Here is a 68484-nt window from a genome sequence, read left to right as displayed (position 1 = left end):
GTACCAAAATTACAATTTGGGGGGGAGTTGTGAGAAACTCATACCATATGGTAAAAAGCACAAGAGGAACAAGAAAAAGACAATTTGTTAACTGGTTCTGTAAGGCGAGCAATAAACAAGAAAGATCAGGCGTTTTACCTGCTAAAATGCAGAGGTAGCTATGAGGCATTACAGGATTATAGAGAGAAAAATAAATCCTGTAAAATGCAGATAAAGGCCACAAAAATAGAAACTGAGAGAAATATTGCCAAGAGAGCAAAAATAATCACATATAAGTATGTAAATGATAAGAAACTAAGAGGAGAGGCAGTTCTACCATCACCATAGACAGGGGCATCCTCTACACCTAGAGGAGAGGAGGTTCTATCATCACCATAGACAGGGGACATCTTCTACACCTAGAGGAGAGGAGATTCTACCATCACCATAGACAGGGAGCATCCTCTACACCTAGAGTAGAGGAGGTTCTACCATCACCATAGACAGGGGGCATCCGCTACACCTAGAGGAGAGGAGGTTCTATCATCACCATAGACAGGGGACATCTTCTACACCTAGAGGAGAGGAGATTCTACCATCACCATAGACAGGGAGCATCCTCTACACCTAGAGTAGAGGAGGTTCTACCATCACCATAGACAGGGGGCATCCGCTACACCTAGAGGAGAGGAGGTTCTACCATCACCATAGACAGGGGTCATCTTCTACACCTACAGGAGAGGAGGTTCTACCATCACCATAGACAGGGGACATCCTCTACACCTGGAGTAGAGGAGGTTCTACCATCACCATAGACAGGGGACATCCTCTACACCTGGAGTAGAGGAGGTTCTACCATCACCATAGAAAGGTGGCATCCTCTACACCTAGAGGAGAGGAGGTTCTATCATCACCATAGACAGGGGCATCCTCTACACCTAGAGGAAAGGAGGTTCTACCATCATCATAGACAGGGCGCATCCTCTACACCTAAAGGAGAAGAGGTTCTACCATTACCATAGACAGGGGCATCCTCTACACCTAGAGGAGAGGAGGTTCTACCATCATCATAGACAGGGGGCATCCTCTACACCTAGAGGAGAGGAGGTTCTACCATCACCATAGACAGGGGGCATCCTCTACACCTAGAGGAAAGGAGGTTCTACCATCATCATAGACAGGGGACATCCTCTACACCTAGAGGAGTAGAGGTTCTACCATCACCATAGACAGGGGGCATCCTCTACACCTAAAGTAGAGGAGGTTCTACCATCACCATAGACAGGGGGCATCCTCTACACCTAGAGGAGAGGAGGTTCTACCATCACCATAGACAGGGGGCATCCTCTACAACTAGAGGAGAGGAGGTTCTACCATCACCATAGACAGGGGGCATCCTCTACACCTAGAGGAGAGGAGGTTCTACCATCACCATAGACAGGGGGAATCCTCTACACCTAGAGGAGAGGAGGTTCTACCATCACCATAGACAGGGGGCATCCTCTACACCTAGAGGAGAGAGGGTTCTATCATCACCATAGACAGGGGCCATCCTCTACACCTAGAGGAGAGGAGGTTCTACCATCACCATAGACAGGGGCCATCCTCTACACCTAGAGGAGAGGAGGTTCTATCATCACCATAGACAGGGGGCATCCTCTACAACTAGAGGAGAGGAGGTTCTACCATCACCATAGACAGGGGGCATCCTCTACACCTAGAGGAGAGGAGGTTCTATCATCACCATAGACAGGGGCCATCCTCTACACCTAGAGGAGAGGAGGTACTACCATCACCATAGACGGGGGCTGCTTCTATAACTAGAGGAGAGGAGGTTCTACCATCACCATAGACAGGGGGCATCCTCTACACCTAGAGGAGAGGGGGTTCTACCATCACCATAGACAGGGGCCATCCTCTACACCTAGAGGAGAGGAGGTTCTATCATCACCATAGACAGGGGGCATCCTCTACAACTAGAGGAGAGGAGGTTCTACCATCACCATAGACAGGGGGCATCCTCTACACCTGGAGGAGAGGAGATTCTACCATCACCATAGACAGGGGGCATCCTCTACACCTAGAGGAGAGGGGGTTCTACCATCACCATAGACAGGGGGCATCCTCTACACCTAGAGGAGAGGAGGATCTACCATCACCATAGACAGGGGGCATCCTCTACACCTAGAGGAGAGGAGGATCTACCATCACCATAGACAGGGGGCATCCTCTACACCTAGAGGAGAGGAGGTTCTACCATCACCATAGACAGGGGGCATCCTCTACACCTAGAGGAGAGGAGGTTCTACCATCACCATAGACAGGGGGCATCCTCTACACCTAGAGGAGAGGAGGTTCTACCATCACCATAGACAGGGGGCATCCTCTACACCTAGAGGAGAGGAGGTTTTACCATCACCATAGACAGGGGCATCCTCTACACCTAGAGGAGAGGAGGCTCTACCATCACCATAGACAGGGGGTATCCTCTACACCTAGAGGAGAGGAGATTCTACCATCACCATAGACAGGGGGCATCCTCTACACCTAGAGGAGAGGAGATTCTACCATCACCATAGACAGGAGCATCCTCTACACCTAGAGGAGAGGAGGTTCTACCATCACCATAGACAGGGGCATCCTCTACACCTAGAGGAGAGGAGGTTCTACCATCACCATAGACAGGGGGTATCCTCTACACCTAGAGGAGAGGAGGTTCTACCATCACCATAGACAAAGGTTCTTTACTGTAAGAGCAGTGAGACTATGGAAGTCTCTGCCGCAGGAGGTTGTTATGGCGGACTCTATGTACATGTTCAAGAGAGACCTGGACGCCTTGCTGGAGAGCAGAAATATCATGTGTTATGGGGGAAAAAACATTTGTTTAATTCTTAAAGGTTGGACTTGATGGAGTTGCGTCTTTTTCCAGCCTTTTATACTATGATATTTTGAAATAGAGAACTGCCTGTACAGTTCAAAGACAGGAGCAGGGAAGAAATAACTGTAGAGGTCAAGACATATGAGGAGGAGAGAACTACCTGTACAACTCAGAGACTGAGGAGAGAACTGCCTTTACAGTTCAGAGACATGTGGAGGAGAGAGCTACTTGTAGAGGTCAATAGATATAAGAAGGAGAGAACTGCATGTAGAGCTTGGACATGGCTGGAGCCTGACGGATATAACATTCCGGTCTAATCTCTAAGTGTGGCAGCACCGTCCAGAACGGGACAACACCTCGTGGTTCTCCACTACTGAAAATCTGGGCCATTAAGAGGAGAGAACTGCATGTAAAGCTCAGACACATGGAAGAGATCAGAGACAGGAGGAGCATAGAATGCCCATAAAGCTCCTACACTCTGAGGTTTTTTTCCCACCATCTCTCTTGTGTATGAAGTGCATTGTTTAGTGACAAAATGAATGTGAGCTGAAGATCCTCTGCCACCCACTAGATGCTGCTCTGCCACTGCAGATAATCTGAGCTTCATGTGTGCAGGCTCTGGCTCCTCCACCTATCTCAGATGATGTTACATTTGGTCTCTTGCATGTACGAGAAGGCTTAATAAAGAGACTGAGGCTGCCCACAGCAATGCAGACGATGAGGGTAAAAGATATGCTGCATGTCTGCTGCATTACTAGGATGTAGAGGCAACTGCAGCCAAGGCTGGACAATGGAGGGCAGGAGAAGATATGGAGCCTTGTCAGAGTTCGGGATCAGTGGACCCTCTGGACCACCGCAGGTGGTGGTACTAGCCGAAACCTGGGACCTTGTCTTCACCAGAGCCCGCCACAAAGCGGGATGGTCTTGCTGTAGCGGGGTGCCACCAGGTCGTTCCACCGGAGGTTCCTTGGGAGGTGACAGTCTCGTGGTCAGGCATAGCGGGCAGTCAGCAGAGATGCAGAAGTCAGAGTCCAACTCCAGGGTCAGCAGTGGGAGGTCCAGGCAGATGGGAACGGGAACACTGGAACTCACAGGGAGCTATCACTTCAGACAAAATGACTTGAAGATCCGTCAGGGAGTGGTGGGAACCGCTGGATTATATAGCAACCCCGGAAATGGCCAGCGCAGATCAGTGGTGCATTGGCCCTATAAATTTCCGAGTGCACGCGCGCCCTAGCCGAGAGTAGAGAGCAGGATCGTGGAGAGGTAAGTAAGGGCCGCAGGGCTGGAGCAGCGCCACCACGGAGGGAGGCACGAGGGTGCCTGCGATCTGAGGCATGGATCGCAAGGAAACCCGTGACAAGCCTTACAAACAGAGCTGATGGTGACCCTCAGTGGATTCCATCAACCCAGGCCAGAAGCGTGATGTTAAGATGGAGTGACCTAAAAACTCTCATCCAATCCCATCCTAAGTTCCCGGGACACCAGAAACTGATGGAGCAGATGACCTTAATAATGAGGATATCCATTTTTGAAAACCATTAACGCTCTGGGTTCCTTTTTTCCCCACTGATCTGCTGTATGTGCTGGAACCTTTACAATTCATTTTTATTATTTTCCAAATAAACGCCTTCAAAGCAATGTTTATCGAGTAATGGGGGAGAAACACCAGAAACTGAACATTCAGCTCACCTACAGGCCAAAAACAGGGCCAAACTGACGTAAGGCTCATGACCCAACTCATGATCACTAAGAGAATGAAATGTCCTAGCACATGGAGTTGTGGTTTGAGGCAGCGTTTAGTGTCGTGACGTCACTGGTAAACCTTTCATAGCACTCTATTAGAAGCTCCTCTACAGTCATGGCCATAGGTTCTGAGAATGACAGAAATCTTCTCTTGTCACATGTGTCCCTCTGGTTTGTCAGATGTTTATCACATACAGAGATACAAGTGCAATCATATTATGGGGAGCAGAAGCTTTTATTGTCAGGTAGGAGGAGTTACTGCAGCGAGTCAGTATCTGCAGGACCTCTCCTTGTTCTTCAGGACCTCTGCAATTCTCCCTGGCAGCTCTCACTCACCTCCTGGAGCCAATCCTGACTGATAGCCGTCCATTCCTGCACAATCACTGCTGCATTCTGTCACAATGTGTTGGTTTTGTTTGTCCCCCGTCTCCTGATGATTGAGCACAAGTTCTCAATGGGATAAGATCTGGGGAGCCTCCGGGCCATGGACCCAGAATCTCTGTGTTCTGTTCCCGGAGCCATTTAGTTCTCCCCTTTATGGCCGGTGCTCCATCATGCTGGAGGAGGCATTGCTCATCACCATCTGCTCCTGGAGGGTTGGGAGAAGTGGCTCCTGGAGGACATTCTGCTCCATTCTTTATTCATGGAGGTGTTTTTAGGTGGTTCCCTTGGCTGAGAAGCCACCCCCCCACACATGAATGGCTGCAGGAGGCTTTACAGGTGCAGGAGACAGGACTGGGGGCATCGCTCACCTTGTCTTCTCCCAACAATCGGAAAGGGGATTCATCAGAGACAATGCCTTTCCCCCAGTCCTCAGCGTCCACTCCCTGCACCTCCTGCAGAATATTCGTCTGTCCCTGATGGTTTCTGGAGAGAAGCGGCTTCTTTGCTGCCCTCCTGGACACCAGGCCTTGCTCCAGGAGTCTCTGCAGTGTCACAGTGCGTGCAGATGCCTCACACCTGCTGCTGCCATTCCTGAGCAAGCTCTGCGATGCTGAGAGCCCCATCCCCAAGCTGAGACACTTGTAAGAGACGCTCCTGGCGCTTGCTGCTCCTTCTTGGGCTCCTGGAGCCTTTTTGGTAACAATGGAGCCTCTCTCCTTGGATTCCTTGATGATACTCTTCCCTGTTCGGCCAGTTTTGTGCAGTGCAATGATGACTGCACGTGTTTCTTTAGAGATAACCATGGGTAACAGAAGAGAAACAATGATGCCAAGCACCAGCCTCCTTGTAAAGTGTCCAGGGGCGTGATTGTTACTTTATCCTGACAGATTGTCCCCCAGCCCTGTCCTCATCAGCCCCTGCACCTGTGCTACTGGAGACATCACTGACACCATGGCCGCTGCTCCGCCTAAGGCGCCTGCAATGAAGGGGAAATGTGTTTTGAGGGAAAAAGTTCATTTTCTAGGCAGATACTGACTCTGTAATGAATTGCTGATAAGCTGATCGCTCTTTATAACATTCTGGAGAATATACAAATTACCATTATTACACCTAATGCCGGAGACTTACCTTATATACTCGAGTATAAGCCTAGTTTTTCAGCACAAAAATATGTGCTGAAAACCCAAACTCGGCTTATACTCGAGTAAACAAAATATAGGTTTTACCAGGTTTTTGTGGTAAAAGTAGGGGCCTCGGCTTATACTTGGGTCGGCTTATACTCGAGTATATAGGGTAGTAATAATTTACATTTGTATCATTCTCAGAACTTATGGCCATGACTGTAGGTCCTCAGGTGTACTGCAGGAGATGTCTCAAGGCTCGGCCACAGAAAGCGTCATGAACTCTTGTACAATTATGAGATATTAAATGTCCATCAGGAGGCTGAAGTCTCTGTGTTGAATTGGGATGTCCACTACATAAGTTGGAGGTTGGACAGGATTTACTATTGATGGTCTGTTAGCAGAGGCCATGAGGAATCGATCAATTGGGGCAGACACCCAGCTCCACCTTTCCATAGATGGCCTCTCCTGCTGCATGTTACTGTGGAGGAATGGGGGGCTTGAGACCTCCACACTTTATAAATAGAGGGGCTGGATCCCCATGGATGGAACCTAACTCTCCATCCAAAGTCTATTGCACTGATGATGATGCCAAATGCCGTACTCGGCCAGCTCATTCCTATAGACAGTGAGTGGGGTCGTGGGATCATGTGATGGGAAATGCATATTCCATGGGATGTAATATTCCCGGCCGTGTACTGGGAAGCGGATTACAAATGTATTTGTGCCAATTTCTTACTTACATATGACAGCGCCTATTGATTCCTCGAGTTGGTACAATCACATTCTTCGGTGTACGGAGCTGTGTAAATAACATTTTTGGGACTGGATGACCTTTTGATCACTTTTTGGTTTGCCATTTGGGCGTTATTTTCCGTTATAGGGTTCACCGATGGTAATAACCGGTTATATATATTGACATATCAGGATTTATGCAAAGCAGCGAAGTTTAGGATTTTTACTGTTCTTTACATCAGTTCTGGGATAAGGGGGTGAATGGAATTTTAGGTTTTTATATATTTTATGTAGTGCAGTATATGAGGACTTTGCGAATGATCTGTAATAGATCTGCTGAAAAGTCCTGAGCTCTTGTAGAGGCTCCAGGCCGCTATCCGATGGATCGTCGTTCACAGCCAAGATGGCGGTACTGGCTGTTACATGCCGCCGGCTGCTTTAATGGTGTAACGTAACGGGATAACACCAGCACCAATCACAAGTGGGGGATCACTGCCATATGCAGCAAACATCTCCCCTGTATGGAGAGGGCTCAGGCCGTGAACTGTCTCCCTGCAACCAACCTGTAATAATACGGCACACTGCAGCGAGGGCTTAGTGATTAGGATGGTTGGTTGGTTCTTTGCAAAGATTAAACTCAATGGGGGTCATTTACTAAGGGTCCGAATCGCTCTTTTTCGTCGGGTTTCCTGAAAATTACCGGTTTGCAGCGAATTGCCCCGGGTTTCGGATTGTGGCACATCGGCGCCGGCATGCATGCAACGGAAATCGGGGGGGCGTGGCCGTTGGAAAACCCGACAGATTTGGAAAAACCGCGGTATTTAAAAAGCAAAAATGTGTCGCTTGACATGCGCTTACATGCACCGGGAATAGGTTGGTGAACTCCGGCGAACCTCGGCGCAGCAGTGACACCTGGTGGACATTGGGCGCGCGACCTTAGTGAATCGCCGGAAGACCCGAATCCTCGTGGGAGAACGCGCCACTGGATCACGACAGGACCGGGTAAGTAAATGTGCCTTAATGTCAGTGAAATTCTGGTCTTTGTTGATTCCATACATGACTATCTTCCCAGTGGAATAACCTGCCCTTGAACTTACTGGGGTTTTTAGATATGTATGTTTCCCTATTGTTTTTGAAGGTTTCTGACTTGAAAGGGATTTCCTACAAACTAAAGTTTGGCCGTATGCACAGGATATATTATCACAGTGGAGCCTGATGGGGCTCTGCAGAGCACCATAGGCTAATTTGCATATCTTATAAACTTATGTTTTACAGAAATGCGGCCATGTAAAGATATAAGAAATGAAGCTTGGGACACACTGGGATGGGATGCGGAGGTACGTAATAGTCCTCTAGTATCAGGTAATCCCATGGTAGATGTCCTGTAACTTTACTGTAACAAGCTTTACAGGGTAGGTCCTCAGACACAGAAGATGGATGAATCGGGGGAACTGTATACACATTAGCAGGGTAGAGTTATCTCCTTTATCATTACAATAAGGGGTCGGTCCTTCTTCAAAATATATATCGGTATCTAAAAAAATTCCTGTCAAAAATGTTGTAGAAGAGCAGGAAGGACCCCCATGGAGAGAGGCCACAGCGCATCATCGTATGGTGAGAATTGGGAGACCTCTGTGCACATTAGCTTCATGGAGATGGCAGAGCTGTTCTCACATTAGATGGGAGGCCTTAACTGGCAAACTCTTTATAAGGAGAACTGTCCCTAATCACAAGCCTCTCCACAAGCCAAACCGGTTCCCTACACTGTGCTGAAGAGATGTAACGATAATAGAGATGAGCGAGCACTAAAATGCTCGGGTACTCGTTATTCGAGACAAACTTTTCCCGATGCTCGAGTGCTCGTCTCGAATAACGAGCCCCATTGAAGTCAATGGGAGACTCGAGCATTTTTCAAGGGGACCAAGGCTCTGCACAGGGAAGCTTGCCCAAACACCTGGGAACCTCAGAAAAGGATGGAAACACCACGGAAATGGACAGGAAACAGCAGGGGCAGCATGCATGGATGCCTCTGAGGCTGCCTAATCGCACCATTATGCCAAAATTATGGGCAACAGCATGGCCATGACAGAGTGACCGAATGAGGCTAGATAGCATCTAAAACATGCAATAATTGACCCTGACACTCTAGGGGACGGCATGCAGAGGCAGCGGCAGCAGTGGCAGGCTAGAGAGTCTCATGGCGACATACCCTAAATGGACTCAGGCTTCACCAATGGAGGTGAGCAAGAAGCGCTGAAATGATTTCCTATGTGAACAAAAGGTTGACGGTATATTTAGTCGATAACACAGCATGGTGGCGACATAGTGACCAAGTTCCATAACGTATCTGGTGAAACACCCGAAAAATGAGCCTGACACAGCTCTTTTGATAAGGGGACGACATGTGGAGGCAGCCATGGAGACGACTTCCATGATTAAGAGCGACAGTATGGGGCATCCATATTGCGCTGCTATGATTGCAACTTCAGGTCTCCAGCATGGCGGCGACAGATCGGCCGAGTTCCACTATGTATCTGGTGAAACACCTGAAAATTCTGCCTGACACAGCTCGTTTGATAAGGGGACCATGTATGGAGGCAGTGAACTAGTAGTAGATTAAAGGTGCTGCAGTTAAAACTATGTTAGTTGGATCTTGAGATGGAGCTGGCGCTCCGCTGCCAGGCGAGTTTTCGCCAATCCAAGCCCCTGTCTCTAGGCTACTCCCCAAACAGCACTTCTAAGAACCTTTTGTATAAGATCAAGTGTAGTAGCGTTCTTATAAGTTTGGGATATGGCGGGTGAGGGGAATGTAAACAGATGCGCAAGAAGCGCTGAAATAATATCGGTAAATGATAAAAGTTTGCCAGTATATTTTGTGGATTACACAGCAGGGTGGCGACAAAGTTAACAAGTTTGATGTGGAAGCCATGAAAACAACCCAAAATTCTGCCTGACACAGTTCGTTTGATAAGGAGACCATGTATGGAGGCAGCTATATGGACGACTTTTGGAGGCAGCTATGGCGATGACGTGTGGAGGTAGCAATGGAGACAACGTGTGGAGCCAGCTAAAAAGACGACATGTGGAGGCTGCTATGGAGACAATTTAATTTGGATAGTGCCTGTATGTGGCAGTCCAAAAAAGTTTTCAAACCAGAGGAGCAGGTAGGTGGTCCTCCAGAAAAATTAAATAGATTGAGTGCCTGTATGTGGCACTCCCAAAAATTGCTTAAAACAGAGGACCCTCCAGAAAAATTAAATACATACAAATACAAGTACTATAGCTAGAGCCAGAGCCAAAAAATAGCCAGTTTCCCATGCTTTAGTGTACAAAGAGGAGGAGAAGGAGGACAATGAGGAGGAGGAGTGCATACATTATTCAGGTTGAGCTTCTTTCACCTGGTGGAGAATGAAAATCCGGAGAAATCCAGGCTTTATTCATCTTAATAAGCGTCAGCCTGTCAGCGCTGTCAGTCGACAGGCATGTACGCTTATCGGTGATGATGCCACCACCTGCACTGAAAACCCGCTCGGACAACACGCTAGCGGCAGGGCAGGCAAGAACCTCCAAGGCGTACAGCGCCAGTTCGTGCCACATGTCCAGCTTTGAAACCCAGTAGTTGTAGGGAGCTGTGTGATCATTTAGGACGATGGTATGGTCAGCTACGTACTCCCTCACCATCTTTCTGTAAAGATCAGCCCTACTCTGCCGAGACTGGGGACAGGTGACAGTGTCTTGCTGGGGTGACATAAAACTGGCAAAGGCCTTGTAAAGCGTACCCCTGCCAGTGCTGGAAAAGCTGCCTGCTCGCCTACTCTCCCTCGCTACTTGTCCCGCAGAACTACGCACTCTGCCGCTAGCGCTGTCAGAAGGGAAATACTGTTTCAGCTTGTGCACCAGGGCCTGCTGGTATTCATGCATTCTCACACTCCTTTCCTCTCCAGGGATGAGAGTGGAATGATTTTGCTTGTACCGTGGGTCCAGGAGAGTGCATACCCAGTAATCGGTGCTGGAATAAATTCTTTGAACGCGAGGGTCACGGGATAGGCAGCTTAGCATGAAATCTGCCATATGCGCCAGAGTCCCAACGCACAAGAATTCACTCCCCTCACTGGCCTGACTGTCCATTTCCTCCTCCTCCAACTCCTCTTCTTCTGCCCATACATGCTAAACAGTGAAGGACTGAACAATGGTCCCCTCTTCTGTCTCGCCAACATTCTCCTCCTCTTCCTCCTCATCCTCCTCCACCTCCTCCGATATGCGCTGAGAAACAGACCTAAGGGTGCTTTGGCTATCAACAAGGGAATCTTCTTCCCCTGTCTCTTGTGACGAGCGCAAAGCTTCCGACTTCATGCTGACCAGAGAGTTTTTCAACAGGCCAAGCAGCGGGATGGTGAGGCTGATGATGGCGGCATCGCCACTGACCATCTGTGTTGACTCCTCAAAGTTACTCAGCACCTGACAGATATCAGACATCCACGTCCACTCCTCATTGTAGACTTGAGGAAGCTGAGTGACCTGACTACCAGTTCTGGTGGAAGTTGACATCTGGCAGTCTACAATCGCTCTGCGCTGCTAGTAAACTCTGGATAACATGGTTAATGTTGAATTCCACCTCGTGGGCACGTCGCACAACAGTCGGTGAGCGGGCAGTTGGAGGCGGCGCTGCGCTGCCCTGAGAGTGGCAGCATCTGTGCTGGACTTCCTGAAATGCACACAGATGCGGCGCATCCTTCGTGAGCAAATCAGACAGATTGGGGTATGTCTTGAGGAAACGCTGAACTATGAGATTTAACACGTGTCAGTCTGCCGAGTTGCAGAGTCGCCACCAGGTTACGGCCGTTGTCACACACAACCATGCCTGGCTTCAGGTTCAGCGGTGCCAGCCACAGATCAGTCTGCGCCGTGATGCCCTGTAATAGCTATTGGGCGGTGTGCCTTTTATCGCCTAGGCTCAGCAGTTTGAGCACCGCCTGCTGTCGCTTAGCGACGGCACTGCTGCTGTGCCTAGAGCTAGCGACTGATGGCGCCATGCCCACGGATGGTAATTCGGAGGAGGAGGTGGAGGAGGGGTGGGAGGAGGAGGAGGCATAGTAGGCCTTTGAGACCTGGACTGAGGTAGGCCCCGCAATCCTCGGCGTCGGCAGTATATGAGCAGCCCCAGGGTCAGACTCGGTCCCAGCCTCCACCAAGTTAACCCAATGTGCCGTCAGCGATATATAGTGGCCCTGCCCAACAGCACTCGTCCACGTGTCCGTAGTCTGGTGGACCTTGTCAGAAACGGCGTTGCTCAGGGCATGGATGATGTTCTCTGACACGTGCTTGTGCAGGGCTGGGATGGCACATCGGGAAAAGTAGTGGCGGCTGGGGACTGAATACCGAGGGGCGGCCGCCACCATGAGGTTTCGAAAGGCCTTGGTCTCTACCAGCCTATAGGGCAGCATCTCCAGGCTAAGCAACTTGGAGATGTGGACGTTGAGGGCTTGGGCGTGTGGGTGGGTTGCGCTATACTTCCTTTTGCGCTCCAGCGTCTGGGGTATGGAGAGCTGCACGCTGGTGGATGCTGTGGAGGATCGTGGAGGCGAAGATGGGGTTTTCGCACAGGAGGTGTTTGGGCCGTGGTCCTGGGCAGGGGGCTGACTAGCAGATGACACAGGGGAAGGAGCAGTGGTGTGCCCGGCCGGAGGTGAACGGGCTTGGTGCTATTGAGTGGGGTGTTTAGCATTCATATACCTGCGCATACTGGTGGTAGTTAAGCTAGTAGTGGTGGAACCCCTGCTCATCCTGGTTTGGCACAGGTTGCATACCACAGTGCGTCAGTCATCCGGTGTTTCTTTAAAGAACCTCCAGACTTCTGAAAATCTAGCCCTCGCCACAGGAGCTTGACTACGGGCAACATTTGGCGCTGATGCACCAGCTCTGGCCCTGCCTCTCAGTCTGGCCCCACCACTGCTTCTTCCAACCTGTTCTGCTATAGGACTCGCCTCCGTCTCAGAAGCACTGTGTTCACCCGGCCTATCAACCCAGCTTGGGTCTGTCACCTCATCATCCTCCGATCCCTCAGTCTGCTCCCCCCTCGGACTTCCTGCCCTGACAACAACTTCACCACTGTCTGACAACCATGTCTCCTCATCGTCCGACACCTCTTTACACACTTCTTCCACTACGTCAATAATGTCATCATCACCAACAGACTGCGACCGGTGGAAAACCTGGGCATCGGAAAATTGCTCAGCAGCAACCGGACAAGTGGTTTGTGACTGTGGGAAGGGTCCAGAAAACAGTTCCTCAGAGTATGCCGGTTCAAATGCCAAATTTTACTGGGGGGAAGGAGGCTGAGGTGGAGGAGCTGGAGGAGTGCTGATTTCGGTGACATGGGTGGACTGCGTGGAAGACTGACTGGTGGACAAATGGCTAGAAGCATTGTCCGCAACCCACGACATCATCTCTTCGCACTGTTCTGGCCTCAACAGTGCTCTACCACGAGTCCCAGTAACTTGAGACATGATGAACCTAGGAAGTGTAGCTCTGCGTCGTTCCCCTGCTCCCTCATCAGCAGGTGGTGTCTCGCCCCGCCCAGGACCACGACCTCTGACCCCTGCAGTAGTTGGACGCCCACGCCCTCGTCCTCTACCCCTAGCCCTCAGGTTAAACATTTTCCAAATTAAAGTGTAAACTTTAAAAAAAAAATTTTGTGTGTTTTTTATTTATTTTTTTTAAACAAAACGATGCTATCCTATTGCTATGGCTAGTTTCTAACCTACACTGACAGCACACAACTGGATTTTGTGCTGTGCCTGATGACTTTGAGCTATAAAAAGAAATAAAGGTAAACAAAAATAAATCAGCAGACTCTGCCTAATTCTAATCAAACCCCTAATAAATTGTCCCACTTCGGTGTTTGAGATGGATATGTTTGTTACTAAGAGCTAAACACTACGGTCGCAAGTCTCCCAGCAAATTACTCACAATATGGTACTAGCTGCACTACTAATGCCAGCAAGCCCAGCCACAAGCAAAAAAAAGAAAGGAAAATATAACGCTATTGTAGGCCTAAATAAGCCGTTGGGGTTCTCCTATGGCTATTTTGTTGCCTACAGTGAAAGCACACTGCTTTGCAATATGACTTTGAGCTATAAAAAGAAATAAAGTTAAAAAAAAAAAAAAAATCAGCAGACTCTGCCTAATTCTAATCAAACCCCTAATAAATTGTCCCACTTCGGTGTTTGAGGTGGATATGCGTGTCACTAAGAGCTAAAAACAACGATAGCAAGTCTCCCTGCAAATTCCTCACAATATGGTACTAGCTGCACTACTAATACCAGCAAGCCCAGCCACAAGCAAACAAAAAAAAGTAAAATAAAACGTTATTGTCGCCCTAAGAAGGGCTGTTGGGTTCTTGTAGACTCACTCCTGCCTAACACTATTCTAATAGAACAGCCTAACGCTTTCCCTGACCAGCAGCAGCTCTCTCCCTAGCGGCATCCAGACACAGAATGATCCGAGCAGCGCGGGCAGGGGCTAGTCTATTCCAGGGTCACCTGATCAGGCCAGCCAACCACTGCTATCAACGTGTAAGGGTACCACATCATGCTGGGTGGAGTGCAGAGTCTCCTGGCTTGTGATTGGCTCTGTTTCTGGCCGCCAAAAAGCAAAAGGGCGGGAGATGCCATTTTCTCGAGCGGGCGAAGTATTCGTCCGAGCACGCTAAGGCTCGAACGAGCATCAAGCTCAGACGAGTATGTTCGCTCATCTCTAAACGATAACATCGTACAGCTGGGAATCTGCTCCTTCTGGAATAGATATATTCCCATATCATGTTGTTAGGCTTCCTGAAAGTCATGCTTGATGGTAAGGGGGCTGCTTTACAAGGTAGTGAAAGATTCATGTCCCATCTAGAATAACTTCCCCTGGTGGAGCATCAATGGCTATACGTCTCCACACGCCTGCACATTAGATAAGGAGATTCAGAAAGATCTTGTGAATGCCGGATGTAGAGAATCAGGAGGCCTCCAGATACGTTGGCTCAGGAGAGTTGGGAGGTCTCCTTCATACCAATTCATCTCGATATCAGTATATATTCATGTAATATATTGTTGTGATCTGACACTTTACAGGAAGACTGTTATACACACTAACAAGAAGAGAGGTTATTCAGGAGAACCCCATCCACAGAGCATGGGAAGTCAGGAGGCTCCATACATAGCAGCTTTGGCAGTCAACTCCATTCTTAGTAGTTGGTCAGTCCTCTATCTCAGTATCCATTGACATCCCTCAGAAAATTCTTGTATTCTCCTCCCGTAAGAGGATGTCAGGAGCTTCACAGGAAACTATTCTACATTGCGAGAGATGACGTCTGCACCTCTCTCAGCCCCATGATGACACCACACAGAAAATCTACATCAATACATATGCCGATGCCCTATAGGTTCATGACAGATTATGAGAACAATTCTGCTCTCCACACCCTGATAATGTTCTGCAAACACGGTGGCTCCAAGGCTCGTGTGTACAAATCCATGGTCCGTCGTCTGCTGCCCTTGTGTGATTGGCCTGTAAGGGTCTGTTCAGGTGCCAATTAAAGTAGAAAAGGCTGCCCGAGACGCAAACAAGGGCAGGACCAGCGCCTCCTGTGGTTACTGAGGCTCAGGCCGTCACCACACACACAGCGTAGATGTGAACAAAGATTAATCTGAGGAAATATACAGCCCCGGGCTCTGAGGATTCAAATCAATGGACCAGCGCCTCAATCCAGCTATAGTGCACATCGCAACACTCAACCCAAAGTACACATACAACAAGGAAGACAGAGTCATCAGATGGATTTAGTGAAAATGTGACACAACACAAAATGTTATTCTTCAACAAAACCAACCGCAATGGCGCTGGACACGATAATACTGAATGACTTTGGGGCAAGGAACAGCTCGGTGTTAGCCCTTTAACTGCAGAAAGTGACGACTCTGAGCACAGCAAGAAAATAACATGCAAAGCAACTGGCTGAGAACCCAGAGCAAATGAATGGAGCTCAGGAGCCTCAGTGCAAGGTCCAAAAACAAGGAGACTTGTGCTATAAGGTCACTTCTTGTGCTTTTCTCTTATTTGTAGTGGTCTGCAGGGTGCATGGCGTCCACCACCTGTTATTGTGTATCTCTCCGGTACAGGTGATATCTGCCTGGTGGCTCAGAGTCTCTGGGTGAGCAGTCTCTTTACTCAGGGCTCTCTTTAGATGTCCCATTCATGCTGTGAGGACGTTGGTTCCCTCGCCGACTAGTAGACAGCAAACGACGTAGAGAAGAAGCAGAGCTGAGGTCTCCACAACTCTGCATGGGAGTCCCAACCTGATGTCTCTCGTAATCAAAGGAAAGTGGACTTTTAGGAGCCTGCGAAAGGACAGAAATATTAAGGTAATATAAAAGGAATGAACTGATGACATAACACCTGGAGCAATCATCGTGTACTACCATGAAGATTTGAGCGTGAAAGAGGCTTTTTAGGCGTGAATGCAAGACAATAAGTACAGTGATGGCGCCATTCCGGCAAGATTGTGAAAATCTTGAGACTGGTAAAAATATTGCTGTGGTTTAATGGCTCAATAAGTGCTCAGGGTGAAGTAAGGTTAAAAGGATGAATGCGGCAAAGAAGAGCAAACATGGCTCCTCTCTGCTCGGGAAGGAGGAAATCACCTACTGTAATCCCCATATCTGAAATAAGATACATTGCTTAAAAAGCGATAGGACAGCCATGGAAAGTACTCGCTACAGAAAAGACCGGCGCTAGGTAGACCTCCTTACCGGCTTATTGTTGTCTCGCTACAGAAAAGACCGGCGCTAGGTAGACCTCCTTACCGGCTTATTGTTGTCTCCTCCATCCTTGAGACTTCGTCGAGATCTATTGAGGAATCTGGCCACAAGCACCCGGGTATTACGTCCTCCCTTCAGGTCTCCCAAAGACAATGCTCCACTTCTGGAAAGTCGCTGGACAGTTTTGCGGGTCAAATGGATCCTTCTCTTTCCATCCGAATTAGCACGAAGAAGTTTTGGCGAGCCTGGCAGGTGAAGTCTATGGAAAGCGGCTCCTTCATAGAGTCCTGAAGCACAAATACTATTATTCACATAATGGGCAATGATACTAGACATGCAGAACAATGAACCTAGTTGCCCCTGTGGCAGACCCTTTGGGATTACTCGATTTCCCCAGATTTCTATGGAATGAGACTGGAGAACTTCTCATTTTCTATAGAGAACTCTGTATGTGAGCTTTAGCAATGGTCATAGTTATCTACCAAGCTCTGCTTGCTGCACCCTATGACCTCATAATATGGCATTGGGTCGTAGGTTACGTTCCTGAAATGTACCCCACTATGTCAGATCAACTCAGAATTACAGATATGCCCATTTGTTTTTTATTGTACCCCGCTCTGACCTGTATCCACAGATGACATCGAGACATTGTCCTCCTCTAAAACCTTGGTGTAACCAGGAACCTCAAAATCTGAGATTGAAAATATGAAGAGAAGTAGATGCTGTGACATTAGACCACACTGTAAAATGTTTTAATTGCATGCAGATAAGGTAGGAAGCAGGGCTACATCTCACCTGTGCTGAGCAGTGAGGAAATTCCAGGGTCACTGTGCGAGCGGATGACAAGACGTGGAGTGACATCTATAGACAAGGCCTTGGGCCGGGTGTTCTCGCTGTACCTGCGGTGGGGACAGTCTGGAGTGTGGCAGGAAGAGCTGTGATGGAGAGAGCACCCGGACCCTCTGTTCACTTCCCGTCCATGTGGAGCCTTTCCTTTTACACGTAACTCTGGGAAACAAGGACCAACTGTGCATCCAATGGTTTCCAGCCTGTTACAGCTCCGTGTGGCACCACTTGTGACATGGGAAGAAGGAGGATCAGTGCAATCACTGGTGGTTGAACAGGAGAAAGAGCGCCCCCCTTTAACACGTGGTACTGCCACTTCCTCAAAAGGCCCCTGCAGGCTGATAGTAGGGCTCTGCGGGTGATGTCCACACTGTTCACAGTCAGTGCTCAGACAGTAGTCGGCCCGACTGCGTTTGATGAAGCGATACTGGACATAACCCACAGATCCTGCTGAGCCCTGCATCTCCAGCAGGACAGAGTCTTCAGAAGGGCTGCTGTCCTCTGGAAAAGAGAGAGAAATCGGGATCAAGCAGTGGACCAAAGAGAAATCCATAGGGGATCCAAAGACAACATCCCAAGAACTTCACTCTACAAATCGTATTCATCCTTAACTCACCATTACTTGCCACGGCTTAACTATGTTTTCCAACTCACCATTACCACTATGACCTGTAGATTCGATCCGGTCAGAAACACTGAGACATGAGACATCATTTGCTTGAGCATCGTATAATGTGGCCTAAAAAAAGGAATCAATTAAGAAGACTTACATCAACTGAGCTGGCTGAAGCACATAGTTGGTGAACACAATGAATCTCACCTGGCTGTCCTCTCGAATCCCCATCACGCTTTCGTACGATGGTGGAAAGTCAACTGGGTAGAGTGGGATGGGACTGTCCATGGAGCCATTATATGTAATACTGTCGGAATAACCACTAATGATTAGTTAGTAATATCATAACCTGAGCCTCTATGGTTTATTCCAGTACCTCTGTGCATCAGTCTCCGAGCTGCAGGTGTATTCTGGTGGATAATATGGAGGTGGAGGAACAGGAGGCACAAACTCCTCACACTCAATCATACGCTGAAGGATAGCGTCTTGTGCAGAGAAGCACTCCAAGTTGACGGAAGTAGATCTCTGAGGGGCCAGCTGGGTGCATAAGGAGAGACACGTGACAAATGTGGCAGGATGAGCATTTGCACATGTGATGTCCGTGTGTCTGCACACGCGGTACAGAACTTACTACATGGGTGACATCCAGTGAGAAAATCTGAATGCAGCAGATGACAGCGGATAGGGTGCAGATGATGGTGGAAAAGATGGTGAGACCACAGACACTGAACAACAGGTCCTAGGACACACACAGAGGGGTCAGTAAGAAAACAACATACCACCACACACATCACTAGATGACTTGAGAAAGCCAAGTGGTAAAACCCAAGAAGTAGGAAGACAAAACAAAAATTGTATTAGAAAAACAAGATGAATATATCCGGTTATTAACAAAAAGCTACGAAGACCCACTGGACCCATCTACCTGGACTTCCTTCCCTGCTCAACTCGAGGCTCACGTGAAGTCTACAGGACTTCTACTACATCTAGTACTACTCGCTATACCCATATCATACACTTAGGGCCACTTACCTTGAGAGCCACGCGAATACTGTCACACTGGTGGTTAGGGTACAGGGTCAATTTTTCCAGCTCTCTGCAGTCCGGCAGCGATTCCTGTTGGCCAACAGGGTGGCAGCAGATGCACCAGTTGTTTTCCTGAAGAAGATAATGCAGGAAATTAGAGCCATATGGAATAAGACCAGGTAGATCGGACATATTACACACACGCACCTTCTTACAGGAATTGAAGGATTTGACCAGCTGTCCATTCTGACAGGCGAGGATGGAGCCCGCCAGGCTGAGCATGACGCTCAGGGCACTGACCAGGGTGAAGGCAGTGACCTATAAGAAGGATTGGATTATTTACCTCCGTACCATCACTGCAGGCTGCTCACCCCACAGGTTGTCATATTTTGACATAGTTTTATGTTTCAAAAACGCTCCCTTTTCCATTTTAATTATTGTCTTATGGTAGGGGGCATCGGCACTCAACCATCTGGAGGCCATCGGCTTACTTGCCTGATAAAGGGAGCGTTGATCTCTCAAAAATAGAATCTAATACCTCCCACCAAAATCTTCCAAGTGGCCCACAATCCCAGAATATTAGAGTATTGTCAGAAGGTCCTAGATGGCATCTAGGACAATCAACTCTGACGCCAATCCAATGTAAAAATGCTCCATGGATTAAGTATAGTAGAGAATTCTTAAGGACTCCCCTTGTTCCCCTGAGAGGGGCACAATATCTCGCTCCCATTTTTGCTGAAGAGATTGGAGGGGAAACCGTTTTAGATATTCACCAAGGAGGGAAATGCACAGCGTAGTATAAGCCCTGAGGTTGAACCCTGACAAGCTAAAAAGTTAATGGTTGCTGAAGAAACTTCTGGTAATACCCGACACTCAGATGATGATCGCCAGGCGTGTGGCAATTGTAAATATCTGTAAAATTGGTTATGAGGTAGCTGGAGGGTGGCTTGTAAATCTGCAAATGCCTTAAAAACTACGGCATCACCTTGCTGAGGTACATCGCAAACTGCCCGCTCATCAATATTGCTTCTTAGTGACAAAAGTTCATGTCAAGAGCTTCCACAGATACTGTACAAACCATCTTTAAAAGGGCATCTACCACCAGTATGAAGTGTTGTATGCAAATGAGCCTGTGGGGCCCCATTTGCATACAGTCTTTCATCCTGACGGTAGATGCCCTTTATGGACACACCATTACCTCCTTTCTGTGACTTCTTGTGCATTTCATGCCTTATCGTAACTTGTTCCCCATTTTATACCCCAATTAACTCAGTCTTCAGCCTGTCACGATCCATCCTGTTCCTCATCATTGTGACCCATGTATAACCTGCTGTCCCATACACTATACTCACCACCAGTGTGATCGGCTTTTTCCATGAGATGCAGCCAATAAGGCCAGAAACAGCCAACTGAGCAGCAAGAAAAGATAAAGAGAAGACAGGAAAAAGGAGGCAACAAAAAGGAAGGGCCGTGACCCCAACAAGAGGTGAAGGACAAGTCAGGGGGATGAAGGAAAATGCCACGACCACAGCAAGAAGCGGGGGATGAGTCGGGGAAGAGCCACGACAAGGAGCACAAGACAAGTCAGAAGGTTGAAGGGAAGAGCCACAACCACAAGATGGAGCGGAGGACAAGTCAGAAGGAAGAGCCACAGCAAGGAGCAGGGAGAGCCACGACCACAACAAAGAGCGGAGGAGAGCCACGGCCAGAGCAAGGAGTGGGGGGCAAGTGAGATGGTTGAAGCATCAGCCATGACCACAAAAAAGAGTGGGGAACAAGCCATGGGTTTGAAAGGAAAGGCCACAAAAACAGCAAGGAACAGGGGACAATTCAAAGGATTGAAGGGAAGAGCCACGACCACAGTGAGATGCAGATATAGAAAGCAGGAGTTTTAAGGGAGAAAGAGGCAAAAGACGACAACACAGATAGAAGGGGTCGGAAGTAATGATGGGGGGGGGATTTAGTATATAGGAAAGGTAAATGTGTGTGTTGGAAGATAAAAAAAAGAAGAAGAAGAAGAAGAAAATGGTACATCAGATTTATAGATTTAGCATCTAAATCATGTGCATCTTGTAAGAAACAGTTATTCACTGGTCTCCATGTATAGGAACCATCTGTCCTTATATATCCCCTTATTGGTCACCATAATCCTGTGGCCTCCAGCCATTATATGCCAGGTATCAGACAGAAGATGAGAATTACATACTTCACTATGACTTGGAATGACCGCCATGTATAAGAACTGACCATTAGGTCCATATTACAAAATCAACTGCCCAAAACTATTGTTCTGAGGGGGATGACCTAAACCAGAGTTGTGTAGCCGTGACACGTGTACCAGCAGATAGTCTAGATATACATCCGGCCTTGCACATTCTGCCCCTACCTGTTCACCGTTTCCCAACTCTTATACTATCTAAAGCTCAAGCGGCCAATACAGAAGATCAAAGCCGACGTAAATTACGAACTTTGACTATTGTTTGATAAGCCTGGTACACGTAACTGTGGTCAATTAAGAGAACTTGGCCAACTGTTTGCCTCGAAGGTCACACAAACATCACACAAGTCCAGCTTTCTCTTAGGTTAATGGCTTCTTACTGATTATCGATTTATCGAGTGAACCTACACTCAAGATATCGGCGTGGACCAAAATAGTCCAAAAACAATAACAGCTCGTCTTAATTTACATGGACAAAATCAACTGACGTCAACAAATCACAATAAACGAACCAGGATTTAAGCAGAACCAGACTTACTGAGAATCCAGCCCAAGACGGACAAGAGTGCTTTATTTTCGTATTTGTGGTGATAGAGGCTGTGACCAGACTGAACGTGACTATCAGAACCCCAAGAATGACCTGCACAAACCCCAGCGCTAGCAGCACGTGTGTCCATGCCCGGTGTAGCCTCAGCTGGGACAGACTGCGGGAGGTCCGTCCAGTAAGGGAAAAACTGGAATCTGTCGGGGAGGGCATTTCTACACAAGGCTCCAATGACAGCGCTCATCAGGTGGAGACCCCCAGTCCACAGTTACAGGGGGTTCAATACACTCCCTAATGTCTGCAGTACATTACTTTCACGGGACAAAAGAGATGAGAATTTAACCCGGAATTCAAAAGCGCAGACACAATCTTGTTAAATTCATTCCAAAAAGCTTCAAATATCAAGGCAATTCCATGGAGAGGAGTTTGGTGGAAATATCAATCGTGGTGAAGGCAGCAGAGCAGGACCATGCAGACGACTCTGCAAGAACGAAGGCCAGGCAACGCAGAGCGGACGGGTGTTCTTTGCAGAGCAGACCCCAGTCAAGGTCGAAGCACAACATACGCATGATACATGTCATCCACATGATATCTAGCCAGGCTCCAGGGAAGATCCTCTACTCCCAAAGTCTTCTCCGAAACAAGTAACCTACATGACCCAGGCAAACTCCACACACAGAAGACAGAACCAAGTCACTGTGGAAAGATGCCACCCGATGATGGACACTATACAAATGGTTGTGGTGGATGAGCGTGAGGATGCTGGTAGACTGACAGAATGGCTGAAAGATGCGGAGAACTGGATCAATGAGACACAGACATGGAGATAGAGCGTTAAAAGCACCACAAATTCATTGGACAGTTATTGGCAAGAGTCACACAAGAGGGAATGATAGAAATACTCAGGATCCTGGGCAGAAGCAGGAAAGGTGATGACCCAAAGTAGAAACCCTGGACCTCGAGACACAAGGGGCCCACAGACACGTCATGTAACGGTGACTCCAGGCTCACTCACACTAGAGACCGGCAGCCGTCCATCTGCAGCGGGGGTCCCTGGGGTGTCCACATGTCGGAGGATGTCACAAGTGTCCGCTGCATTGCCCAAGCCCACAATCCGGAGAGCCGCAGATTACATCAGATCTCCCGACGTCTTCTCTGGCATCTGGTCAGTATCCCTCCAGCTGCAGTACTGCACAGCTCCCCTCCCTCCACACTGCAAGGCAGGCTGGGAAATGTAGTCTACAGGGGAGGGGGGGACCTGTCACGTCATTCATTTAAAGGGGCAGGAAGCATTAACCGTTCACTTGCTGCGCAAATCAGACCCGTCTCCAGAGGATGACAGGACCATCAGAGTAACCAGTAATCCGGGAGCCTCGTTAGGATCTTTATTGGGATAATACGTCTAAATTTTAGGTTTATGTAGCAAATGTATACATTATACAAACTTTTAAGTTCTGGGCTGAAGAGCTAACAACCTATTTGTGCTGAATGTATGAAAATCATCCAGAACTGAGCGTTCCTGCTCCCTCCCCCATGTCCCTGCGGAGCGCCTCTAATGGAACCTTTTATCTGGATCCTGGAGGTCTGCTCGGGTTTCAGTCAGCAGAAAGGAAATGAACGTCAAACTCATCTTTTATTAATGCCTCATATTCCTAAACAGCTCCTGCGCCAAGTGCGGCCGGCACCTCCCCGCGCTCCATACCGAGGACCAGGAGGGGTACCGTGCGTTACTCCACCATACCTGGATGCAGACGCGACCCACTTCCACAAAACACATTAATAGAGAAAATAATTTGGTCCCGACTCCAAACCCAACAGAAACGGAAGACAAAGACGACATCGACTTAATAAAACGGTTTAATTTGGCATCAGCTGGTCAACAGATCTGAACCCAACGTCATGTGGACCAGGAACAGTCTATAGCTACATGCAATACCCCTTCAACAGAACATACATGTAAACATGAGGCATGCATACCCCCCCAACATCACAGGTACAACCGGCATTAACTGAAAGAGCCCTCCACAGGCAGAGAAGGGTTAATCCTGAGTGGGAAGGTTATGGCCTGGTAGGTGGGGATTAACCCCACTCATCTACTAAGGAAACACGCATGGCACAACCGTGGACATGGCCTGATGCAGACGCGTGTCACTGGTACAGCTCTGACGACATGGTGTTAATACAGACACACAAGCATTAATGAAGAGCAGCAAGGCTGCCGCCACGGAGCATCGGGCGAACGTCTGTCAGCACTGGAACAAGCTGCCGCAGTACGCTCCCGCAGTGCAGGGATGCTGCAGATAGATGGCGCTCCAGTCACGTGTCATCTTAAGGCTTGAATGCGTTTTGGGCAGCCCCCGCTGCTACGTTGCCCGCCGCTGTACGCACAGCAGGGTTGGAGAATACACCAGCAGCAAACTCCTCCTGCGCCTTCTGGAAGCTGGCACCGGTCCGGCGGTAGATGGAGTGGATCTAAGGGAGACATCAGCTCAGTCATATTGTATTACCCTCCCAGCCCCTCCAGTCACCCCACTCACCCTCTTCAGCATGATGATGCCCATGGTGGCGGTGGCTGTGAGGAGCAGAGCGACAATGATCATGATGACAGAGACCGCAGTGTAACCTTGCTTCAAGGCGCTGAGAGCAGTCACCCAGCCGCTATCAGGAGAAGACACGGAGAGTGGTAACACGATCAATAAACCAGCCCACAGCCAGTAACCCCTACCCGAAAGCCCCGTCCAGCGGCCCCTACCTGAAGCCCCATCCAGGGATCCCCACCGCCTCCAGCACATACACCACGTCTTGAACAAAATAGATGAAGAAGAAGACAAAGAAATTGAAGGAACTGTCACTCCTGAGGAGAGAAGGATAAAACACAAAGCGTTAGAACAGACCCATCAGACGCGGCGCTGGAAAGGTTCTGACCAATTGGCTGTTGGTGCTAAAGCAGGAATCGGCCAACCACCCCCCAAGGGAGAGACAGAGACTCAGGTGTTGGTGCTTCACCTCTCTGAGCATCCAAGTTACTTTTATTATAACATTTTTTCCCTAGAGAGAGGAAGGGCAGGGGCAGAGTCTCCCCACTGTATAGAGAGAGGAAGGGCAGGGGCAGAGTCTCCCCACTGTATAGAGAGAGGAAGGGCAGGGGCAGAGTCTCCCCACTGTATAGAGAGAGGAAGGGCAGGGGCAGAGTCTCCCCACTGTATAGAGAGAGGAAGGGCCCGGGGCAGAGTCTCCCCACTGTATAGAGAGAGGAAGGGCCCGGGGCAGAGTCTCCCCACTGTATAGAGAGAGGAAGGGCAGGGGCAGAGTCTCCCCACTGTATAGAGAGAGGAAGGGCCCGGGGCAGAGTCTCCCCACTGTATAGAGAGAGGAAGGGCAGGAGCAGGGGCAGAGTCTCCCCACTGTATAGAGAGAGGAAGGGCAGGGGCAGAGTCTCCCCACTGTATAGAGAGAGGAAGGGCCCGGGGCAGAGTCTCCCCACTGTATAGAGAGAGGAAGGGCCCGGGGCAGAGTCTCCCCACTGTATAGAGAGAGGAAGGGCAGGGGCAGAGTCTCCCCACTGTATAGAGAGAGGAAGGGCCCGGGGCAGAGTCTCCCCACTGTATAGAGAGAGGAAGGGCAGGAGCAGGGGCAGAGTCTCCCCACTGTATAGAGAGAGGAAGGGCAGGAGCAGGGGCAGAGTCTCCCCACTGTATAGAGAGAGGAAGGGCCCGCGGCAGAGTCTCCCCACTGTATAGAGAGAGGAAGGGCCCGGGGCAGAGTCTCCCCACTGTATAGAGAGAGGAAGGGCCCGGGGCAGAGTCTCCCCACTGTATAGAGAGAGGAAGGGCCCGCGGCAGAGTCTCCCCACTGTATAGAGAGAGGAAGGGCCCGCGGCAGAGTCTCCCCACTGTATAGAGAGAGGAAGGGCCCGCGGCAGAGTCTCCCCACTGTATAGAGAGAGGAAGGGCCCGCGGCAGAGTCTCCCCACTGTATAGAGAGAGGAAGGGCCCGCGGCAGAGTCTCCCCACTGTATAGAGAGAGGAAGGGCAGGGGCAGAGTCTCCCCACTGTATAGAGAGAGGAAGGGCAGGGGCAGAGTCTCCCCACTGTATAGAGAGAGGAAGGGCAGGGGCAGAGTCTCCCCACTGTATAGAGAGAGGAAGGGCCCAGGGCAGAGTCCCCCCACTGTATAGAGAGAGGAAGGGCCCGGGGCAGAGTCTCCCCACTGTATAGAGAGAGGAAGGGCAGGAGCAGGGGCAGAGTCTCCCCACTGTATAGAGAGAGGAAGGGCAGGAGCAGGGGCAGAGTCTCCCCACTGTATAGAGAGAGGAAGGGCCCGCGGCAGAGTCTCCCCACTGTATAGAGAGAGGAAGGGCCCGGGGCAGAGTCTCCCCACTGTATAGAGAGAGGAAGGGCCCGGGGCAGAGTCTCCCCACTGTATAGAGAGAGGAAGGGCCCGGGGCAGAGTCTCCCCACTGTATAGAGAGAGGAAGGGCCCGGGGCAGAGTCTCCCCACTGTATAGAGAGAGGAAGGGCCCGGGGCAGAGTCTCCCCACTGTATAGAGAGAGGAAGGGCCCGGGGCAGAGTCTCCCCACTGTATAGAGAGAGGAAGGGCCCGGGGCAGAGTCTCCCCACTGTATAGAGAGAGGAAGGGCCCGGGGCAGAGTCTCCCCACTGTATAGAGAGAGGAAGGGCAGGGGCAGAGTCTCCCACTGTATAGAGAGGGGAAGGGCAGGGGCAGAGTCTCCCCACTGTATAGAGAGAGGAAGGGCAGGGGCAGAGTCTCCCCACTGTATAGAGAGAGGAAGGGCAGGAGCAGAGTCTCCCCACTGTATAGAGAGAGGAAGGGCAAGGGCAGAGTCTCCCCACTGTATAGAGAGAGGAAGGGCAGGGGCAGAGTCTCCCCACTGTATAGAGAGAGGAAGGGCAGGAGCAGGGGCAGAGTCTCCCCACTGTATAGAGAGAGGAAGGGCAGGAGCAGGGGCAGAGTCTCCCCACTGTATAGAGAGAGGAAGGGCAGGAGCAGGGGCAGAGTCTCCCCACTGTATAGAGAGAGGAAGGGCCCGGGGCAGAGTCTCCCCACTGTATAGAGAGAGGAAGGGCCCGGGGCAGAGTCTCCCCACTGTATAGAGAGAGGAAGGGCCCGGGGCAGAGTCTCCCCACTGTATAGAGAGAGGAAGGGCCCGGGGCAGAGTCTCCCCACTGTATAGAGAGAGGAAGGGCCCGGGGCAGAGTCTCCCCACTGTATAGAGAGAGGAAGGGCAGGGGCAGAGTCTCCCCACTGTATAGAGAGAGGCAGGGCAGGAGCAGGGGCAGAGTCTCCCCACTGTATAGAGAGAGGAAGGGCAGGAGCAGAGTCTCCCCACTGTATAGAGAGGGGAAGGGCAGGGGCAGAGTCTCCCCACTGTATAGAGAGAGGAAGGGCAGGGGCAGAGTATCCCACTGTATAGAGAGGGCAGGAGCAGGGGCAGAGTCTCCCCACTGTATAGAGAGAGGAAGGGCAGGAGCAGGGGCAGAGTCTCCCCACTGTATAGAGAGAGGAAGGGCCCGGGGCAGAGTCTCCCCACTGTATAGAGAGAGGAAGGGCCCGGGGCAGAGTCTCCCCACTGTATAGAGAGAGGAAGGGCCCGGGGCAGAGTCTCCCCACTGTATAGAGAGAGGAAGGGCCCGGGGCAGAGTCTCCCCACTGTATAGAGAGAGGAAGGGCCCGGGGCAGAGTCTCCCCACTGTATAGAGAGAGGAAGGGCCCGGGGCAGAGTCTCCCCACTGTATAGAGAGAGGAAGGGCAGGGGCAGAGTCTCCCCACTGTATAGAGAGAGGAAGGGCAGGGGCAGAGTCTCCCCACTGTATAGAGAGAGGCAGGGCAGGAGCAGGGGCAGAGTCTCCCCACTGTATAGAGAGAGGAAGGGCAGGGGCAGAGTCTCCCCACTGTATAGAGAGAGGAAGGGCAGGAGCAGAGTCTCCCCACTGTATAGAGAGGGGAAGGGCAGGGGCAGAGTCTCCCCACTGTATAGAGAGAGGAAGGGCAGGGGCAGAGTCTCCCACTGTATAGAGAGAGGAAGGGCAAGGGCAGAGTCTCCCCACTGTATAGAGAGAGGCAGGGCAGGAGCAGGGGCAGAGTCTCCCCACTGTATAGAGAGAGGAAGGGCAGGAGCAGAGTCTCCCCACTGTATAGAGAGGGGAAGGGCAGGGGCAGAGTCTCCCCACTGTATAGAGAGAGGAAGGGCAGGAGCAGAGTCTCCCCACTGTATAGAGAGAGGAAGGGCAGGAGCAGAGTCTCCCCACTGTATAGAGAGAGGAAGGGCAGGAGCAGAGTCTCCCCACTGTATAGAGAGAGGAAGGGCAGGGGCAGAGTCTCCCCACTGTATAGAGAGAGGAAGGGCAGGGGCAGAGTCTCTCACTGTATAGAGAGAGGAAGGGCAGGAGCAGAGTCTCCCCACTGTATAGAGAGAGGAAGGGCAGGAGCAGAGTCTCCCCACTGTATAGAGAGAGGAAGGGCCCAGGGCAGAGTCCCCCCACTGTATAGAGAGAGGAAGGGCCCGGGGCAGAGTCTCCCCACTGTATAGAGAGAGGAAGGGCAGGGGCAGAGTCTCCCCACTGTATAGAGAGAGGAAGGGCAGGAGCAGAGTCTCCCCACTGTATAGAGAGAGGAAGGGCAGGAGCAGAGTCTCCCCACTGTATAGAGAGAGGAAGGGCAGGGGCAGAGTCTCCCACTGTATAGAGAGGGGAAGGGCAGGGGCAGAGTCTCCCCACTGTATAGAGAGAGGAAGGGCAGGGGCAGAGTCTCCCCACTGTATAGAGAGAGGAAGGGCAGGAGCAGAGTCTCCCCACTGTATAGAGAGAGGAAGGGCAAGGGCAGAGTCTCCCCACTGTATAGAGAGAGGAAGGGCAGGGGCAGAGTCTCCCCACTGTATAGAGAGAGGAAGGGCAGGAGCAGGGGCAGAGTCTCCCCACTGTATAGAGAGAGGAAGGGCAGGAGCAGGGGCAGAGTCTCCCCACTGTATAGAGAGAGGAAGGGCCCGGGGCAGAGTCTCCCCACTGTATAGAGAGAGGAAGGGCCCGGGGCAGAGTCTCCCCACTGTATAGAGAGAGGAAGGGCCCGGGGCAGAGTCTCCCCACTGTATAGAGAGAGGAAGGGCCCGGGGCAGAGTCTCCCCACTGTATAGAGAGAGGAAGGGCCCGGGGCAGAGTCTCCCCACTGTATAGAGAGAGGAAGGGCAGGGGCAGAGTCTCCCCACTGTATAGAGAGAGGCAGGGCAGGGGCAGAGTCTCCCCACTGTATAGAGAGAGGAAGGGCAGGAGCAGAGTCTCCCCACTGTATAGAGAGGGGAAGGGCAGGGGCAGAGTCTCCCCACTGTATAGAGAGAGGAAGGGCAGGGGCAGAGTATCCCACTGTATAGAGAGAGGAAGGGCAAGGGCAGAGTCTCCCCACTGTATAGAGAGAGGAAGGGCAGGGGCAGAGTCTCCCCACTGTATAGAGAGAGGAAGGGCAGGAGCAGGGGCAGAGTCTCCCCACTGTATAGAGAGAGGAAGGGCAGGAGCAGGGGCAGAGTCTCCCCACTGTATAGAGAGAGGAAGGGCCCGGGGCAGAGTCTCCCCACTGTATAGAGAGAGGAAGGGCCCGGGGCAGAGTCTCCCCACTGTATAGAGAGAGGAAGGGCCCGGGGCAGAGTCTCCCCACTGTATAGAGAGAGGAAGGGCCCGGGGCAGAGTCTCCCCACTGTATAGAGAGAGGAAGGGCCCGGGGCAGAGTCTCCCCACTGTATAGAGAGAGGAAGGGCAGGGGCAGAGTCTCCCCACTGTATAGAGAGAGGAAGGGCAGGGGCAGAGTCTCCCCACTGTATAGAGAGAGGAAGGGCAGGGGCAGAGTCTCCCCACTGTATAGAGAGAGGAAGGGCAGGAGCAGAGTCTCCCCACTGTATAGAGAGGGGAAGGGCAGGGGCAGAGTCTCCCCACTGTATAGAGAGAGGAAGGGCAGGGGCAGAGTCTCCCACTGTATAGAGAGAGGAAGGGCAAGGGCAGAGTCTCCCCACTGTATAGAGAGAGGCAGGGCAGGAGCAGGGGCAGAGTCTCCCCACTGTATAGAGAGAGGAAGGGCAGGAGCAGAGTCTCCCCACTGTATAGAGAGGGGAAGGGCAGGGGCAGAGTCTCCCCACTGTATAGAGAGAGGAAGGGCAGGAGCAGAGAGTCTCCCCACTGTATAGAGAGAGGAAGGGCAGGAGCAGAGTCTCCCCACTGTATAGAGAGAGGAAGGGCAGGAGCAGAGTCTCCCCACTGTATAGAGAGAGGAAGGGCAGGGGCAGAGTCTCCCCACTGTATAGAGAGAGGAAGGGCAGGGGCAGAGTCTCTCACTGTATAGAGAGAGGAAGGGCAGGAGCAGAGTCTCCCCACTGTATAGAGAGAGGAAGGGCAGGAGCAGAGTCTCCCCACTGTATAGAGAGAGGAAGGGCCCAGGGCAGAGTCCCCCCACTGTATAGAGAGAGGAAGGGCCCGGGGCAGAGTCTCCCCACTGTATAGAGAGAGGAAGGGCAGGGGCAGAGTCTCCCCACTGTATAGAGAGAGGAAGGGCAGGAGCAGAGTCTCCCCACTGTATAGAGAGAGGAAGGGCAGGAGCAGAGTCTCCCCACTGTATAGAGAGAGGAAGGGCAGGGGCAGAGTCTCCCCACTGTATAGAGAGAGGAAGGGCAGGAGCAGGGGCAGAGTCTCCCCACTGTATAGAGAGAGGAAGGGCAGGAGCAGGGGCAGAGTCTCCCCACTGTATAGAGAGAGGAAGGGCAGGGGCAGAGTCTCCCACTGTATAGAGAGAGGAAGGGCAGGGGCAGAGTCTCCCCACTGTATAGAGAGAGGAAGGGCAGGGGCAGAGTCTCCCCACTGTATAGAGAGAGGAAGGGCAGGGGCAGAGTCTCCCCACTGTATAGAGAGAGGAAGGGCAGGGGCAGAGTCTCCCCACTGTATAGAGAGAGGAAGGGCAGGGGCAGAGTCTCCCCACTGTATAGAGAGAGGAAGGGCAGGGGCAGAGTCTCCCCACTGTATAGAGAGAGGAAGGGCAGGGGCAGAGTCTCCCCACTGTATAGAGAGAGGAAGGGCAGGGGCAGAGTCTCCCCACTGTATAGAGAGAGGAAGGGCAGGGACAGAGTCTCCCACTGTATAGAGAGAGGAAGGGCAGGGGCAGAGTCTCCCCACTGTATAGAGAGAGGAAGGGCAGGGGCAGAGTCTCTCACTGTATAGAGAGAGGAAGGGCAGGAGCAGGGGTAGTAGCAGGGGCAGGAGAACACTTGGCATCTCCAGGGCCTGATATGACTCTGTCTCACCTGAAGGCCTTGTAGAGTGGCCGGTACCAGCAGACGAATGAGCAGGGTGTGAAGAGGATGACCCAGAGGATGGACATGCCAAAAGCAGAGCCTTCATTTCCGTTTACACAGAACAAGGCGAGACACGCCAGGAAGTTGAGGAGCAGAGTCCCAGCGCTGACTGGAGGAAGGAGGAGACACCATGTAAACAAGTGGACAACGAGCGTCTCCGGACACACGGCAGAGACTGTCAGCGCACGCACCGAGCCACAGGTAGTACATGATGGACACCGTCTTCTGGAAGTCCTGGGGGATGTCCACACCGATGTCCTGATAGAAGCAGGGCTTCACGGGGCAGAAGGAGGGCAACGGCGGCCAATTATTCTGTCTCACTAGGGCAGCACAGGAGACGAAGGGTTAATAGCAGCGCGTGGCGAGCGCTCTCCACCCCCGACCACACGTCACATACCTGCGCCTCCGCTCAGCGCAGCGTTCTGCAGCTCGCGCTCCCTCCGGTCCAGTTCTTCCGCCTTGCGGTTCAGCTCTTCCTGGCGGCGCAGCAGATCGGCCGTCGCTGCCGCCGTCGTAGACTCCTCCAAACATTAAAGAAGGAGAAACAAGTGAGAACAAAGCGTCCGGCGCGACAAGTCATCACCCGGACAGACAGCGCCAGTACCTGGGTGCCATAAGAGCCGTAGTTCTTGGGTTCGGTGGGACTCAGTTTCTTGGCAGGTGGGGGGGCAGCCGCGGGCGGGGGGGCGGCCGGTTGGGCTGACGGCTCATGGTAAGGAGGAGGAACCTGAAACCATCAAGAGACCAACATAACACAAGTCACTTCTAAACCAATAAGACAAGACCCCAGAACGGACAAGGGGGCGGAGACTCCAAAATCATCTCACCCCTAGGTTGTCGAATGGATTGTAGACATCCAGCGTGGCGTACTGACTGCTGGGCCGGTGCTCCACCACAGCCGGGTCCTGCACCAAAAACATACAGTCAGGATTACCGAGGAGGAGCCACACCACACCCCCGTACTGTACACGAGGAGACCCCCGCACACACATACACACACACACACACACACACACACACACCATCCTATACTATACACACACACACACACACACACCATCCTATACTATACACACACACACACCATCCTATACTATACACACACACACACACCATCCTATACTATACACACACACACACACACACCATCCTATACTATACACACACACACACACACACCATCCTATACTATACACACACACACACACACACCATCCTATACTATACACACACACACACACACACCATCCTATACTATACACACACACACACACACACCATCCTATACTATACACACACACACACACACACACACACACCATCCTATACTATACACACACACACACACACACCATCCTATACTATACACACACACACACACACACACACACACACACACACCATCCTATACTATACACACACACACCATCCTATACTATACACACACACACACACACACACACCATCCTATACTATACACACACACACACACACACACACACCATCCTATACTATACACACACACACCATCCTATACTATACACACACACACCATCCTATACTATACACACACACACCATCCTATACTATACACACACACACACACACACACACACACACCATCCTATACTATACACACACACACCATCCTATACTATACACACACACACCATCCTATACTATACACACACACACCATCCTATACTATACACACACACACACCATCCTATACTATACACACACACACACACACACACACACACACCATCCTATACTACACACACACACCATCCTATACTATACACACACACACACACACACACACACCATCCTATACTATACACACACACACACACACACACACACCATCCTATACTATACACACACACACACACACCATCCTATACTATACACACACACACACACACACCATCCTATACTATACACACACACACCATCCTATACTATACACACACACACCATCCTATACTATACACACACACACCATCCTATACTATACACACACACACACACACACCATCCTATACTATACACACACACACACACACACCATCCTATACTATACACACACACACCATCCTATACTATACACACACACACACACCATCCTATACTATACACACACACACACACCATCCTATACTATACACACACACACACACACACCATCCTATACTATACACACACACACACACACCATCCTATACTATACACACACACACACACACACCATCCTATACTATACACACACACACACACACCATCCTATACTATACACACACCATCCTATACTATACACACACCATCCTATACTATACACACACACACACACACCATCCTATACTATACACACACACACACACACCATCCTATACTATACACACACACACACACACCATCCTATACTATACACACACACACACACACACACACACCATCCTATACTATACACACACACACACACCATCCTATACTATACACACACACACACACACAATCCTATACTATACACACACACACACACACACACACCATCCTATACTATACACACACACACACACACACACACCATCCTATACTATACACACACACACACACACACACACCATCCTATACTATACACACACACACACACACCATCCTATACTATACTATACACACACACACACCATCCTATACTATACTATACACACACACACCATCCTATACTATACACACACACACCATCCTATACTATACACACACACACCATCCTATACTATACACACACACACCATCCTATACTATACACACACACACCATCCTATACTATACACACACACACCATCCTATACTATACACACACATACACCATCCTATACTATACACACACACACACACCATCCTATACTATACACACACACACACACCATCCTATACTATACACACACACACCATCCTATACTATACACACACACACCATCCTATACTATACACACACACACCATCCTATACTATACACACACACACCATCCTATACTATACACACACACACCATCCTATACTATACACACACACACCATCCTATACTATACACACACACACACACACACACCATCCTATACTACACACACACACCATCCTATACTATACACACACACACACCATCCTATACTATACACACACACCATCCTATACTATACACACATCATCCTATACTATACACACACACATCATCCTATACTATACACACACACATCATCCTATACTATACACACACACATCATCCTATACTATACACACACACATCATCCTATACTATACACACACACACCATCCTATACTATACACACACACCATCCTATACTATACACACACACCATCCTATACTATACACACACACCATCCTATACTATACTATACACACACATCCTCCTGTGACGGTCAGTGCGGTTTTCCCTGCCGCGCAGTGTGTACGGGGTCGGGTCGGGGCCGGTACCTGGAAGGGGTTATCGAGCTCCCTGTACGGCGCCGCCATCTCTCCGCTCCGCTCTGATTGGACGAGGTGACACCCGGAAGCAGCGCAGAAGCCGATCACATGTCTAACCCGTGACCTGACGTCACCTGACTGGCCGCGCCCACTGCTGACGTCACCGACAAACTATCACTTTATATATATACATCCACCATGTATACTGACCCCTCCTCCTCATCTACATATATAACATGATCTCCCTCCTCTGTATATACTGACCCCTCCTCCTCATCTACATATATAACATGATCTCCCTCCTCTGTGTATACTGACCCCTCCTCCTCATCTACATATATAACATGATCTCCCTCCTCTGTATATACTGACCCCTCCTCCTCATCTACATATATAACATGATCTCCCTCCTCTGTGTATACTGACCCCTCCTCCTCATCTACATATATAACATGATCTCCCTCCTCTGTATATACTGACCCCTCCTCCTCTACATATATAACATGATCTCCCTCCTCTGTGTATACTGACCCCTCCTCCTCATCTACATATATAACATGATCTCCCTCCTCTGTATATACTGACCCCTCCTCCTCCTCTACATATATAACATGATCTCCCTCCTCTGTATATACTGACCCCTCCTCCTCATCTACATATATAACATGATCTCCCTCCTCTGTATATACTGACCCCTCCTCCTCATCTACATATATAACATGATCTCCCTCCTCTGTATATACTGACCCCTCCCCCTCATCTACATATATAACATGATCTCCCTCCTCTGTATATACTGACCCCTCCCCCTCATCTACATATATAACATGATCTCCCTCCTCTGTATATACTGACCCCTCCTCCTCATCTACATATATAACATGATCTCTCTCCTCTGTATATATTGACCCCTCCCCCTCATCTACATATATAACATGATCTCCCTCCTCTGTATATACTGACCCCTCCTCATCTACATATATAACATGATCTCCATCCTCTGTGTATACTGACCCCTCCTCCACATCTACATATATAACATGATCTCCCTCCTCTGTATATACTGACCCCTCCTCCTCATCTACATATATAACATGATCTCCCTCCTCTGTATATACTGACCCCTCCTCCTCATCTACATATACAACATGATCTCCCTCCTCTGTATATACTGACCCCTCCTCCTCATCTACATATACAACATGATCTCCCTCCTCTGTATATACTGACCCCTCCTCCTCATCTACATATATAACATGATCTCCCTCCTCTGTATATACTGACCCCTCCTCCTCATCTACATATATAACATGATCTCCCTCCTCTGTATATCCTGACCCCTCCCCCTCATCTACATATATAACATGATCTCCCTCCTCTGTATATACTGACCCCTCCCCCTCATCTACATATATAACATGATCTCCCTCCTCTGTATATACTGACCCCTCCTCCTCTACATATATAACATGATCTCCCTCCTCTGTGTATACTGACCCCTCCTCCTCATCTACATATATAACATGATCTCCCTCCTCTGTATATACTGACCCCTCCTCCTCCTCTACATATATAACATGATCTCCCTCCTCTGTATATACTGACCCCTCCTCCTCATCTACATATATAACATGATCTCCCTCCTCTGTATATACTGACCCCTCCTCCTCATCTACATATATAACATGATCTCCCTCCTCTGTATATACTGACCCCTCCCCCTCATCTACATATATAACATGATCTCCCTCCTCTGTATATACTGACCCCTCCTCCTCATCTACATATATAACATGATCTCCCTCCTCTGTATATACTGACCCCTCCCCCTCATCTACATATATAACATGATCTCCCTCCTCTGTATATACTGACCCCTCCTCCTCATCTACATATATAACATGATCTCCCTCCTCTGTATATACTGACCCCTCCTCCTCCTCTACATATATAACATGATCTCCCTCCTCTGTATATACTGACCCCTCCTCCTCATCTACATATATAACATGATCTCCCTCCTCTGTATATACTGACCCCTCCTCCTCATCTACATATATAACATGATCTCCCTCCTCTGTGTATACTGACCCCTCCTCCTCATCTACATATATAACATGATCTCCCTCCTCTGTATATACTGACCCCTCCTCCTCATCTACATATATAACATGATCTCCCTCCTCTGTATATACTGACCCCTCCTCCTCATCTACATATACAACATGATCTCCCTCCTCTGTATATACTGACCCCTCCTCCTCATCTACATATACAACATGATCTCCCTCCTCTGTATATACTGACCCCTCCTCCTCATCTACATATATAACATGATCTCCCTCCTCTGTATATACTGACCCCTCCTCCTCATCTACATATATAACATGATCTCCCTCCTCTTTGTATACTGACCCCTCCTCCTCATCTACATATATAACATGATCTCCCTCCTCTGTATATACTGACCCCTCCTCCTCATCTACATATATAACATGATCTCCCTCCTCTGTATATACTGACCCCTCCTCCTCATCTACATATATAACATGATCTCCCTCCTCTGTATATACTGACCCCTCCTCCTCATCTACATATATAACATGATCTCCCTCCTCTGTGTATACTGACCCCTCCTCCTCCTCTACATATATAACATGATCTCCCTCCTCTGTATATACTGACCCCTCCCCCTCGTCTACATGTATTACATCAACTCCCTCCTCTGTATATACTGACCCCTCCCCCTCGTCTACATATATTACATCAACTCCGTCCTGTGTATATACTGACCCCTCCCCCTCATCTACATATATTACATCATCTACCTACTCTGTATATACTGACTCCTCCCCCTCATCTACATATATAACATCATCTCCCTCCTCTGTATATATTGACTCCTCCCCCTAATCTACATATATAACATCATCTCCCTCCTCTGTATATACTGACCCCTCCTCCTCCCAACCCCGACTACTAACATCCATATAGAGGATCCCTGCCCCCAACTACTGACATCCATATAGAGGATCCCAGCCCCCAACTACTAACATCCATATAGAGGATCCCCGCCCCCGAACTAACATCCATATAGAGGATCCCCGCCCCCGACTACTAACATCCATATAGAGGATCCCTGCTCCCAACTACTAACATCCATATAGAGGATCCCCGCCCCCGACTACTAACATCCATATAGAGATTCCCCGCCCCCGACTAATAACATCCATATAGAGGATCCCCGCCCCCGACTACTAACATCCATATAGAGGATCGCTGCTCCCAACTACTAACATCCATATAGAGGATCCCCGCCCCCGACTACTAACATCCATATAGAGGATCCCCGCCCCCGACTACTAACATCCATATAGAGGATCCCCGCCCCCGACTACTAACATCCATATAGAGGATCCCCGCCCCCGACTACTAACATCCATATAGAGATTCCCCGCCCCCGACTAATAACATCCATATAGAGGATCCCCGCCCCCGACTACTAACATCCATATAGAGGATCGCTGCTCCCAACTACTAACATCCATATAGAGGATCCCTGCCCCCGATTACTAGCATCCATATAGAGGATCCCTGCCCCCAACTACTAACATCCATATAGAGGATCCCTGCCCCCAACCACTAACATCCATATAGAGGATCCTCACCCCCGACTACTAACATCCATATAGAGGATCCCCGCCCCCGACTACTAACATCCATATAGAGGATCCCCGCCCCCAACTACTAACATCCACATAGAGGATCCCCGCCCCCAACTACTAACATCCATATAGAGGATCCTCACCCCCGACTACTAACATCCATATAGAGGATCCCCGCCCCCGACTACTAACATCCATATAGAGGATCCCCGCCCCCTACTACTAACATCCACATAGAGGATCCCCGCCCCCAACTACTAACATCCACAAAGAGGATCCCCGCCCCCGATTACTAGCATCCATATAGAGGATCCCCGCCCCCGACTACTAACATCCATATAGAGGATCCTCACCCCCGACTACTAACATCCATATAGAGGATCCCCGCCCCCGACTACTAACATCCACATAGAGGATCCCCGCCCCCGACTACTAACATCCACATAGAGGATCCCCGCCCCCAACTACTAACATCCACAAAGAGGATCCCCCTCCCCCAACTACTAACATCCACATAGAGGATCCCCGCCCCCAACTACTAACATCCACAAAGAGGATCCCCGCTCCCAACTACTAACATCCATATAGAGCAGTGGTGGCACTCAGAGACCTTTCTGTGGGCACTCAGGCCATCACCAGAGATGACTCCAGGTATCTTCCTGCAGTCCCAGACAGCCCAGGACTTGCTGTGCACAGAGGTATTTTAAAGTGACAGCTCTACCTGGGACTACTGCAGGAGTGGGAAGGCGTGGACAGATCTGGATCGTCATTGTAGCCTGACAATTCTTCCTGTTTATGGGACCCTGGGGGGGAAGCTACAATGTACATCGAAATTTCTTCTACTTTCTGCTTTATTGGTGTCCTCAGGTGCTGATATGAATGAAACCTATAACAGAGCAGGGCGTATAAATCAGAAATTAAATTTCTGTGTTGGCACTTTGCAATAAATAAGTGGGTCTTGGTTGTAGTTTGGGCACTCGGTTTCTAAAAGGTTCGCCATCACTGATATAGAGGATCCCCGCCCCCGACTACTAACATCCATATAGAGGATCCCCGCCCCCGACTACTAACGTCCATATAGACGATCCCCGCCCCCGACTACTAACATCCATATAGAGGATCCCAGCCCCCAACTACTAACATCCATATAGAGGATCCCCGCCCCCAACTACTAACATCCATATAGAGGGTCCCCGCCCCCGACTACTAACATCCATATAGAGGATCCCCGCCCCCGACTACTAACATCCATATAGAGAATCCCCGCTCCCGACTACTGACATCTACATAGAGGATTCCCCCCCGACTACTAACATCCATAAAGAGGATCCCTGCTCCCAACTACTGACATCTACATAGAGGATTCCCCCCCGACTACTAACATCCATATAGAGGAGCCCCGCCCCCAACTACTAACATCCATATAGAAGATCCCCGCCCCCGACCACTAACATCCATATAGAGGATCCCCGCCCCCGACTACTAACATCCATATAGAGATTCCCCGCCCCCGACTAATAACATCCATATAGAGGATCCCCGCCCCCGACTACTAACATCCATATAGAGGATCGCTGCTCCCAACTACTAACATCCATATAGAGGATCCCAGCCCCCAACTACTAACATCCATATAGAGGATCCCCGCCCCCGACTACTAACATCCATATAGAGGATCCCCGCCCCCGACTACTAACATCCATATAGAGATTCCCCGCCCCCGACTAATAACATCCATATAGAGGATCCCCGCCCCCGACTACTAACATCCATATAGAGGATCGCTGCTCCCAACTACTAACATCCATATAGAGGATCCCTGCCCCCGATTACTAGCATCCATATAGAGGATCCCTGCCCCCAACCACTAACATCCATATAGAGGATCCTCACCCCCGACTACTAACATCCATATAGAGGATCCCCGCCCCCGACTACTAACATCCATATAGAGGATCCCCGCCCCCTACTACTAACATCCACATAGAGGATCCCCGCCCCCAACTACTAACATCCACAAAGAGGATCCCCGCCCCCGACTACTAACATCCATATAGAGGATCCCCGCCCCCGACTACTAACATCCACATAGAGGATCCCCGCCCCCAACTACTAACATCCACAAAGAGGATCCCCCTCCCCCAACTACTAACATCCACATAGAGGATCCCCGCCCCCAACTACTAACATCCACAAAGAGGATCCCCGCCCCCGACTACTAACATCCATATAGAGGATCCCCGCCCCCGACTACTAACATCCACATAGAGGATCCCCGCCCCCAACTACTAACATCCACAAAGAGGATCCCCCTCCCCCAACTACTAACATCCACATAGAGGATCCCCGCCCCCAACTACTAACATCCACAAAGAGGATCCCCGCTCCCAACTACTAACATCCATATAGAGCAGAGGTGGCACTCGGAGCCCTTTCTGTGGGCACTCAGGCCATCACCAGAGAGGACACCAGGTATCTTCCTGCAGTCCCAGACAGCCCAGGACTTGCTGTGCACAGAGGTATTTTAAAGTGACAGCTCTACCTGGGACTACTGCAGGAGTGGGAAGGCGTGGACAGATCTGGATCGTCATTGTAGCCTGACAATTCTTCCTGTTTATGGGACCCTGGGGGGGAAGCTACAATGTACATCGAAATTTCTTCTACTTTCTGCTTTATTGGTGTCCTCAGGTGCTGATATGAATGAAACCTATAACAGAGCAGGGCGTATAAATCAGAAATTAAATTTCTGTGTTGGCACTTTGCAATAAATAAGTGGGTCTTGGTTGTAGTTTGGGCACTCGGTTTCTAAAAGGTTCGCCATCACTGATATAGAGGATCCCCGCCCCCGACTACTAACATCCATATAGAGGATCCCCGCCCCCGACTACTAACGTCCATATAGACGATCCCCGCCCCCGACTACTAACATCCATATAGAGGATCCCAGCCCCCAACTACTAACATCCATATAGAGGATCCCCGCCCCCAACTACTAACATCCATATAGAGGGTCCCCGCCCCCGACTACTAACATCCATATAGAGGATCCCCGCCCCCGACTACTAACATCCATATAGAGAATCCCCGCTCCCGACTACTGACATCTACATAGAGGATTCCCCCCCGACTACTAACATCCATAAAGAGGATCCCTGCTCCCAACTACTGACATCTACATAGAGGATTCCCCCCCGACTACTAACATCCATATAGAGGAGCCCCGCCCCCAACTACTAACATCCATATAGAAGATCCCCGCCCCCGACCACTAACATCCATATAGAGGATCCCCGCCCCCGACTACTAACATCCATATAGAGATTCCCCGCCCCCGACTAATAACATCCATATAGAGGATCCCCGCCCCCAACTACTAACATCCATATAGAGGATCGCTGCTCCCAACTACTAACATCCATATAGAGGATCCCAGCCCCCAACTACTAACATCCATATAGAGGATCCCCGCCCCCGACTACTAACATCCATATAGAGGATCCCCGCCCCCGACTACTAACATCCATATAGAGATTCCCCGCCCCCGACTAATAACATCCATATAGAGGATCCCCGCCCCCGACTACTAACATCCATATAGAGGATCGCTGCTCCCAACTACTAACATCCATATAGAGGATCCCTGCCCCCGATTACTAGCATCCATATAGAGGATCCCTGCCCCCAACCACTAACATCCATATAGAGGATCCCCGCCCCCGACTACTAACGTCCATATAGACGATCCCCGCCCCCGACTACTAACATCCATATAGAGGATCCCAGCCCCCAACTACTAACATCCATATAGAGGATCCCCGCCCCCAACTACTAACATCCATATAGAGGGTCCCCGCCCCCGACTACTAACATCCATATAGAGGATCCCCGCCCCCGACTACTAACATCCATATAGAGAATCCCCGCTCCCGACTACTGACATCTACATAGAGGATTCCCCCCCGACTACTAACATCCATAAAGAGGATCCCTGCTCCCAACTACTGACATCTACATAGAGGATTCCCCCCCGACTACTAACATCCATATAGAGGAGCCCCGCCCCCAACTACTAACATCCATATAGAAGATCCCCGCCCCCGACCACTAACATCCATATAGAGGATCCCCGCCCCCGACTACTAACATCCATATAGAGGATCCCCGCCCACGACTACTAACATCCATATAGAGGATCCCCGCCCCCGACTACTAACATCTATATAGAGGATCCCCGCCCCCGACTACTAACATCCATATAGAGGATCCCCAATCCCAACCACTAACTTCCAAATAGAGGATCCCCGCCCCCGACTACTAACATCCATATAGAGGATCCCCGCCCCCGACTAATAACATCCATATAGAGGATCCCAGCCCCCGACTACTAACATCCATATAGAGGATCCCTGCCCCCAACTACTAACATCCATATAGAGGATCTTCGCCCCCGACTACTAACATCCATATAGAGGATCCCCGCCCCCGACTACTAACATCTATATAAAGGATCCCCAATCCCAACCACTAACTTCCATATAGAGGATCCCCGCCCCCGACTAATAACATCCATATAGAGGATCCCTGCCCCCAACTACTAACATCCATATAGAAGATCCCCGCCCCCGACCACTAACATCCATATAGAGGATCCCCGCCCCCGACTACTAACATCCATATAGAGGATCCCCGCCCCCGACTACTAACATCCATATAGAGGATCCCCGCCCCCGACTACTAACATCTATATAGAGGATCCCCAATCCCAACCACTAACTTCCAAATAGAGGATCCCCGCCCCCGACTACTAACATCCATATAGAGGATCCCCGCCCCCGACTAATAACATCCATATAGAGGATCCCAGCCCCCGACTACTAACATCCATATAGAGGATCCCCGCCCCCGACTACTAACATCCATATAGAGGATCCCCGCCCCCGACTTCTAACATCCATATAGAGGATCCCCGCCCCCGACTACTATCATCCATATAGACGATCCCCGCCCCCTACTACTAACATCCATATAGAGGATCCCCATCCCTGACTACTAACGTCCATATAGACGATCCCCGCCCCCGACTACTAACATCCATATAGAGGATCCCAGCCCCAACTACTAACATCCATATAGAGGATCCCTGGCCCCGACTACTAACATCCATATAGAGGATCCCCGCCCACGACTAATAACATCCATATAGAGGATCCCAGCCCCCGACTACTAACATCCATATAGAGGATCCCTGCCCCCAACTACTAACATCCATATAGAGGATCTTCGCCCCCGACTACTAACATCCATATAGAGGATCCCCGCCCCCGACTACTAACATCTATATAAAGGATCCCCAATCCCAACCACTAACTTCCATATAGAGGATCCCCGCCCCCGACTAATAACATCCATATAGAGGATCCCTGCCCCCAACTACTAACATCCATATAGAAGATCCCCGCCCCCGACCACTAACATCCATATAGAGGATCCCCGCCCCCGACTACTAACATCCATATAGAGGATCCCCGCCCCCGACTACTAACATCCATATAGAGGATCCCCGCCCCCGACTACTAACATCTATATAGAGGATCCCCAATCCCAACCACTAACTTCCAAATAGAGGATCCCCGCCCCCGACTACTAACATCCATATAGAGGATCCCCGCCCCCGACTAATAACATCCATATAGAGGATCCCAGCCCCCGACTACTAACATCCATATAGAGGATCCCCGCCCCCGACTACTAACATCCATATAGAGGATCCCCGCCCCCGACTTCTAACATCCATATAGAGGATCCCCGCCCCCGACTACTATCATCCACATAGACGATCCCCGCCCCCTACTACTAACATCCATATAGAGGATCCCCATCCCTGACTACTAACGTCCATATAGACGATCCCCGCCCCCGACTACTAACATCCATATAGAGGATCCCAGCCCCAACTACTAACATCCATATAGAGGATCCCTGGCCCCGACTACTAACATCCATATAGAGGATCCCCGCCCACGACTACTAACATCCATATAGAGGATCCCCGCCCACGACTACTAACATCCATATAGAGGATCCCCATCCCTGACTACTAACGTCCATATAGACGATCCCCGCCCCCGACTACTAACATCCATATAGAGGATCCCAGCCCCAACTACTAACATCCATATAGAGGATCCCTGGCCCCGACTACTAACATCCATATAGAGGATCCCCGCCCACGACTACTAACATCCATATAGAGGATCCCCGCCCACGACTACTAACATGCATATAGAGGATCCCCGCCCCCGACTACTAACATCCATATAGAGGATCCCCGCCCACGACTACTAACATCCATATAGAGGATCCCCGCCCCCGACTACTAACATCCATATAGAGGGTCCCCGCCCCCGACTACTAACATCCATATAGAGGATCCCCAATCCCAACCACTAACTTCCAAATAGAGGATCCCCGCCCCCGACTACTAACATCCATATAGAGGATCCCCGCCCCCGACCAATAACATCCATATAGAGGATCCCAGCCCCCGACTACTAACATCCATATAGAGGATCCCTGCCCCCAACTACTAACATCCATATAGAGGATCCCCACCCCCGACTACTACCATCCATATAGAGGATCCCCGCCCCCGACTACTAACATCTATATAGAGGATCCCCAATCCCAACCACTAACTTCCATATAGAGGATCCCCGCCCCCGACTAATAACATCCATATAGAGGATCCCTGCCCCCAACTACTAACATCCATATAGAAGATCCCCGCCCCGACCACTAACATCCATATAGAGGATCCCCGCCCCCGACTACTAACATCCATATAGAGGATCCCCGCCCCCGACTACTAACATCCATATAGAGGATCCCCGCCCCCGACTAACAACATCTATATAGAGGATCCCCAATCCCAACCACTAACTTCCAAATAGAGGATCCCCGCCCCCGACTACTAACATGCATATAGAGGATCCCCGCCCCCGACTAATAACATCCATATAGAGGATCCCAGCCCCCGACTACTAACATCCATATAGAGGATCCCCGCCCCCGACTACTAACATCCATATAGAGGATCCCCGCCCCCGACTTCTAACATCCATATAGAGGATCCCCGCCCCCGACTACTATCATCCATATAGACGATCCCCGCCCCCTACTACTATCATCCATATAGAGGATCGCCATCCCTGACTACTAACGTCCATATAGACGATCCCCGCCCCCGACTACTAACATCCATATAGAGGATTACAGCCCCAACTACTAACATCCATATAGAGGATCCCTGCCCCCGACTACTAACATCCATATAGAGGATCCCCGCCCCCGACTACTAATATCCATATAGAGGATCCCCGCCCCCGACTACTAACATCCATATAGAGGATCCCCGCCCCCGACTACTAACATCTATAGAGAGGATCCCAGCCCCCGACTACTAACATCCATATAGAGGATCCCCGCCCCCGACTACTAACATCCATATAGAGGATCCCCGCCCCCGACTACTATCATCCAAATAGAGGATCCCCGCCCCCGACTACTAACATCCATATAGAGGATCCCCGCCCCCGACTACTAACATCCATATAGAGGATCCCCGCCCCCGACTACTAACATCCATATAGAGGATCCCCGCCCCCAACCACTAACATCCATATAGAGGATCCCCGCCCCCGACTACTAACATCCATATAGAGGATTCCCGCCCCCAACCACTAACATCCATATAGAGGATCCCAGCCCCCGACTACTAACATCCCTATGGAGGATCCCCGCCCCCGACTACTAACATCCATATAGAGGATCCCCGCCCCCGACTACTAACATCCATATAGAGGATCCCCGCCCCCGACTAATAACATCCATATAGAGGATCCCCACCCCCGACTACTAACATCCATATAGAGGATACCTGTCCCCAACTACTAACATCCATATAGAGGATCCCTGCCCCCGACTACTAACATCCATATAGAGGATCCCCGCCCCCGACTACTAACATCCATATAGAGGATCCCCGCCCCCAACCACTAACATCCATATAGAGGATCCCAGCCCCCGACTACTAACATCCATATAGAGGATCCCCGCCCCCGACTACTAACATCCATATAGAGGATCCCCACCCCCGACTACTATCATCCAAATAGAGGATCCCCGCCCCCGACTACTAACATCCAAATAGAGGATCCCCGCCCCCGACTACTAACATCCATATAGAGGATCCCCGCCCCCGACTACTAACATCCATATAGAGGATCCCCGCCCCCGACTACTAACATCCATATAGACGATCCCCGCCCCGACTACTAACATCCATATAGAGGATCCCCGCCCCGACTACTATCATCCATATAGAGGATCCCCGCCCCCTACTACTAACATCCATATAGAGATTCCCCGCCCCCGACTACTAACATCCATATAGAGGATCCCCGCCCCCGACTACAAACATCCATATAGAGGATCCCCGCCCCCAACTCCTAACATCCATATAGACGATCCCCGCCCCCGACTACTAACATCCACATAGAGGATCCCTGGATCGCAGGGGCACCCATGGCCGTGACACATAAGCTCAGTTCGAATCTGCACCCCCCATTTGCATTACATGAAAGCAGCGCAGATGCCCCAAAACCTATCGCATGCGACACAATCCCGGCGCAGACACCTGTTATATACCTGTCACAGCTGCCCAAATCCTGAAAAAGGTGAACAGTCTGACAAATGTGCAGCGACCCTAAGTGAATGAGCCCCACTGACTGGAAAAGTTGGCAGAATCCTGAACCACAACTATATGTTCCTGCTGTACAAGGAGTCCTGCAGTGTATGGGGTCATTAGTTTATACTACTGCTGCTGTTATAGAGATGGTCACACTGGCTGATCATCAATGAATCCTCGGCACTGGATTATACGGCACTGGGTATATAATAATGTACCCCATGGCTGACTGGTGTGTGATGACTTGCAGGATAATTCTGAATGTTCAGTGCACCCTAAAAACACAGGAGCCAGAAGCAACCCCAAAATAGAAAGATTTATGTGTTACTATACAGAGAATGAATCAGGAGGATCAGGATGAGCCATGCTGGAGGACCTCCCAGATATAGCAGAGCTAACAGTCTTATGAAACCGGAGGATCAGGATGAGCCATGCTGGAGGACGTCCCAGATATAGCACAGCTAACAGTCTTATGAACCAGGAGGATCAGGATGAGCCATGCTGGAGGACCTCCCAGATATAGCAGAGATAACAGTCTCATGAACCAGGAGGATGAGGATGAGCCATGCTGGAGGACCTCCCAGATATAGCAGAGCTAACAGTCTTATGAACCAGGGGGATCAGGATGAGCCATGCTGGAGGACGTCCCAGATACAACAGAGCATACAGTCTTATGAACCAGGAGGATCAGGATGAGCCATGCTGGAGGACCTCCCAGATATAGCAGAGCTAACAGTCTTATGAACCAGGAGGATCAGGATGAGCCATGTTGGAGGACCTCCCAGATATAGCAGAGCTTACAGTCTTATGAACCAGGAGGACCAGGATGAGCCATGCTGGAGGACCTCCCAGTTATAGCAGAGCTAACAGTCTTATGAACCAGGAGGATCAGGATGAGCCATGGGGTCCTTCCACACCTCTGGTCTCTTGCCTTCTGGTTACATGACAAGGCAGCGGGCCCCTGGCTTGAGTGGAGCTGCAGAACTTTGGGCACTTTTTCGCAGGTCAGCCAGTAAATCAGTAAAGGAGAAGTCCTGAGAGTCTGTCTGGTCCTGACGCACCACCGCTCGCAGGTCCTTGGAGAGGCGGACATTGCCTCCTGCCGCCTTCAGTTGCTGCTGGTCATGAGTATTCTGTGGGAAGACACAAGAGGTAAGAGTGTGTCCCACGTGGCCCTCGTGGACTCTCAACATCAACTTACTTTAGAAAGATTATATTTCTCCCGGAAGTGCTCCCTCATCTGAGCCCTCTCTGCCTTCTGCTGAGCGAACAGCGAGTCCCTCCGCCTGCTGCAGAGAAAATGGCAGAAACCTAAAACACGTGACCCACGCGACTGCTGGATGTGGTGGAGGTGACTACGGGATGTGGTTGAGGTGACTGCTGGATGTGGTGGAGGTGACTGCGGGATGTGGTGGAGGTGACTGCGGGATGTGGTGGAGGTGACTGCGGGATGTGGTGGAGGTGACTGCTGGATGTGATGGAGGTGACTGCTGGATGTGATGGAGGTGACTGCTGGATGTGGTGGAGGTGACTGCGGGATGTGATGGAGGCGACTGCTGGATGTGGTGGAGGTGACTGCTGGATGTGATGGAGGTGACTGCTGGATGTGGTGGAGGTGACGTCTGGATGTGGTGGAGGTGACTGCTGGATGTGGTGAAGGTGACTGCTGGATGTGGTGGAGGTGACTGCTGATGTGGTGCAGGTGACTGCTGGAGGTGACTGCTGATGTGGTGCAGGTGTGACTGCTGGATGTGTTATAGGTGACTGCTGGATGTGTTATAGGTGACTGCTGGATGTGGTGGAGGTGACTGCGGGATGTGGTGGAGGTGACTGCTGGATGTGGTGGAGGTGACTGCTGGATGTGGTGGAGGTGACTGCTGGATGTGGTGGAGGTGACTGCTGGATGTGGTGGAGGTGACTGCTGGATGTGGTGGAGGTGACTGCTGGATGTGGTGGAGGTGACTGCGGGATGTGGTGGAGGTGACTGCTGGATGTGGTGGAGGTGACTGCGGGATGTGGTGGAGGTGACTGCTGGATGTGGTGGAGTTGACTGCTGGATGTGGTGGAGGTGACTGCTGGATGTGGTGGAGGTGACTGCTGGATGTGATGTGGAGGTGACTGCTGGATGTGGTGGAGGTGACTGCTGGATGTGGTGGAGGTGACTGCTGGATGTGGTGGAGGTGACTGCTGGATGTGGTGGAGGTGACTGCTGGATGTGGTGGAGGTGACTGCTGGATGTGATGTGGAGGTGACTGCTGGATGTGGTGGAGGTGACTGCGGGATGTGGTGGAGGTGACTGCGGGATGTGGTGGAGGTGACTGCGGGATGTGGTGGAGGTGACTGCTGGATGTGATGGAGGTGACTGCTGGATGTGTTATAGGTGACTGCTGGATGCGGTGGAGGTGACTGTGGGATGTGGTGGAGGTGACTGCTGGATGTGGTGGAGTTGACTGCTGGATGTGTTATAGGTGACTGCTGGATGTGGTGGAGGTGACTGCTGGATGTGGTGGAGGTGACTGCTGGATGTGGTGGAGGTGACTGCTGGATGTGGTGGAGGTGACTGTGGGATGTGGTGGAGGTGACTGCTGGATGTGGTGGAGGTGACTGCTGGATGTGGTGGAGGTGACTGCTGGATGTGATGGAGGTGACTGTGGGATGTGGTGGAGGTGACTGCTGGATGTGGTGGAGGTGACTGCTGGATGTGGTGGAGGTGACTGCTGGATGTGGTGGAGGTGACTGCTGGATGTGGTGGAGGTGACTGCTGGATGTGATGTGGAGGTGACTGCTGGATGTGGTGGAGGTGACTGCTGGATGTGGTGGAGGTGACTGCGGGATGTGGTGGAGGTGACTGCGGGATGTGGTGGAGGTGACTGCGGGATGTGGTGGAGGTGACTGCTGGATGTGATGGAGGTGACTGCTGGATGTGTTATAGGTGACTGCTGGATGCGGTGGAGGTGACTGTGGGATGTGGTGGAGGTGACTGCTGGATGTGGTGGAGTTGACTGCTGGATGTGTTATAGGTGACTGCTGGATGTGGTGGAGGTGACTGCTGGATGTGGTGGAGGTGACTGCTGGATGTGGTGGAGGTGACTGCTGGATGTGGTGGAGGTGACTGTGGGATGTGGTGGAGGTGACTGCTGGATGTGGTGGAGGTGACTGCTGGATGTGGTGGAGGTGACTGCTGGATGTGATGGAGGTGACTGTGGGATGTGGTGGAGGTGACTGCTGGATGTGGTGGAGGTGACTGCTGGATGTGGTGAAGGTGACTGCTGGATGTGGTGGAGGTGACTGCTGGATGTGGTGGAGGTGACTGCTGGATGTGGTGGAGGTGACTGCTGGATGTGGTGGAGGTGACTGCTGGATGCGGTGGAGGTGACTGTGGGATGTGGTGGAGTTGACTGCTGGATGTGGTGGAGGTGACTGCTGGATGTGATGGAGGTGACTGCTGGATGTGGTGGAGGTGATTGCGGGATGTGGTGGAGGTGACTGCTGGATGTGGTGGAGGTGACTGCTGGATGTGTTGGAGGTGACTGCTGGATGTGGTGGAAATGACTGCTGGATGTGGTGGAAATGACTGCTGGATGTGGTGGAGGTGACTGCTGGATGTGTTATAGGTGACTGCTGGATGTGTTATAGGTGACTGCTGGATGTGGTGGAGGTGACTGCTGGATGTGGTGGAGGTGACTGCTGGATGTGGTGGAGGTGACTGCTGGATGTGGTGGAGGTGACTGCTGGATGTGGTGGAGGTGACTGCTGGATGTGGTGAAGGTGACTGCTGGATGTGGTGGAGGTGACTGCTGGATGTGGTGGAGGTGACTGCTGGATGTGGTGGAGGTGACTGCTGGATGTGGTGGAGGTGACTGCTGGATGTGGTGGAGGTGACTGCTGGATGTGATGGAGGTGACTGCTTGATGTGGTGGAGGTGACTGCTGGATGTGGTGGAGGTGACTGCGGGATGTGGTGGAGGTGACTGCGGGATGTGGTGGAGGTGACTGCTGGATGTGGTGGAGGTGACTGCTGGATGTGGTGGAGGTGACTGCTGGATGTGGTGGAGGTGACTGCTGGATGTGATGGAGGTGACTGCTGGATGTGATGGAGGTGACTGAGGGATGTGGTGGAGGTGACTGTTGGATGTGGTGGAGGTGACTGCTGGATGTGGTGGAGGTGACTGCGGGATGTGGTGGAGGTGACTGCGGGATGTGGTGGAGGTGACTGCTGGATGTGATGGAGGTGACTGCTGGATGTGATGGAGGTGACTGCTGGATGTGTTATAGGTGACTGCTGGATGCGGTGGAGGTGACTGTGGCATGTGGTGGAGGTGACTGCTGGATGTGGTGGAGTTGACTGCTGGATGTGTTATAGGTGACTGCTGGATGTGGTGGAGGTGATTGCGGGATGTGGTGGAGGTGACTGCTGGATGTGGTGGAGGTGACTGCTGGATGTGGTGGAGGTGAATGCTGGATGTGTTATAGGTGACTGCTGGATGTGGTGGAGGTGATTGCGGGATGTGGTGGAGGTGATTGCGGGATGTGGTGGAGGTGACTGCGGGATGTGGTGGAGGTGACTGCTGGATGCGGTGGAGGTGACTGTGGGATGTGGTGGAGGTGACTGCTGGATGTGGTGGAGGTGACTGCTGGATGTGATGGAGGTGACTGCTGGATGTGGTGGAGGTGACTGCTGGATGTGATGGAGGTGACTGCTGGATGTGGTGGAGGTGACTGCTGGATGTGGTGGAGGTGACTGCTGGATGTGATGGAGGTGACTGCTGGATGTGGTGGAGGTGACTGCTGGATGTGGTGGAGGTGACTGCTGGATGTGGTGAAGGTGACTGCTGGATGTGGTGAAGGTGACTGCTGGATGTGGTGGAGGTGACTGCTGGATGTGGTGGAGGTGACTGCTGGATGTGGTGGAGGTGACTGCTGGATGTGTTATAGGTGACTGCTGGATGTGTTATAGGTGACTGCTGGATGTGATGGAGGTGACTGCTGGATGTGGTGGAGGTGACTGCTGGATGTGGTGGAGGTGACTGCTGGATGTGGTGGAGGTGACTGCTGGATGTGGTGGAGGTGACTGCTGGATGTGGTGAAGGTGACTGCTGGATGTGGTGGAGGTGACTGCTGGATGTGGTGGAGGTGACTGCTGGATGTGGTGGAGTTGACTGCTGGATGTGGTGGAGGTGACTGCTGGATGTGGTGGAGGTGACTGCTGGATGTGATGGAGGTGACTGCTTGATGTGGTGGAGGTGACTGCTGGATGTGGTGGAGGTGACTGCGGGATGTGGTGGAGGTGACTGCGGGATGTGGTGGAGGTGACTGCGGGATGTGGTGGAGGTGACTGCTGGATGTGGTGGAGGTGACTGCTGGATGTGGTGGAGGTGACTGCTGGATGTGGTGGAGGTGACTGCTGGATGTGGTGGAGGTGACTGCTGGATGTGGTGGAGGTGACTGCTGGATGTGGTGGAGGTGACTGCTGGATGTGATGGAGGTGACTGCTGGATGTGGTGGAGGTGACTGCTGGATGTGGTGGAGGTGACTGCTGGATGTGGTGAAGGTGACTGCTGGATGTGGTGAAGGTGACTGCTGGATGTGGTGGAGGTGACTGCTGGATGTGGTGGAGGTGACTGCTGGATGTGGTGGAGGTGACTGCTGGATGTGGTGGAGGTGACTGCTGGATGTGGTGGAGGTGACTGCTGGATGTGATGGAGGTGACTGCTGGATGTGATGGAGGTGACTGAGGGATGTGGTGGAGATGACTGTTGGATGTGGTGGAGGTGACTGCTGGATGTGGTGGAGGTGACTGCGGGATGTGGTGGAGGTGACTGCGGGATGTGGTGGAGGTGACTGCTGGATGTGATGGAGGTGACTGCTGGATGTGATGGAGGTGACTGCTGGATGTGTTATAGGTGACTGCTGGATGCGGTGGAGGTGACTGTGGCATGTGGTGGAGGTGACTGCTGGATGTGGTGGAGGTGACTGCTGGATGTGGTGGAGGTGATTGCGGGATGTGGTGGAGGTGACTGCTGGATGTGGTGGAGGTGACTGCTGGATGTGGTGGAGGTGAATGCTGGATGTGTTATAGGTGACTGCTGGATGTGGTGGAGGTGATTGCGGGATGTGGTGGAGGTGATTGCGGGATGTGGTGGAGGTGACTGCGGGATGCGGTGGAGGTGACTGCTGGATGCGGTGGAGGTGACTGTGGGATGTGGTGGAGGTGACTGCTGGATGTGGTGGAGGTGACTGCTGGATGTGATGGAGGTGACTGCTGGATGTGGTGGAGGTGACTGCTGGATGTGATGGAGGTGACTGCTGGATGTGGTGGAGGTGACTGCTGGATGTGGTGGAGGTGACTGCTGGATGTGGTGGAGGTGACTGCTGGATGTGATGGAGGTGACTGCTGGATGTGGTGGAGGTGACTGCTGGATGTGGTGGAGGTGACTGCTGGATGTGGTGAAGGTGACTGCTGGATGTGGTGGAGGTGACTGCTGGATGTGGTGGAGGTGACTGCTGGATGTGGTGGAGGTGACTGCTGGATGTGGTGGAGGTGACTGCTGGATGTGGTGGAGGTGACTGCTGGATGTGGTGGAGGTGATTGCGGGATGTGGTGGAGGTGACTGCGGGATGTGGTGGAGGTGACTGCGGGATGTGGTGGAGGTGACTGCTGGATGTGGTGGAGGTGACTGCTGGATGTGGTGGAGGTGACTGCGGGATGTGGTGGAGGTGACTGCGGGATGTGGTGGAGGTGACTGCGGGATGTGGTGGAGGTGACTGCTGGATGTGGTGGAGGTGACTGCTGGATGTGGTGGAGGTGACTGCTGGATGTGATGGAGGTGACTGCTGGATGTGATGGAGGTGACTGAGGGATGTGGTGGAGGTGACTGCTGGATGTGGTGGAGGTGACTGCTGGATGTGATGGAGGTGACTGCTTGATGTGGTGGAGGTGACTGCTGGATGTGGTGGAGGTGACTGCTGGATGTGGTGGAGGTGACTGCTGGATGTGGTGGAGGTGACTGCGGGATGTGGTGGAGGTGACTGCGGGATGTGGTGGAGGTGACTGCGGGATGTGGTGGAGGTGACTGCTGGATGTGGTGGAGGTGACTGCTGGATGTGGTGGAGGTGACTGCTGGATGTGGTGGAGGTGACTGCTGGATGTGGTGGAGGTGACTGCTGGATGTGATGGAGGTGACTGAGGGATGTGGTGGAGATGACTGTTGGATGTGGTGGAGGTGACTGCTGGATGTGATGGAGGTGACTGCTGGATGTGTTATAGGTGACTGCTGGATGCGGTGGAGGTGACTGTGGGATGTGGTGGAGGTGACTGCTGGATGTGGTGGAGGTGGCTGCTGGATGTGGTGGAGGTGACTGCTGGATGTGGTGGAGGTGACTGTGGGATGTGGTGGAGGTGACTGCTGGATGTGATGGAGGTGACTGCTGGATGTGGTGGAGGTGACTGCTGGATGTGGTGGAGGTGACTGCTGGATGTGGTGGAGGTGACTGCTGGATGTGATGGAGGTGACTGCTGGATGTGGTGGAGGTGACTGCTGGATGTGGTGGAGGTGACTGTTGGATGTGGTGAAGGTGACTGCTGGATGTGGTGAAGGTGACTGCTGGATGTGGTGGAGGTGACTGCTGGATGTGGTGGAGGTGACTGCTGGATGTGGTGGAGGTGACTGCTGGATGTGGTGGAGGTGACTGCTGGATGTGATGGAGGTGACTGCTGGATGTGGTGGAGGTGACTGCTGGATGTGTTGGAGGTGACTGCTGGATGTGGTGGAGGTGACTGCTGGATGTGGTGGAGGTGACTGCTGGATGTGATGGAGGTGACTGCTTGATGTGGTGGAGGTGACTGCTGGATGTGGTGGAGGTGACTGCTGGATGTGGTGGAGGTGACTGCTGGATGTGGTGGAGGTGACTGCGGGATGTGGTGGAGGTGACTGCGGGATGTGGTGGAGGTGACTGCGGGATGTGGTGGAGGTGACTGCTGGATGTGGTGGAGGTGACTGCTGGATGTGGTGGAGGTGACTGCGGGATGTGGTGGAGGTGACTGCGGGATGTGGTGGAGGTGACTGCTGGATGTGGTGGAGGTGACTGCTGGATGTGGTGGAGGTGACTGCTGGATGTGGTGGAGGTGACTGCTGGATGTGATGGAGGTGACTGCTGGATGTGATGGAGGTGACTGAGGGATGTGGTGGAGGTGACTGCTGGATGTGGTGGAGGTGACTGCTGGATGTGATGGAGGTGACTGCTTGATGTGGTGGAGGTGACTGCTGGATGTGGTGGAGGTGACTGCTGGATGTGGTGGAGGTGACTGCTGGATGTGGTGGAGGTGACTGCGGGATGTGGTGGAGGTGACTGCTGGATGTGGTGGAGGTGACTGCTGGATGTGGTGGAGGTGACTGCTGGATGTGGTGGAGGTGACTGCTGGATGTGGTGGAGGTGACTGCTGGATGTGATGGAGGTGACTGCTGGATGTGATGGAGGTGACTGAGGGATGTGGTGGAGATGACTGTTGGATGTGGTGGAGGTGACTGCTGGATGTGATGGAGGTGACTGCTGGATGTGTTATAGGTGACTGCTGGATGCGGTGGAGGTGACTGTGGGATGTGGTGGAGGTGACTGCTGGATGTGGTGGAGGTGGCTGCTGGATGTGGTGGAGGTGACTGCTGGATGTGGTGGAGGTGACTGCTGGATGTGTTATAGGTGACTGCTGGATGCGGTGGAGGTGACTGTGGGATGTGGTGGAGGTGACTGCTGGATGTGGTGGAGGTGGCTGCTGGATGTGGTGGAGGTGACTGCTGGATGTGGTGGAGGTGACTGTGGGATGTGGTGGAGGTGACTGCTGGATGTGGTGGAGGTGACTGCTGGATGTGGTGGAGGTGACTGCTGGATGTGGTGGAGGTGACTGTTGGATGTGGTGGAGGCGACTGCTGGATGTGGTGGAGGTGACTGTGGGATGTGGTGGAGGTGACTGCTGGATGTGGTGGAGGTGACTGCTGGATGTGGTGGAGGTGACTGCAGTATGTGATGGAGGTGACTGATGAATGTGTTGAATGTGACTAGAGGATAATGTGGAGGTGGGGTGTGGTTGTGATGATTGGGGACATGTTGGAGGTGACAGCAGGAAGTGGTGGTGGTGGTAACAGGAGAATATGTGAGATGTGACTATGGGATGTGGTGGTGACTACAGGATGTGGTAGGTATGTGGTGGGGACATTTGGAGGTGAGGGCAGTATATGAGTGATTTGACTGTGGGATGTGATGGTGATGATTGGGCATGTGGTGGAGATGACTACAGGATGTGGTGGGGACTTGTTGGAGGTGACTGCAGAGTATTAGTGATTTGACTATGGGATGTGGTGGGGATGACTGGAGGATACTGGAGGATGGGGGAGATGATGGGGTGATAGTGGTTTTGAGAAGTATTCTCTTTGCCTTACGTATCTGGCTGTACAACTCTGTGGTGCTGATCATCGGAGCTCCATCTTCTCATAATGTTTATTCTGGATTCTGACTGGGGCCACTGTTCTTGGGGAGCCCCTGCAGATGCACAACATGATATACTTTTCACCGGGCCCCCAAACAGTGTCTTGGCAACAGAGGTCATGATTGTAGTTTTCTCAGGCCCCGAATCATTGAGAGCATTTAATCACAGAAAACAAGTCCCTGAAACAAGAAGAACATGGAGAGCGAATGATCACATGATGAGCAGGGAGAGCGGCTGATCACACGATGAGCAGGGAGAGCAGATGATCACGTGATGAGCAGGGAGAGCGGCTGATCACATGATGAGCAGGGAGAGCGGCTGATCACATGATGAGCAGGGAGAGCAGATGATCACGTGATGAGCAGGGAGAGTGGCTGATCACACGATGAGCAGGGAGAGCGGATGATCACGTAATGAGCAGGGAGAGCGGATGATCACGTAATAAGCAGGGAGAGCAGATGATCGGGTGATGAGCAGGGAGAGCAGATGATCACGTGATGAGCAGGGAGAGCGGCTGATCACACAATGAGCAGGGAGAGCGGATGATCACGTGATGAGCAGGGAGAGCGGATGATCACACGATGAGCAGGGAGAGCGGATGATCACGTAATGAGCAGGGAGAGCGGATGATCACGTAATGAGCAGGGAGAGCAGATGACTACGTAATGAGCAGGGAGAGCGGATGATCACATGATGAGCAGGGAGAGCGGATGATCACATGATGAGCAGGGAGAGCAGATGATCGGGTGATGAGCAGGGAGAGCAGATGATCGCGTGATAAGCAGGGAGAGCAGATGATCGCGTGATAAGCAGGGAGAGCAGATGATCGTGTGATAAGCAGGGAGAGCAGATGATCGCGTGATAAGCAGGGAGAGCAGATGATCGCGTGATAAGCAGGGAGAGCAGATGATCGCGTGATAAGCAGGGAGAGCAGATGATCACATGATGAGCAGGGAGAGCAGATGATCACGTGATGAGCAGGGAGAGTGGATGATCACTTGATGAGCAAAGAGAGTGAAAAATCACATAATGAGCAGGGAGAGCAGATGATCCCACAATGAGAAGGGAGAGTGGTTGATCACATGATGAGGAGGGAGAGCAGATGATCACATGATGAGCAGGGCGAGCAGATGCTCACTTGATGATCAGGGAGAGCGGGGAGATCATGTGATGAGCAGGGAGAGCGGAAGATCACATGATGAGTAGGGAGAGCGGAAGATCACGTGATGAGCAGGGAGAGCGGATGATCACATGATGAGCAGGGAGAGGGGATGATCACATGATGAGCTGGGAGAGGGGAGGATCACATGATGGGCAGGGAGAGTATGTGATGGTCATATTGCTAATCCCTTGGCGGGCAGGCATATATAGCTTGCGTTTCTCATGGGTCTCCATCTAGCACTTAATCCACACCAGAATGTGTGAGAAATCCTCGACATAACAAATCGTTGTGAAAGAACAAAGAAGTGCTGAGAGGGTTACTAAATAGTCAGACACTGGTAGACTCAGAGTGCGGCAGATCACTGAGTATTAGGACTCAGTCTTCAAGAATCTGGCGCCCCCTGCACTGCCCGCAAAGTGAGCACCAGGTGCAACACAATTCTCTGAAATGAATATGGCCCATAGTCCGTACTAGACGACCCTTTAGGTGCAGAATTTTGTTGAGTTTGGACACAGAGAAGCCGCAACACAATAATAGCGCAGAAACTTCACAACTACATGTACAAGCAGTTTGCAGGTCAGAGAGAATTGAGCTGGTGACATCTACTGTTGTCCGGAGACAAGTGCATTGCCCAACAAAGTGGAGTCTTTCGATCCAGCGTCCATCTCAGTGCTGTCTGGTCTATAACAGTTCTGAACAAAACATCTGCTCCGGGTCCTGGATCATTGTAGACCTCCAAGTAGACTGACAGAGCGGAGCTGAAGCCAGACATTGAGGTAATAGCCATTAGTACGAAGGAAACCTTTTCCTAAATGGTAAATCCCTTCTACTGTCGCCACTTTTTGGAAGGACTTTCAAAACCCCTGGAGACATAACGCAGGATTCGGGAGGGTTTATAAGTTGCCTCCAGCTGCATTCAGACATCAGTGCGGAGCAGGGGACTGCTATGGCAAGGAGAAAGGTCATGGACGTAGGTCCGCCCAATGACTCGATCTCCGCTCTTTGAGGAGATGCTGAAGAACTCAGAATCCCAACATCTATGCGGACACAGAAGTGTCTGAACCCCAGAGGATTGGGGGCTGCACATTCTGTCTACAGATAGGGTTCCCTCGTGATGCGGTCCAGGACCAGTAAGGAGGTTACATGCAGTCGAGGAGTCAGTGGATATAGTGTAACCAAAAGTCTCCCATTCAGAAGAACCCACGGGCCCCGTTGTGCCCAGCACTTACCTGCGCTGTCATGCCGAGTCTATGTACCTGTGAGGTGCACTGCGCTGATAAAGATTCATTATAATCAGATAAAGATTTGTTATAATCCCTTAAGTCGGGATGAATGAGAGTCACAATCTTTATTTATCCCCAATGACAACGTTACCAGAGGCCAAGGATTAGATCCACACAGCCAGCAATGTGACCGGCGTCGCACCCCCTACACGTGCGCAGCCAAAAATGTGACCTCTGCCAATAACCCTACAGAGGCTATACATGGTCTCACAGCAGATAATATCAGAGCCCTTAGGAGAGAACTGTCGGTAGAGCTCAGGGACATAAGAAAGAGGAGAGAATGGTCTATAGAATTCAGAAACACAAAGAGAAGAGAATAGAGATGAGCGAACATACTTGTCGAGCTTGATGCTGGTTGGAGCATTAGCGTACTCGAAACTGCTCGTTGCTCGGACGAATACTTCGCCCGCTCAAGAAAATGGCATCTCCCGCCGTTTTGATTTTTGGCGGCCAGAAACAGAGCCAATCACAAGCCAGGAGACTCTGCACTCCACCCAGCATGACGTGGTACCCTTACACGTCGATAGCAGTGGTTGGCTGGCCAGATCAGGTGACCCTGGAATAGACTAGCCCCTGCCTGCGCTGCTCGGATCATTCTGTGTCTGGATGCCGCTAGGGAGAGAGCTGCTGCTGCTGCAGGGATAGCGTTAGGGTGTTCTATTAGCTTACTGTTAGGCAGGAGTGAGTCTACAAGAACCCAATAGCCCTTGTTAGGGCTAGAATAGCGTTATATATATATTTTTTTTTTTATTTGCTTGTGGCTGGGCTTGCTGGCACTAGTAGTGCAGCTAGTACCATATTGTGACGAATTTGCAGGGAGACTTGGGAACGTTCTATTTAGCTCTTAGTGACAAACATATCCATCTCAAACACCGAAGTGGGACAATTTATTAGGGGTTTGGTTGAATGGGGCACAGTCTGACGATTTTTTTTTTTTTTAAGTGAAAGTGAAAGGCACAGCACAAAATCCTTTACTGTGCTGCCAGTGGTGCAAATGCAGTTTCATCTAGCTTAGTCTGCCTGCTACTGTTTAGCAAGCTTGTTTCCAGAAACCCCAATCCACATTCTCTCTCCTAGTGAAGCGTACTGTACGTCACGTGTGGCTTAATCTAATACGGTCTTTTGTTCACATTAATACCGGAACATTTTTAAAAAATTGTCTGTGTTGGTTAGAAACTAGCCGTAGCAATCATCTTCTGAGGTTGCTGTCTGATTTCTTCTGCACGTTTTGTTCTTCTATAAATCCAAAAAAAAAACAAACATAAAAAAAAATTACCCCCAAAAATGTACAGTTTATATTTCTCTTTTGTCCATAAAATAGACTTTAATTTGGAAAATGTTGAACCCGAGGGCTAAGGGTAGAGGAGGAGGGCGTGGACGTGGGAGTCCGATTACTGCAGGGGTCAGAGGCCGTGGTCCTGGGAGGGGTGAGACACCACCTGCTGATGAGGGAGCAGGGGAACGCCGCAGAGCTACACTCCCTAGGTTCATCATGTCTCCAGTTACTGGGACTCGTGGTAGAGCACTGTTGAGGCCAGAACAGTGCGAACAGGTGATGTCGTGGATTGCGGACAATGCTTTTAGCCATTTGTCCACCAGTCAGTCTTCCACGCAGTCCACCCATGTCACCGAAATCAGCACTCCTCCAGATCCTCCACCTCAGCCTCCTTCCCCCCAGTCTGCCCCCTCCCAGGAAAATTTGGCATTTGAACCGGCATACTCTGAGGAACTGTTTTCTGGACCCTTCCCAGAGTCACAAACCATTTGTCCGGTTGCTGCTGAGCAATTTTCCGATGCCCAGGTTTTCCACCGGTTTCAGTCTGTGGGTGATTGTTTGATGTAGTGGAAGAAGTGTGTAAAGAGGTGTTGGACAATGAGGAGACACGGTTGTCAGACAGTGGTGAAGTTGTTGTGAGGGCAGGAAGTCCGAGGGGGGAGCAGACTGAGGGATCGGAGGATGATGAGGTGACAGACCCAAGCTGGGTTGATAGGCCAGGTGAACACAGTGCTTCTGAGAAGGAGGCGAGTCCTCGACGAGAACAGGTTGGAAGAGGCAGTGGTGGGGCCAGACGGAGAGGCAGGGCCAGCGCTGGTGCATCAGCGCCAAATGTGTCACGTAGTGAAGCTCCCGTGGCGAGGGCTAGATGTTCTCAAGTCTGGAGGTTCTTTAAAGAAACAACGGATGACCGATGGACTGTGGTGTGCAACCTGTGCCACACCAGGATCAGCAGGGGTTCCACCACTACTAGCTTAACCACCACCAGTATGAGCAGGCATACGAATGCTAAACACCCCACTCAATGGAACCAAGGCCGTTCACACCACTGCTCCTTCCCCTGTGTCATTTGCTGCCTCTACTAGTCAGCCCCCTGCAAAGCTGTATGACTGAGTGCGCCCCCCCCACATGCCTCCACACGTCGTCTCCATAGCTACCTCCACATGTCGTCTCCATTTCTGCCTCCACCCTTTGTCTCCATAGCTGCCTCCACATGTTGTCCCCTTAGCAAACGAGCTGTGTCAGGCTCATTTTTCGGGTGTTTCACCAGATATGTTATGAAAACTTGGTCACTATGTCGCCACCATGCTGTGTTATCGACTAAATATACTGTCAACCTTCACATAGGAAATCATTTCAGCGCTTCTTGCTCACCTCCTTTGGGTCCTCTCTGCCGCCATAACCAGGTCAAATACTGATACATACAGTGCTCCACGCATTTCGGTGGTGTTTCCATAATTTTCTGAGGTTTCCAGGTTTTTGGCCATGCTTCCCTGTGCAGAGCCTTGGTCCCCTTGAAAAATGCTTGAGACTCCCATTGACTTCAAAAACGAGCACTCGAGCATCGGAAAAAGTTTGACTCGAATAACGAACACTCGAGCATTTTAGTGCTCGCTCATCTCTAGAAAAGAACTACCTCACCACCAGCGAGAAGCGAGCCTCTGGCACTTCCAGGGGTCATATGAAAGTAGTAGTCTTCTTCTCTGTGCTACACAGGTAGTTGTCGTCCTCATGTCTCAGAGGTCTACAGGTAGTTCTCATGCCTGTAGAGCTCAGAGACAGAAGGAGGGTAAGAGAACTGCCTGTAGAGCTCGTGTCTCTGAGCTCTACAGGCAGTTCTCTTATCCGCCTCCTGTGTCCGAGCTCTACAGGCAGTTCTCTTATCCGCCTCCTGTGTGTGAGCTCTACAGGCAGTTCTCTTATCCGCCTCCTGTGTGTGAGCTCTACAGGCAGTTCTCTTATCCGCCTCCTGTGTGTGAGCTCTACAGGCAGTTCTCTTATCCTCCTCCTGTGTGTGAGCTCTACAGGCAGTTCTCTTATCCGCCTCCTGTGAACAAGCTCTACAGGCAGTTCTCTTATCCGCCTCCTGTGTGTGAGCTCTACAGGCAGTTCTCTTATCCGCCTCCTGTGTGTGAGCTCTACAGGCAGTTCTCTTATCCGCCTCCTGTGTGTGAGCTCTACAGGCAGTTCTCTTATCCGCCTCCTGTGTCCGAGCTCTACAGGCAGTTCTCTTATCCGCCTCCTGTGTCCGAGCTCTACAGGCAGTTCTCTTATCCGCCTCCTGTGTGTGAGCTCTACAGGCAGTTCTCTTATCCGCCTCCTGTGTGTGAGCTCTACAGGCAGTTCTCTTATCCGCCTCCTGTGTGTGAGCTCTACAGGCAGTTCTCTTATCCTCTTCCTGTGTGTGAGCTCTACAGGCAGTTCTCTTATCCTCTTCCTGTGTCCGAGCTCTACAGGCAGTTCTCTTATCCGCCTCCTGTGTGTGAGCTCTACAGGCAGTTCTCTTATCCGCCTCCTGTGTGTGAGCTCTACAGGCAGTTCTCTTATCCTCCTCCTGTGTGTGAGCTCTACAGGCAGTTCTCTTATCCGCCTCCTGTGTGTGAGCTCTACAGGCAGTTCTCTTATCCTCCTCCTGTGTACAAGCTCTACAGGCAGTTCTCTTATCCGCCTCCTGTGTGTGAGCTCTACAGGCAGTTCTCTTATCCGCCTCCTGTGTGTGAGCTCTACAGGCAGTTCTCTTATCTTCCTCCTGTGTACGAGCTCTATAGGCAGTTCTCTTATCCTCTTCCTGTGTCCGAGCTCTACAGGCAGTTCTCTTATCCTCCTCCTGTGCACGAGCTCTACAGGCAGTTCTCTTATCCTCCTCCCATTTCCGAGCCCTACAGGCAGTTCTGGGAGACATGAGAGTAGTCTTTACTAGCAGCTCTCTTGTATCCGAGGTCTACAGACAGTTCTGCCCCCCTTATGCCACAAAGCTCTATGTGGTGTTTACACATCAGGTCTCTGAGCTGTATTATTCTACCCCTGGTGTTCTAGCGGCAGCACTCCTCATGTCTCTGTGCTCTACAGCATCTGTTACAGTGTTTATACAGTTGAGAAAAAGACACATGTCCATCAAGTTCCACCTATGAAGGGATTGGATGAGGAGTGGATTTAGAGGAAACCATTCTATAGAACAACCATTAATGTTATGTAGGTGTAAAAAAGTGAATTAGTCTTATTGGTAATTCCATTTCCTTTAGTCCACCGTGACGGCCCCACCTTGAGGAATACCCCTTGACCTCTGTGGGGACAGGAAGCAGAGAAGTTAAAAGGCCCCACCCCGGCATCCACACTCCAGTGTCTACCAAATAACTACACCGGCTTGGATGCAACCCGATTTGTTGCCTGTTATTAATCAGAAATCACATAACCTAGAGGGGGAATATATGGGCCGTCATTGTGGACTAAAGGAAATTGAATTACCGGTAAGACTAATTCATTTTTTCCCTTACGTCCCCATGACAGCCCCACCTGGAGATATACCAGATGAATTATTCTTTAGGGAAGGACTATGGCCTGCAGTATCTTTCTTCCAAAAGGTCCCTGTTATTCGGAATGTCCAGTCTAGCAAAGGTAAGTGAAGAAGACCAGGTAGCCGCTTTACATATTTGTTCAATTGTGGCTCCTCTTCTTTCAGCCCAGGTTGCCATTGCTCTCGTGGAATGAGCTTTTACGGTTTCCGGCAAAGCCTTATCTAGAGACTCATAAGCTTCTCTGACGACGGTCTTAATCCATCTGGATATGGACACTTTTGAGGCCTTTTTCCCTTTGTTCTTCCCTTGGTATTGGAGAAGAATGTTAGAGTCTTTTCGCCAGACCTTAGAGACTTCTATGTACCCGAGTTCTGTTCTCCTTACATCCATGGAATGCCAGGCTATCTCCTTAGAGGATTTTGGGTTCTGGCAGAAGGGAGGTAGGACCACTTCCTGATAGCGGTGGAAAGCTGCGCAAACCTTAGGAACAATGTTTGGGTCAAGCGTTAGAATGATCCTATCTCCAGAAACTAAACAATACGTCTCATTTATAGACAACGCCTGAATCTCCCCAATCCTTCTAGCAGTAGTAATTGCTATTAGGAAGGCTGTTTTCAGAGTTAGATTCTTAAGGCTTGCGGATTCAATAGGTTCAAACTGAGGCCCCGTAAGAAAATTTAGCACTAGGGATAAGTCCCAGGGAACTCCCGAAGGTTTCACTGAGGGCCTAATTCGGACAGTAGCTCATGATCCATCTATGGTCAGCAAGGGATGACCACACTTACTGCTGCAATCTGGACTTTGAGGGTACTTGTTTTAAGGCCCATGTCGAACCCGGCTTGCAAGAAATTCAGAATCTGTAAGATATTTGGAAAAGACTGACTGGGGGCAGCTGGACCACAGAAGGAGAGAAACCTCTTCCAAATTTTTAAGTATATAGCCGGAGGTAACAGGTTTTCTACTAGATTGTAAAGGAGAGATTACCTTATCAGAAAGGCCATTTGCCTTCAGGAAACTCCTTTCAGGATCCAGGCTGAGAGCGGATTTGGATGAAACAGTGGGCCTCGGTAAAGGAGATCTTTCTGATTGGGTAGCATGGGAGGTTCTGCTAAAGCCATTTTCTTCAAGAGCGGAAACCAGCTCTTTTTGGGCCAGAATGGTACGATCAAGATGACCTTGGACCTGTCTCTTTGAGTCTTCCGTAAGACTCTTGCTATTATAAGCAGAGGAGGAAAAGCATATGCCAGAGGAGCATACCATTTGTGATGGAATGCATCTATCCTCGAAACAGTCTCTGAATAACAGAGAGTAGAAAAGATCTGTTTTTGTATTTTCCCTGGTGGCAAACCGATCCACTACAGGCATGCCCCACATCTGGGTTAGATGACAGAATACTTGCTGGTTCAGACACCATGCGTTGTGGTCTTTTTCCTGCTCAGAAAATCTGCAACCTTGTTGTCCCTTCCTCTCAGATGAACTGCTGATAGGGACCTGATGTTTACTTCCGCCCAAGAGAATATCTCGCTCGAGAGGTCTATAAGGTCTGGAGATCTTGTACCTCCCCGATGTTGTAGGTAGGCCATCGTCGTAGAATTGTCCAATAGAACCTTCACATGTTGACCTACCAACAGATGACTGGCTGTCTTCAATGTTTCTAGCACTGCTCTCAGCTCTCGATAGTTGGAAGACATCCTTTGGATAGGAGGCGGACAATTTCCCTGGAAGAAGGACCCTGCTATGTTCGTACCCCCTTCTGTAAATGTGCGGGAATGGTCCACCATTCTAGGGATTGCTTGACCGCAGGAGTAATGTTTATGTGTTTGTCCAGATATAGGGGATCTTTGTCCCATGATTGTAGTATCCAGCCCTGCAGGACTCACGTATGGTTCTGTGCCCACTGGACACACTGAATGCAGGATGTTAATTGTCCCAGAAGCTTCGTGGCGTCTCTTAAGGAGCATCTCCAGTGCCCTTGTTTGCCTTCTTCCTGGGTGGCCTCTCAACCTCAGGGAACCCTTTCTTTTTGTCAGCAGCTTTCTCCAAAATGGAGTCAAGCTCAGGTCCAAACACAAATTCCCTTCAAAAGGAATGCTGCATAGCTTGGATTTCGGCCTAAAATCACCACTCCATTGTCTTAGCCATAGAGCTCTCCTGGTCGCAATAGATAAAGTACCCTCTTTAGCCGAAAACTTGACTGATTCACCAGATGCATCGGCAATAAGGGCAGTAGCAGACTTTAATGTTGGAATAATCTAACAGGAGCTTTCTAGGGGTGCCTTCCCGAATATGATTTTCCAGCTCTGATAACCAGAAACACATAGTACGGGCCACCGAGGTAGTGGCTACATTAGCTTTTAGGTTAAGCATAGTAGACTCCCAGACCTTTTTAAGCAAACAGTCAGCTTTCCTATCCATGGGGTCTTGTAGCTGGATAGAGTCCTCAAAGGGCAGGTCAGTGCGCTTTGTCACCTGGACATCAACCTTGGGCGGGGAATTGCAGAACTTCGTGTCGCTTTCGTCAAATAATAAACGAGTCCTGAACTCCTTAGATACAGAAATTATCCTTTCGGGATCTCTCCACTCTTCCTGAATAAGTTGTTTGAGAGTATTGTTGATGGGGAACAGTCTTTTACTGAGATCTAATGATGCCAAACAGTTCATCCTGAATGGATCCAGCTTCCTTCACTTCCTCAATCTTTACGGTATCACGAATAGCCTTAAGCAATTGGTCTAAATCCTCAGAGGAAAACAGGTATCTGGATTCCATCTTTGAAGTGGATGGATCCATATCTAAAGAGTCCTTAAATAAAGAATAGTCCTCGGAGTCAGGGTCTGATTCTGAGGCGCATGTTAGGGCCCTTTTGGGTGGGGGACCCAGAAGACTAACAGAGGCTATGGAGGTGCCTACGTTAGTCTGGACCTCCCCTTTAATGAAGGCGCGCATCTCCTCCATGAATCCTGTTCTCTCTTCTCTCAGATGGTTAGCCAGACCACCCTTGCACACTGAGTATAGCTGAGCTTTGTATTGCACATGTTGCACTTACAATAGGCAGATCTCTTCCCTTCTTTAGAAGGATCTTTACTCTCTTTTCTCTTTCGGCTCCTGTCAAGAGAAAGTGATAACTTTGTATATATCCCCTATAAACTCATATTTGAAATAGAGCCCCTACCCCTTTAAATCTATAGGACACTCACAGGGGGCATTCTGATACAGAAGACTCCATGGCAAGGATCTCGCTAGGAAAGATAGGCACCTATAAATTATAACTTATTCGCATACAGCAGGACAATATAATGCAGTATTAAGTACACACGAGTATGGTGCACAGTACCTTATCGGTATAACAGTAGGCGATGTAGACCTCAGAGTCAGAGTGACTATCTGCAACCAAACTTTTAAATTTGGCGCCGCCGAGCCCCGTTATGTCACTTCCGGTGCGACATCCAATCCAGTCGCTGGAGCACGTGACTGGAGGCACCACGTGTGCTCCAACCTCTTGGTAACCCCAACGTCACTTCCGGTGTGACTGGAAGTTCTCAGTAGAGGCGTCGGAGCATGTGATCGGAGCCACCACGTGCGCCCCCGACTTCCGGGTACCCTGGATCTGCGGAGTCGGGGGTAGAGTCGGGCCAACAGTCCCCAATGGAACCAGGGAGGACGCGCGACACATCAAGGCGATGCCCAAGACTGGCAGGGTAAGGGTCGGACCCGTGCCTGCATCATCAGTACTCCCCCCACCTGGGGAGAGCCCCATCTCTGCTCCCTGCCCTGTGTAGGAAGACAGTGGAGTGCGTATGCCGGGGTGGGGTCTTGCTTCCTGTCCCCACAGAGGTCAAGGGGTCATCCTCCTAAGGGAAAAAGCATCCAGACTCTTCTTGGAGCCCCCTGCCGTCACCAGCAGGCTATCCAGGCCATCCTCCACAGACTATAATCACACTACACAGCTCGTACTTGCATTCCCATCCTCCATAGGCTATCACCACACTACACAGCTATATCTGCTGCTAAAATAGACAGTTATCCTCAAGTCTCGGAGCTCTACAGCCAGCTCTCTCTACATTAGCTCTCCTCCGGTCTGAGCTGTACAGGCAGTTCCTTCCCCTCGTTTCTTTGGGCTCTACAGGCAGTTCTCCCCTCCCCTTGAGCTCTCCATGGCGTCTAGGCTGTATGGATAGTTCTCTCTCCTTTGCATCTCTAAACTTTACAGGCAATTCTCTCGTCTGAGCTAGCGCAGAGACTTTCATATAAAAGATCGAGTGGGCCCTTCCCCAGAACCGATAGGTCACACATCACCATGAGGTGACTACTCAACACTTCTCTCTTCCAGGGGGCAGAGACTTATTATTGACTTACTTGGAGTTTCAAGTAATTAGTAATAGACACGAGGATGAAGAGAGAACTGCCTGCAGAGCTCAGCCTTCTGTCCCCTCAATGAGATGCTTATGCTACAAGACGCAGTCCATCCCCGGGCTCGTCACACTATCCAGCACGGCGTCACGTACAAATAGCTTGTGTTTTATTTCTCACAAATCACTGTACAAAACATTTTATATAAAACCAGTGGAGATGCAGCGCACCGCCCGCCCGTAACACTGACATCATAAATTATAAGACAACTGTACAGGC

General features: G+C 50.9%; 4 protein-coding genes across 14 annotated transcripts in view; all 4 read right to left on the bottom strand.

Moving 5' to 3' along the window:
- Nucleotides 1-15648: 15648 nt before the first annotated feature.
- ENTREP3 (endosomal transmembrane epsin interactor 3) lies at nucleotides 15649-23614 on the bottom strand. 10 transcript variants are annotated; one of them, XM_072132039.1, is made up of 12 exons: nucleotides 21888-23614; nucleotides 20484-20540; nucleotides 19339-19449; nucleotides 19138-19263; nucleotides 18737-18844; nucleotides 18482-18642; nucleotides 18313-18427; nucleotides 18147-18231; nucleotides 17442-17993; nucleotides 17269-17337; nucleotides 16692-16933; nucleotides 15649-16226 (listed from the first exon to the last, which is right to left on the bottom strand). In XM_072132039.1, exons 1-12 carry the CDS (start codon nucleotides 22104-22106, stop codon nucleotides 16053-16055), a joined length of 2019 nt encoding a protein of 672 aa, XP_071988140.1. In that variant the 5' UTR covers nucleotides 22107-23614; the 3' UTR covers nucleotides 15649-16052. The 10 variants fall into 10 exon arrangements, with proteins under 10 accessions (XP_071988140.1, XP_071988141.1, XP_071988145.1 ...); XM_072132040.1 differs by having other exon boundaries at nucleotides 18313-18412; XM_072132044.1 differs by having other exon boundaries at nucleotides 22909-23614.
- A 118-nt stretch (nucleotides 23615-23732) lies between these two features.
- SCAMP3 (secretory carrier membrane protein 3) lies at nucleotides 23733-34882 on the bottom strand. Its single transcript, XM_072132050.1, has 9 exons — nucleotides 34740-34882; nucleotides 32068-32145; nucleotides 31845-31967; nucleotides 31638-31761; nucleotides 31432-31560; nucleotides 31190-31349; nucleotides 24646-24747; nucleotides 24431-24551; nucleotides 23733-24365 (listed from the first exon to the last, which is right to left on the bottom strand). The coding sequence occupies exons 1-9, from the start codon at nucleotides 34776-34778 to the stop codon at nucleotides 24222-24224; spliced, it is 1020 nt and encodes a 339-aa protein (XP_071988151.1). The 5' UTR covers nucleotides 34779-34882; the 3' UTR covers nucleotides 23733-24221.
- Nucleotides 34883-47439: 12557 nt separating this feature from the next.
- On the bottom strand, nucleotides 47440-59074 carry LOC140109530 (complexin-3-like). 2 transcript variants are annotated; one of them, XM_072132051.1, is made up of 4 exons: nucleotides 59013-59074; nucleotides 56575-56800; nucleotides 48343-48430; nucleotides 47440-48274 (listed from the first exon to the last, which is right to left on the bottom strand). In XM_072132051.1, the coding sequence occupies exons 2-4, from the start codon at nucleotides 56739-56741 to the stop codon at nucleotides 48080-48082; spliced, it is 450 nt and encodes a 149-aa protein (XP_071988152.1). In that variant the 5' UTR covers nucleotides 56742-56800; nucleotides 59013-59074; the 3' UTR covers nucleotides 47440-48079. The 2 variants fall into 2 exon arrangements, with proteins under 2 accessions (XP_071988152.1, XP_071988153.1); XM_072132052.1 differs by lacking the exon at nucleotides 59013-59074 and adding an exon at nucleotides 58390-58930.
- A 9283-nt stretch (nucleotides 59075-68357) lies between these two features.
- CLK2 (CDC like kinase 2) overlaps nucleotides 68358-68484 on the bottom strand; it is a 17120-nt gene continuing 16993 nt past the window's right edge. Inside the window, exon 13 of the mRNA XM_072132049.1 lies at nucleotides 68358-68484. This exon is cut by the window's right edge and continues 365 nt beyond it. The gene's annotated coding sequence lies outside the window, so the exon portion shown is untranslated.

This window comes from Engystomops pustulosus, unplaced genomic scaffold (genome assembly GCF_040894005.1).
Source record: "Engystomops pustulosus unplaced genomic scaffold, aEngPut4.maternal MAT_SCAFFOLD_213, whole genome shotgun sequence".
Taxonomy (NCBI): Eukaryota; Metazoa; Chordata; class Amphibia; order Anura; family Leptodactylidae; genus Engystomops; species Engystomops pustulosus.
This window is presented reverse-complemented; position numbering and strand designations above follow the sequence as displayed.

Bases quoted from the DNA above. Each gene is read 5' to 3' on its own strand.
- ENTREP3 (XM_072132039.1), bottom strand. From the start codon at position 22,106: ATGCCCTCCCCGACAGATTCCAGTTTTTCCCTTACTGGACGGACCTCC. The intron at 18,232-18,312 runs GTGAGATTCATT...TCCTTTTTTTAG, and splicing joins GGATTCGAGAGGACAGCCAG to GCCACATTATACGATGCTCA. The intron at 16,934-17,268 runs GTCAGAGCGGGG...TTTGTGCTTCAG, and splicing joins GATGTCATCTGTGGATACAG to GACTCTATGAAGGAGCCGCT.
- SCAMP3 (XM_072132050.1), bottom strand. From the start codon at position 34,778: ATGGCGGCGCCGTACAGGGAGCTCGATAACCCCTTCCAG. The intron at 31,968-32,067 runs GTGAGATGATTT...TGATGGTTTCAG, and splicing joins ATCCATTCGACAACCTAGGG to GTTCCTCCTCCTTACCATGA. The intron at 24,366-24,430 runs GTGAGTGGGGTG...TGTCTCCCTTAG, and splicing joins GCATCATCATGCTGAAGAGG to ATCCACTCCATCTACCGCCG.
- LOC140109530 (XM_072132051.1), bottom strand. From the start codon at position 56,741: ATGACCTCTGTTGCCAAGACACTGTTTGGGGGCCCGGTGAAAAGTATA. The intron at 48,431-56,574 runs GTAAGGCAAAGA...TTTTCTCTGCAG, and splicing joins AGAGTTGTACAGCCAGATAC to CAGGCGGAGGGACTCGCTGT. The intron at 48,275-48,342 runs GTAAGTTGATGT...GTCTTCCCACAG, and splicing joins AGAAATATAATCTTTCTAAA to AATACTCATGACCAGCAGCA.